This window comes from Anomaloglossus baeobatrachus, chromosome 4 (assembly GCF_048569485.1).
Source record: "Anomaloglossus baeobatrachus isolate aAnoBae1 chromosome 4, aAnoBae1.hap1, whole genome shotgun sequence".
Classification (NCBI taxonomy): Eukaryota; Metazoa; Chordata; class Amphibia; order Anura; family Aromobatidae; genus Anomaloglossus; species Anomaloglossus baeobatrachus.
In genome coordinates this window covers 143,515,481-143,587,569 of record NC_134356.1, presented here as the reverse complement: position 1 = coordinate 143,587,569, position 72,089 = coordinate 143,515,481, and positions in this window count along the sequence as shown.

Sequence of the window (72,089 nt, the reverse complement as noted above, 5' to 3'; positions counted from 1 at the left end):
CAGCAGAAGCTGTTACTCGATCTTAGCTCGGCTTTTCCACCAAACAACTGTGCATGTGCAGGGAGTGAATCTCCCAGTTGTAACTTGACAAACATGGGACGGTCTCGTCCTCTTCAACAGTCTACCCGTACCAGTAGCACAATATCTGGTGCTGGTAACAGCAATTTTATGGAATCTTTTCATAATTTTTTTGGACCGTCCTTTGCAAGGCCACCAGAGACAACAAGTCTGACACATAGTCAATGGCTGGAGAGGATGATACAGGAGTATCTCCAAATGAACATCGATGCCATGACTTTGCAAATGGAGCCTTGCTCATTTTGGGCTTCAAATCTTGAAAAATGGCCAGAGCTCTCCACTTACGCCTTGGAGATTTTGTCGTGTCCAGCTGCCAGCGTTGTCTCTGAACGTGTCTTCAGTGCTGCTGGGTGTGTGCTGACAGATAAGCGCACGCGTCTGTCCAGTGACAATGTGGACAGACTAACGTTCATAAAAATGAACAAGTCATGGATCCACAAGGAATTTACTACCCCTGTGTCATCCTGGGAAGAGTAAATGCTTGTGGATTTGGAATGTGCTTGATGCAAATCAAAACATCCTGTTAGCAACTAGGGCACAAATGCTGCCACTGATGGGGTGTCTGTGTGGCCCAATTTTTGGAAAAAAAGGGAGACTCCGCTTGGAGTAACCCTTGCTTGCTGTGTTTTTTAAAAGGAGCCAAGATGAACAAGTCATGGTTCAGCAAAGACTTTATCTACCTACCCCGAGGTCATCCTGGGAACGGTTAAGTATGGCGTATTTTTGAATGTGCTTGATGCAAATCTACCTGTGAAGTGTACAACTGGGGCACAAGTGCTGCCACTGAAGGGGTGGGTGTGTGTGTGGCCCAATTTTTGGAAAAAAAGGAGACTCCGCTTGGAGTAATCCTTGCTTGCTGTGTTTTTTAAAAGGAGCCAAGATGACCAAGTCATGGTTCAGCAAAGACTTAGCTAACTACCCCGGTGTCATCCTGGGGATGGTTAAGTATGGCGTATTTTTGAATGTGCTTGATGCAAATCTACCTGTGAAGTGTATAACTGGAGCACAAGTGCTGCCACTGAAGGGGTGGGTGTGTCTGTGGCAGAATTTTTGGAAAAAAGGGAGACTCCGCTTGGAGTAACGTTTGCTTGCTATATTTTTTAAATGGAGCCAAGATGAATAGAGCTGGGATCAGGAAAGACTTAGCTACCTACCCCGGTGTCCTGCTGGGGACGGTTAAGTAGGGCGTATTTTTGAATGTGCTTGATGCAAATCTACCTGTGAAGTGTACAACTGGGGCACAAGTGCTGCCACTGTTGGGGTGTCTGTGTGGCCCAATTTTTGTAAAAAAAAGGGAGACTCCGCTTGGAGTAACCCTTGCTTGCTGTGTTTTTTAAAAGGAGCCAAGATGAACAGAGCTGGGATCAGGAAAGACTTAGCTACCTACCCCGGTGTCCTCCTGGGGACGGTTAAGTATGGCGTATTTTAGAATGTGCTTGATGCAAATCTACCTGTGAAGTGTACATCTAGGGCACAAGTGCTGCCACTGATGGGGTGGGTGTGTGTGGGGCCCAATTTTTGGAAAAATAGGAGACTCTGCTTGGAGTAACCCTTGCTTGCTGTGTTTTTTAAAAGGAGCCAAGATGAACAAGTCATTGTTCAGCAAAGACTTAGCTAACTACCCCGGTGTCATCCTGGGGATGGTTAAGTATGGCGTATTTTTGAATGTGCTTGATGCAAATCTACCTGTGAAGTGTACAACTGGGGCACAAGTGCTGCCACTGAAGGGGTGGGTGTGTGTGTGGCCCAATTTTTGGAAAACAGGGAGACTCCACTTGGTGTAACCCTTGCTTACATTTTTTTTAAAAATGATCCAAGATGCACAGCGCTGGGATCAGGAAAGACTTTGCTACCTACCCCAGTGTCATCCTGGGGACGGTTAAGTATGGCGTATTTTTGAATGTGCTTGATGCAAATCTAGCTGTAAAGTGTACAACTGGGGCACAATTGCTGCCACTGAAGGGGCGGGTGTGTGTGTGTGTGGCCCAATTTTTGGAAAAAAGGGAGAACTCCGCTTGGAGTCACCTTGTGGTGTTTTACATGATTTTAGAAGGGCGTGCCATGCCTATATCTGTGTCTCCTCCTCTTTTTCCTTGTCCAGCTCTTTTGTTTTCCCATGAGTATATGTCCTTGTCACTTTCCCATGTGTTTGTGTTGTGTTGTGAGTTGTTTGTCACCTTTCGGACACCTTTGAATGTGTTTTCTAGGTGTTTTTATGTGTTTGTGATTGCCTGCCATTGTTTCCTATGCGGTTCGAGTTCGGTTCGTCGAACGTTCGCCGAACTGAACTCGAACGAGACCTCCGTTCGACGAACCGAACTCGAGCCGAACCGCGGCTGGTTCGCTCATCTCTAGTCAACACCTAGCTGCGACCCACTACCAATCCCGGACGAGCCCCCGCACCCTCACCGCAGCGGTGGTGCCCATCACCTCACCACAAGATGGCTGAGAGAAAACCGGGTTAAATGCTGCGCTAGAAAACCACGATTCCAATGGATATAATAAAATCCTTTCCTTTATTGGCACGAGTCAACGCGTTTCGAAGGCATAACCGCCTTCTTCATCAGGACAAGACAGTAGAAGAAAAGAATGGCATGACATGTGCTGCTGCACAGCGTAAGATATATAGCATTGAAAAAATGAGTAACCACGTCATCAGGAATGAACCAGTGACTCATTGCCACGTGGAGCTTTCAGAGAAAAAAAAATAAAAATGGGAGGAAATAAAAAAAGAAGAACAAGGGGAATAAGAGAAAAAAAAGGGAGAAGAGAGAAAGGAAAAAAATTTTTTTGGCTGTGATTAGAGATAGGGTGTAACCAGTTTCACTTGCTGGAGCGTTAAATATATAAACAGGTTTGATGTAATCAGAACAAAGAAAAAAAGAAAAAAAGGGCAGTGGCACTAGAAGATTAATGTGAGAAATCGTGAAAAATAAAGATAAAAATGTATATATGTATATATATAAAAAAAATTTGTGAATAAATATAAATATAAATGAATATGCAAATAAAAATGATATAAAAATATATATATATATATAAATATATGTTATGTATATACCTATATGAATAAAGATTGTGTATGTATAAAAAAGTGTGTATATATAAAAATTGTGTATATATAAAAAATCTATATATATGTGAAGAATTTTGCATATAAAAACCCATACGGATAAATGTGCATGGAGTGTATAGAATGATGATAAAGGACTAAAACATTGAAAAATTCATATGAACTAGTGTATATAGATGTGTGTATAAGAAAAATGTAATGTCCGTATTTTAATCCAACAATTATAAAGAATAATAATACAACAATTATACCTCACCACGACCCGTGGGTGGCGTCACGAACTGTTACCGGTCACCGCGGCTCTGGCCGTGAAACCGGTCCAGCCCAAACCAAACAACCAAACCCCCACCCTTTCCAGAGCGACGTGGCCCCCGGTCCGGAGGCACTCGCGCCACCGACAACCCGAGCCCGGATCCGAGCGGCTTGGCGGAGAGCAGCCGATCCCCTAGGGCGGTACAGATCCATAGCTTCAACCTACATGAGGCGGTCACATGTTCACTCCAGTGCCATTTTCTACTGTTTTTTACAGCGTAGAACGCTCTGGTGATTTTCCTGTGCTTGTACACTTCATATCAGTCTTTTCTGTCATTATAATGGCAGAAAGACTTATAATGTCCTACTCTCCTGCATTTTGTAATTTTGCACCCTTTGGTGCCTTTCATGTGGCACTAAGGGGTGCTTAGCCTTGTATTTAGCCAAACAAATGAATAACAAATGACGTGGGGTTCGCCCTATTTTTGTAGCCAGCTAGGGTAAAGCAGACGGCTGCAGCCTGCAGACCACAGCTGGCAGCTTCACCTTGGCTGGTAATCCAAAACTGAGGGCACCTCACACTGGTATTTTAAATTAAATAAATAATTTAAAAAAAAAAACACGTGGGGATCCCCCCAAAATTGGATCATCAGCCAAGGTAAAGCAGACAGCTGGGGTCTGATATTCCCAGACTAGGGAGGTCCATGGTTATTGGACTCTCCCCAGCCTAAAAATAGCAGGCCACAGCCGCCCCAGAAGTGGTGCATCCATTAGATGCGCCAATCCTGGTGCTTCCCCCCAGCTCATCCCGTTGCCCTGGTGCGGTAGCAAACGGGGTAATATATGGGGTTAATACCAGATGTGTAATGTCACCTGGTATCAAGCTCTGGGGTTAGTGATGTCAGGCGTCTATCAGATACCCGACATCACTAACCCAGTCAGTAATAAAAAAATAGACAAACACATTTTTATTTGAAAAAACACTGCCCAACACATTGCCTCTTTCACCAATTTATTAGAAAGAAAAACAAATCCAGGTCTGCTGTAATCCAAGGGGTTCCCATGACGATCCACACTGTCCCAGTCAATGAAGTGCAGGATGTTCCCCATTGGCTGGGAGAGCAATGCAGTGACCTGAGCTAACATCAATGGGTCAGCCCAGGTCACTGCAGGGGATGACAAGTGCTGCTGTCAGCGAGGTACATTACCTGCGCTGATCTCCTGCACTGCTGACAGCACCTGTCACTGAGTTCAATGACCTTCACAGCCGAGTATCGCGAGCGGCCCGTGACGTCACCGCTAGTGACAGTCTCGGGTCGGAAGCGAGAGAAGGTGATGTGACAAACGGCGGCCATGGAGGACAGTGACAGCGCTAAGGTCGGGAGAGCGGGACTTCATCACCGCAGGTAAGCCGAGCGGGGCCATGTGTGCGGAGTGCGAGGTTGGCGGAGCCTAGCGGGGTAATTTGTGCAGAGTGCCAGGTGGGCGGAGCCTAGCGGGGCCATGTGTTTTCGGAGTGCCAGGTGGGCAGAGACTAGCGGGGCCATGTGTGCAGAGTGCCAGGTGGGCGGACCTAGCGGGACCATGTGTGCAAAGTGCCAGGTGGGCGGAGCCTAGCAGGGTAATGTGTGCAGAGTGTCAGGTGGGCGGAGCCTAGCGGGACTATGTGTGCAGAGTGACAGGTGGGCGGAGCCTAGTGGGACCATGTGTGCAGAGTGCCAGGTGGGCGGAGCCTAGCGGGGTAATGTGTGCAGAGTGCCAGGTGGGCGGAGCCTAGCAGGACGATGTGTGTAGAGTGACAGGGGGCGGAGCCTAGCGGGACCATGTGTGCGGAGTGCCAGGTGGGTGGAGCCTAGCGGGTAATGTGTGCAGAGTGCCAGGGGGGCAGAGCCTAGCGGGGCCATGTGTGCAGAGTGCCAGGTGGGCGGAGCTTAGCGGGGTAATGTTTGCAGAGTGCCAGGTCGGTGGAGCCTAGCGGGACCATGTGTGCAGAGTCCTAAGTGGGCAGAGCCTAGCGGGACCATGTGTGCAGAGTGCCAGGTGGGCGGAGCCTAGTGGGGTAATGTGTGCAGAGTGTCAGGTGGGCGGAGCCTAGCGGGGTAATGTGTGCAGAGTGCCAGGTGGGCAGAGCCTAGCGAAACCAAGTGTGCAGAGTTCCAGGTGGGCGGAGCCTAGCAGGACCATGTGTGCAGAGTGCCAGGTAGGTGGAGCCTAGCAGGGTAATGTGTGCAGAGGGCCAGGTGGGCGAAGCCTAGCGGGGTAATGTGTGCAGAGTTCCAGGTGGGCGGAGCCTAGCAGGGCCATGTGTGCAGAGTTCCAGGTGGGCGGAGCCTAGCGGGACCATGTGTGCAGAGTGCCAGGTGGGCGGAGCCTAGCGGGCTAATGTGTGCAGAGTGCCAGGTGGGCGGAGCCTAGTGGGGCCATGTGTGCAGAGTGTCAGGTGGGCGAAGCCTAGCAGGGTAATGTGTGCAGAGTGCCAGGTGGGCGGAGCCTAGCGAGGTTATGTGTGAAGAGTGCGAGGTGGGCGGAGCCTAGCGGGGTAATGTGTGCAGAGTGCCAGGTGGGCAGAGCCTAGCTGGGCCATGTGTGCAGAGGGCCAGGTGGGCGGAGCCTAGTGGGACCATGTGTGCAGAGTGCCAGGTGGGCGGAGCCTAGCGGGGTAATGTATGCAGAGTGCTAGGTGGGCAGAGCCTAGCTGGGCCATGTGTGCAGAGTGCCAGGTGGGCGGAGCCTAGCGGGGTAATGTGTGCAGAGTGCCAGGTAGGCGGAGCCTAGCGGGACCATGTGTGCAGAGTGCAAGGTGGGCGGAACCTAGCGGGACCATGTGTGCAGAGTGCCAGGTGGGCAGAGCCTAGCGGGGTAATGTGTGCAGAGTGCCAGGTGAGCGGAGCCAAGCGGGCTAATGTGTGCAGAGTGCCAGGTGGGCGGAGCCTAGCGGGACCATGTGTACAGAGTGACAGGTGGGCGGAGCCTAGTGGGGTCATGTGTGCTGGCGGCAGAGTGCGAAGTGGGTGGAGCCTAGCGGGGCCATGTGGCGCTGAGGAAGTCAGTGTCGTGGACTGCATGGCTGGGGACAGGTGATTGTGAGTGTGAGTGTGTGTGTGTGTGTGAGTGTGTGTGTGTGTGTGTGTGTGTGTGTGTACATGCCACGTACAGGAGGGGGCGGAGCGAGCTGAGCAGGGAAGTGTCTGCTCCCTGCACAGGTAACTAGGATAAATATCAGGTTACTAACCAAAGCGCTTTGCTTGGATACCCGATGTTTATCTTCGTTACCAGCTTCTGGCAGGCTGCCAGCGATGGCTCCCAGCACACTGTAGCTGTAAAAGCCCAGCTTTTGCTGCTAGAACCATTCTCGAACGTAACTCGAACTGTTGAGCTTTTAGCAAAAAGCTCGAGTTCTAGTTCGATCTAGAACACCCCCCAAAATCACTCGAACCGCAAACTGGAGAACCTCGAACCGCGTACGGTGCTCAACTCTAGAATTAATAAAGATGAGTACAAAACAATACTTTCCCAACTGTGAAGCATGGAGGTGGAAACACCATACTTTGGGGGTGCTTTTCTGCATAGGCGACAAGCATCATATTGAAAAAGGATGTATGGAAACATGTATTCCTAGATTTTTGCCAACAACCTCTTTCCCTCAGTAAGAGCATTGAAAATGAATCGTGGCTGTGTCTTCCAGCTAGAGTTGAGCGCGGTTCGTGGTTCTCCAGTTCGTGGTTCGAGTGATTTTCGGGGCTGTTCTAGATCGAACTAGAACTCGACCTTTATGCTAAAGCTCGATAGTTCTAGTTACGTTCGAGAATGGTTCTAGCAGCAAAAAGCCAAGCTAATTACTAGCTGGCTTTCCGCTGTAATAGTGTAAGTCACTCTGTGACTCACACTATTATGAAATTTCAGCGTATAGTGTGCGGGAACAGCGCATTCAGGTCACTGCTGCTGTGATATTGGCGATCGCCATTTTTTTTTTCCTTGTCTTCCTTCCCTAAGCGCGCACGTGTAGTGGGGCGGGCCAGCATGTCAGCCAATCCCAGACACACACACAGCTAAGTGGACTTTTAGCGAGAGAAGCAACGGCATGTGTGATAGGATGTCCATGTCACTTGTCCCTGCATTATAAAAACAGGTATCTGCCCGTCAGGACACCATTATCTGCCTTCTGCGTCTGGGTGTCAGTCACCACAGGTGCAGCTCCTGTCTGCGATACTGCTGTGTACGCTCTACACACAGCGCTATACAGAATAGGGATATAAGTTTCTTTTAGCCCTTTTAAGGGCTAATAACAGCAGGCTCAGAGCCATAGGTGACAGTCAGGTCCGTGGAAACAGATTTTAACAGCTACAGATAAGAGCGTCTGTGTAGATAAGGTCAGGGACTTCCTCGCTGCATTTAACCATTAGGAGGGATATAAAGTGAGGCCTCCTTTCCTCTACACAGACCCACAACCCTTCCACTTCACCCTCCAGCCCTTTGCACACTCAAGCTCATTGTTACTAAGCCATTATACTAGCAAACACTGAGGAAACTTAGTGGCATCCTAAAAGTGTCTGTTGTACTCCATTAGTGTCCCACTGGTGCCAAGCTATTTGCAGCAACACTGCATTGCACACTCAAGCTCATTGGTACTAAGCCATTATACTAGCAAACACTGAGGAAACTTAGTGGCATCCTAAAAGTGGCTGTTGTACTCCATTAGTGTCCCACTGGTGCCAAGCTATTTGCAGCACCACTGCATTGCACACTCAAACTCATTGTTACTAAGCCATTATACTAGTAAACAATGAGGAAACTTAGTGGCATCCTAAAAGTGGCTGTTAGATTTCATTATTGTCCCACTGGTGCTAAGCTATTTGCAGCACCACTGCATTGCACACTCAAACTCATTTTTACTAAGCTGTTATACAAGCAAACACTGAGGAAACTTTGTGGCATCCTAAAAGTTGGTGTTGGACTTCATTATTGTCCCACTGGTGCAAAGCTATTCGCACCACCACTGCATTGCACACTCAAACTCATTGTTACTAAGCCATTATACTAGCAAACACTGAGGAAACTTAGTAGTATCCTAAAAGTGGCTGTTGGACTTCCATTAGTGTCCCACTAGTGCAAATCTATTTGCAGCACCTCTGCATTGCACACTGAAGCTCATTGTTACTAAGCCATTATACTAGCAAACACTGAGGAAACTTAGTGGCATCCTAAAAGTTGCTGTTGGACTTCCATTAGTGTCCCACTGGTGCAAAGCTATTTGCAGCACCACTGCATTGCACACTCAAATTCATTTTTACTAAGCCTTTATACTAGCAAACACTGAGGAAACTTAGTGGCATCCTAATAGTGGCTGTTGGACTTCCATTGGTGTCCCACTAGTGCGAATCTATTTGCAGCACCTCTGCATTGCACACTCAAGCTCATTTTTACTAAGCTATTATACTAGCAAACACTGAGGAAATTTAGTGGCATCCTAAAAGTTGCTGTTGGACTTCCGTTAGTGTCCCACTGGTGCAAAGCTATTTGCAGCACCACTGCATTGCACACTTAAACTCATTGTTACTAAGCCATTATACTAGCAAACACTGAGATAACTTAGTGGCATCCTAACTAGCTCCATTAACATCTGCTGAAGATAGACCATGTTCCAGCAAAAGTAAGATGTCTACTACTTACCGTGGGCAATCCGATGTGCTCCCTTTTTTACGGACACGAACTGGAAGAAAGGTAGATGATCGCCAAAAAAAGAAAATGCTTGAATGGATCTCAAGTAGTACAACAATGCCCTCTCCGCCACCTCAACTACCGCATCCAAAAAACACCAGTCCTCTGAGTTGTCATCCCAATCACACTTGCTTTCTCCCAGCTCTGAAGTCTCCATCCGCCCTGCACAGTATGGTGGAACTGAGATGGCTGAGTCTGCAGAGCTGTTCAGTCACACTATAGCCTGGGAATCAGAGGTCTGCTCCCAAGCTACAGTGAGTACAGACCAGGAAATGGTCTGCAGTGATGCCCAGAACCTTTATGACTCTGATTCAGGCCGTGAGGACCAAGTTTCTGAGCAAAATGTTGACCCTTATTCAAAAACTGTAACACCTGTTGTTATAGACAATGAGGAACATACTGATGATGATGAGACGCAGATACCAGATTGGGATGACAACTTAAATATTGGTTCACGTCAGGAAGAGGCTCGGTCTGAGGGTGAGGGGAGTGCAAACACAACGCTTGATAAGGAAGTTCTAGATTCCACCTACTGTCAACCCACAGTCAGGCACTCGAGGAGGTCAACAGAGGCGGTGGAGGAGGATGCTACTGACGACGAAGTTACCTTGCGCCTTCCTGGACAGAGTTGGAGTACTGGTAGCACGTGTACAACTGCATCCTCAGCCACCACTCTGCCTCTGAGCACTAATCGGGGTGGATCAGCAGGTCGCATGCCCTTTAAGCCTTGCCTAGCCTGGTCAGTTTTTGACATAGCAAAAGATTGCCCAAATCATGTGATATGTAAAATTTGTCGTGATTCTGTTAGTAGAGGGCAAAACCTCAGCAGTTTGACAACTTCTTCTATGAATCGTCACATGAATAAATATCCTATGTCCCAGTGGGAAGCTCACTGTGCTGCAATGCAGCCTAGCATAGTGAACCATCCACCGCCTGCCCCTTCCAGTGCATCCACGCGCTCTTCATCTTCTAGGACTGTGGGGACAGCTGTATGAAGGCAACATCATGTCTACGCCTGCACTTTCCTCACAAACCTGCATTTTTCCAGGGACACCCTTCTCAACACCGTCTACACACAGCAGCCAGATCTCTGTCCCTCAGATGTGGACAAATAAAAGGCCATTTCCTGCGACCCATGACAAAGCTAAAAGTTTGACTTTATCCCTCTGTAAGCTCTTGGCTACCGAAATTCTGCCTTTCCGCCTGGTGGACACACAGAATTTTAGAGACCTTATGTCTGTCGCTGTGCCCCAGTACCAGATGCGCAGTCACCACTACTTCTCTAAGAAAGGTGTGCCTGCGCTACACCAGCATGTCGCACACAACATCACTGCTTCCTTGAGAAACTCTGTGTGTCAACGGGTGCATTTCACCACCGATACTTGGACCAGTAAGCATGGACAGGGATGTTGGTGGTGCGGCCCTTCGCCTGGGCAAGGGGACACACGTGCCTTGTATGGCTCACGTAGTGAACCGTGTTGTCCAGCAATTTTTAACACACTATCCCAGCCTAGATGGCCTTCTGAACAGGGCACGAAAACTGTCTGCTCACTTCCGCCGTTCAACCACCGCTGCTGAGCGACTTGCATTGCTCCAGAAGTCTTTCGGCCTGCCGGTTCATCGCCTGAAATGCAATGTGCCGACACGCTTGAATTCGACTCTCCACATGTTACTGAGACTCTGGCAGCCCCATTGAGCCCTGGTGCAATACGTCATGACGTATAGCCTGGGCCAACGAGATGCAGAGGTGGGGCAGATCACCCTGATGGAGTGGTCTCAGATCAAGGACCTATGCACCCTTCTGCACAGTTTCGACATGGCGACGAATATGTTTAGCGCTGCCAATGCCATTATCAGCATGGCAATTCCAGTCATTTACATGCTGGAGCACACGCTAAACACTATTCGGAGTCAGAGGGTGGGACAACAGGAAGGGGAGGAAATACAGGAGGATTCATATGCGCAAGGGACAACAACATCACCAAGGTCCAGACGTTCATCATCACCAACGCGGCAGGCATGGGACCGTGGGGGACAGGGATCAACAAGGGCGCATGGTAGCAGGCGAAATGTTGAGGAAGGTGCAGGAGAACATGAAGAAATGGAGGACGAACTGTCCATGGACATGGAAGACTCAGCGGATGCGGGAGACTTTGTTCAAATTTCAGTTGAAAGAGGTTGGGGGGAGATGTCAGAGGAAGAAAGAACGGTTAGCACCTCTATGCCACAAACACAGCGTGGACTTTGTCCGCATGGCTACGCAAGACACATGAGCGCCTTCTTGCTGCACTACCTCCAACATGACCCTCGTATTGTCAAAATTAGAAGTTATGATGACCACTGGCTTGCCACACTATTAGATCCTCGGTACAAGTCCAAATTGTGTGACATAATTCCAGCCATAGAAAGGGACGCACGTATGTAGGAGTATCAGCAGAAGCTGTTACTCGATCTTAGCTCGGCTTTCCACCAAACAACCGTGGTGCAGGGAGTAAATCTCCCATTTGTAACTTGACAAACATGGGATGTTCTCGTCATCTTCAACAGTCTACCCATACCAGCAGCACTGTATCTGGTGCTGGTAACAGCAATTTTATTGAATCTTTTCATAATTTTTTTAGACCATCCTTTGCAAGGCCACCAGAGACAACAAGTCTGACACATAGTCAACGGCTGGAGAGGATGATACAGGTATCTCCAAATGAACATCAATGCCATGACTTTGCAAATGGAGCCTTGCTCATTTTGGGCTTCAAATCTTGAAAAATGGCCAGAGCTGTCCACTTACGCCTTGGAGATTTTGTCGTGTCCAGCTGCCAGCGTTGTCTCTGAACGTGTCTTCAGTGCTGCTGGGTGTGTGCTGACAGATAAGCGCACGCGTCTGTCCAGTGACAATGTGGACAGACTAACGTTCATCAAAATGAACAAGTCAAGGATCCACAAGGAATTTACTACTGTCATCCTGTGGAGAGTAAATGCTTGTGGATTTGGAATGTTCTTGATGCAAATCTAGCTGTGAAGTGTACAACTGGGGCACAAGTGCTGCCACTGAAGGGGTGGGTATGTGTGTGGCCCAATTTTTGGAAAAAAGGGAGACTCCGCTTGGAGTAACCCTTGCTTGCTGTGTTTTTTAAAAGAAGCCAAGATGAACAAGTCATGGTTTAGCAAAGACTTTGCTACCTACCCCGGGGTCATCCTGGGGACGGTTAAGGATGGCGTACTTTTGAATGTGCTTGATGCAAATCTAACTGTGAAGTGTACAACTGGGGCACAAGTGTTGCCACTGAAGGGGTGGGTGTGTGTGTGGCCCAATTTTTGGAAAACAGGGAGACTCCACTTGGAGTAACCCTTGCTTACATTGTTTTTAAAAATTATCCAAGATGAACAGAGCTGGGATCAGGAAAGACTTAGCTACCTACCCCCGTGTCATCCTGGGGACGGTTAAGTATGGCATATTTTTGAATGTGCTTGATGCAAATCTAGCTGTGAAGTGTACAACTGGGGCACAAGTTCTGCCACTTAAGGGGTGGTTGTGTGTGTGGCCCAATTTTTGGAAAAAAGGCAGACTCCGCTTGGAGTAACCTTGCGGTGTTTTACATGATTTTAGAAGGGCATGCCATGCCTATATCTGTGTCTCATCCTCTTTTCCTTGTAACACTGTACTGTTTTCGCATGAGAATTTGTTCTTGTCACTTTCCCATGTGTTTGTGTTGTGTTGTGAGTTGTTTGTCACCTTTTGGACACCTTTGAGGGTGTTTTCTAGGTGTTTTTATGTGTTTGTGATTGCCTCCCATTGTTTCCTATGTGGTTCGAGTGGTTCACCGAACCGAACTCGAACGAGACCTCCGTTCGGCGAACCGAACTCGAGCCGAACCACAGCCTGTTCGCTCATCTCTACTTCCAGCACGACAATGACCGGAAACAAACAGCTAGAGCAAATAAGGAGTGGCTCCATAATAGTAATTTCAAGGTCCTGCAGTGGTCTAGCCAGTCTCCAGACCTGAACCCAATAACAAAATCTTTGAGGGACCGGAAACTCAGTGTTGCCCAGTGAAAGCCCAGAAACCTGAAATTTCTGGAGAAGATCTATATGGAGGAGTGGGCTAAAATCCCTGCTGTTCAACAACTTGTTCAACAACTACAGGAAATGTCTGACCTCTGTAACTGAAAACAAAAGTTTCTTTACCAAATATTAAGTTCTGCTTTTCTAGTGTATCAAACACTTATTTTGTGCAATAAAATGGAAAATAATTATTTAAAAATCATACAATGTGATTTTATGGAGTTCTTTTATTCTTTCTGTCACAACTGAAGATTAACTATAATAAAAATTACAGACCTCTCTGTTCTTTTTAGATGGGAAAACTTGCAAAATTGGCAGTGTATCAAATACTTATTTTCTCCACTATATGTCTTTTCATCATATAGCTGAGAAAAAGGTGGAATAAAACGCAATCAAAAAGTTATACCATATTTTCCGGCGTATAAGGCGACTGGGCGTATAAGATGACCCCCAACATTTCCAGTTAAAATATAGAGTTTGGGATATACTGTATATAATCAAGTAAAAACTGACCCGAGTAATGAGCCCATTGTTTAGTAATGTTCCCTGCAGTAATGTACCCATTGTTTGGTAATGTGTCAATCCTTATCCCCCCTTGAAGTAATGAGCCCATTGTTTAGTAATGCCTTCCTACCAGTCCACTTCTTGTTCCCTATTTTGCTGTTGTTTACACAAAATAAACATTATTCTCACCTGTCCTCTATTCCAGCAGTGACCTCAGCTGCTTCTTGTGGACCGCAAGGCACATAGACCCCTCTGTAATAGCGTCCGATGCGCGGGACTGCTGTCAACCGTCATGACTTTACTGCAGTTGAATGCTTTGTGGTGCCGTAAAGCATTCAACTGCAGTAAAGCGCTGACAGCAGCGGCCACATGTATGGGATGCGATCATAGAGGAGTGCTTATTGCGGACTGCTGGTCCATAGACCTTTCCATGATCACAACCAATACACAGGGCCGACGATGCTGTCAGCGCTTTACTGCAGTTAAATGCTTTACATCACCGCAAAGCATTCAACTGCAGTAAAGCCATTTCAGCATCGGTGGCGGCCCCGTGTACAGGATATTATCACAGAGGTGGTCTATTGGCCTGCAGTCTGCCAGAAGAAGCTGAAGGCACCGCAGAAACGGAAGACAGGTGAGAATAATGTTTATTGCGTGTAAGAAGGGGTCTGGTAGGATGGCGTTACTAAACAATGGGCTCATGCAGCACTGTGCAGCACCATATAAGATTACACCCAGCGTATAAGATGACCCCCGGCTTTTGAGAAGATATTCAGGGGTTAAAAAGTCATCTTATACACCAGAAAATATGGTATATAGATTAAAATAGCAACTCTGAAAATGCTATGTTGTCTCGCAAAAAAATAAAATACCACACAGCTCCATTAGTAAAATATATAAATATAGCTGCTATAGCTCTCCAAATACAGCAATGCAAAACATTTTTTTCTATAATAGAAATATGGTTCAAAAATGGTTTAAACATAAAAAGAAACATTATAAATGTGGTATCGATGTAATCATATTGACCCAAAGGGGCACTTTGCACACTACGACATCGCAGGTGCGATGTCGGAGGGGTCATGTCGAAAGTGACGCACTTCCGGCGCCGCACTCGACATCGTAGTGTGTAAATCCTAGATGATACGATTAACGAGCGCAAAATCGTTGTAATCGTATCATCGGTGTAGTGTCTGGGAATTCCATAATTACGTGGCTGCGACAGGTACGATGTTGTTCCTCGTTCCTGCGGCAGCACACATCGCTGTGTGTGAAGCCGCAGGAGCGAGGAACATCTCCTACCTGCGTCCTGCAGCTGACGCCAGCTATGCGGAAGGACAGAGGTTGGCGGGATGTTTACGTCCCGCTCATCTCCGCCCCTCCGCTTCTATTGGCCGCCTGCCATGTGACATCGCTATGACGCCGCACGGCCCACCCCCTTAATAAGGAGGCGGGTCGCCGGCCAGATCGACGTCGCAAGGCAGGTGAGTCCATGTGAAGCTGCCGTAGCGATAATGTTCGCTACGGCTGCTATCACAAGATATCGCTGCTGCGACGGGGGCGGGGACTATCGTGCTCGGCATCGCAAGCATCGGCTTGCGATGTCGTTCTGTGCAAAGTGCCCTAAAAGAATAAAGCTGTATTATCCCTTTTATGACACGGTGAATTTCGTAAAAACAAAGTCAAGAATACCTGTTTCTTCTTGTTTCTGCTTCACAAAAGGGGGAAGAGAAGGCAAACAAAAAATATAATGTGACCTATAATAATACTGAAAAAAATATAGCTCATCTGCAAAAAACAAGCCCTCACATGACTCTGTCGGCAGAAAAATAAAAAATAACTGTAGCCTTCAAAATTCAGTGAGGCCAAACCTCAAAAAACCTCTATAAGTTTGGTGTCACTGTAACTGTACTGACCTAAGAAATAATCCTCCATATCATTTACACCACAAGGCGAATGTCATAAAAAAAAGTTATAAAACCAATTCAACTCCTGTAAAATTGTTTATTCTGCCTCTCAAAGATCGCAGTAAAGCCCGCTTTACACGCTACAATATATCTTACAATGTGTCAGCGGGGTCACGTCGTAAGTGACGCACATCCGGCATCGTAAGGTACATTGTAGTGTGTGACAGGTACGTGCGATTGAACGTTAAAACGTTCATCGCATACACGTCGTTGAATCCTGACGAATTGCACGTCGGGTTGTTCAATGTTCCCGAGGCAGCACACATCGCAGTGTGTGACACCCCGGGAACATTGAACGGATCTTACCTGCCTCCCGCGGCTCCCGCCGGCTATGCGGAAGGAAAGAGGTGGGCGGGATGTTTACGTCCCGCTCATCTCCGCCCCTCCGCTTCCATTGGCTGGCTACCGCGATGTGACGCCGAACGTCCCTCCCACTCCAGAAAGTGGACGTTCGCCACCCACATCAAGGTCGTATGGATGGGTAAGTAAAGTTAGGTCCAGAAATATTTGGACAGTGACACAATTTTCGCGAGTTGGGCTCTGCATGCCACCACATTGGATTTGAAATGAAACCTCTGCAACAGAATTCAAGTGCAGATTGTAACGTTTAATTTGAAGGTTTGAACAAAAATATCTGATAGAAATTGTAGGAATTGTACACATTTCTTTACAAACACTCCACATTTTAGGAGGTCAAAAGTAATTGGACAAATAAACCAAACCCAAACAAAATATTTTTATTTTCAATATTTTGTTGCGAATCCTTTGGAGGCAATCACTCACTTAAGTCTGGAACCCATGGACATCACCAAACGCTGGGTTTCCTCCTTCTTAATGCTTTGCCAGGCCTTTACAGCCACAGCCTTCAGGTCTTGCTTGTTTGTGGGTCTTTCCGTCTTAAGTCTGGATTTGAGCAAGTGAAATGCATGCTCAATTGGGTTAAGATCTGGTGATTGACTTGGCCATTGCAGAATGTTCCACTTTTTTGCACTCATGAACTTCTGGGTAGCTTTGGCTGTATGCTTGGGGGTCATTGTCCATCTGTACTATGAAGCGCCGTCCGATCAACTTTGCGGCATTTGGCTGAATCTGGGCTGAAAGTATATCCCGGTACACTTGAGAATTCATCCGGCTACTCTTGTCTGCTGTTATGTCATCAATAAACACAAGTGACCCAGTGCCATTGAAAGCCATGCATGCCCATGCCATCACGTTGCCTCCACCATGTTTTACAGAGGATGTGGTGTGCCTTGGATCATGTGCCGTTCCCTTTCTTCTCCAAACTTTTTTCTTCCCATCATTCTGGTACAGGTTGATCTTTGTCTCATCTATCCATAGAATACTTTTCCAGAACTGAGCTGGCTTCATGAGGTGTTTTTCAGCAAATTTAACTCTGGCCTGTCTATTTTTGAAATTGATGAATGGTTTGCATCTAGATGTGAACCCTTTGTATTTACTTTCATGGAGTCTTCTCTTTACTGTTGACTTAGGACAGATACACCTACTTCACTGAGAGTGTTCTGGACTTCAGTTGATGTTGTGAACGGGTTCTTCTTCACCAAAGAAAGTATGCGGCGATCATCCACCACTGTTGTCATCCGTGGACGCCCAGGCCTTTTTGAGTTCCCAAGCTCACCAGTCAATTCCTTTTTTCTCAGAATGTACCCGACTGTTAATTTTGCTACTCCAAGCAAGTCTGCTATCTCTCTGATGGATTTTTTCTTTTTTTTCAGCCTCAGGATGTTCTGCTTCACCTCAATTGAGAGTTCCTTAGACCGCATGTTGTCTGGTCACAGCAACAGCTTCAAAATGCAAAACCACACACCTATATTCAACCCCAGACCTTTTAACTACTTCATTGATTACAGGTTAACGAGGGAGACGCCTTCAGAGTTAATTGCAGCCCTTAGAGTCCCTTGTCCAATTACTTTTGGTCTCTTGAAAAAGAGGAGGCTATGCATTACAGAGCTATGATTCCTAAACCCTTTCTCCGATTTGGATGTGAAAACTCTCATATTGCAGCTGGGAGTGTGCACTTTCAGCCCATATTATATATATAATTTTATTTCTGAACATGTTTTTGTAAACAGCTAAAATAACAAAACTTGTGTCACTGTCCAAATATTTCTGGCCCTGACTGTACGTGTGACGGGGGGTTATTAGATTGTGTGACACATTCAACAAATTGAACGTGCCGCACATACGATGGGGACGGTTATGATCGCATATAATATCGTATGCAGAATCATAACGTGTAAAGCAGGCTTAAGGCACAACTCACATTTCTGCTGCAGTCAAAGCTGAGCACTTACACCATGGATTACATATAAATCTCTGAAAAATGTGATTCAGATAATATTCCCAATGAATAATTCACTGTAAGAAAGCAGGGGGAGTCACTTTGTAGTTTCCAAAATGTGGTCACATGAGAGGGTTTCTGCTGTTCTGGCACTTAGGGGCAAATGGAGTCAGAAAGCTATTCTAGGAAAATCTGTGCCTAAAAGTTAAATTGCGCTCCTTCACTCCCAAGCCCTCCGATGTGTTCAAACAGTACTGTACATTCATATGTGGGGTATTGCCACATTCAGGAGAAATTGTTATGGGGAATTTTCTTTTACCTTATATTCCAGTGAAAATTGGAAATCCATCCAGAGTTAAAACAACATTTTAGTGGTCACGAAGTAAGTTTTTTTTTTCTTCACTGCCTAATGGTAAAAAAATTGTTACACATCTGTGGTATCAATATGCTAACTAAACCCCTAGATCATTTTTTTGAGGACAGTACTTTGTAACATTGTGTCAATTATGGGGCTTCGGTTTTTCAGGCATGTCAGGGTCTCTGCCAGTGGGATATTGCATCGTCAAACCAGTCCAACTAAATTTGAACTTTAATATGGTGCTCCTTACCTTCTGAGCAATATATATCTATGTATATGTATATATATATATATATATATATATATATACACTTTGTGCAGAATTATTAGGCAAATGAGCATTTTGATCACGTTACTTTTTATAAACGTTGTCCTACTCCAAGCTTTATAGGCTTGAGAGCCAACTACCAATTAGTAAATCAGGTGATGTGCATCTCTGTAATGAGGAGGGGTGCAGTGTAATGGCATCAACACCCTATACAAGGTGTGCTTAATTATTAGGCAACTTCCTTTCCTTTGGCAAAATGGGTCAGAAGAGAGATTTGACGGGCTCTGAAAAGTCTAAAATTGTGAGATGTCTTGCAGAGGGATGCAGCAGTCTTGAAATTGCCAAACTTTTGTTGCGTGATCACCGAAAAAGCAAGCGTTTCATGGCAAATAGCCAACAGGGTCGCAATAGGCGCGTTGGGCAAAAAAGGCACAAAATAACTGCCCATAAATTGAGGAAAATCGAGCGTGAAGCTGCCAAGATGCCATTTTCCACCAGTTTGGCCATATTTTAGAGTTGCAACGTTACTAGAGTATCAAAAAGCACAAGGTGTGCCATACTCAGGGACATGGCCAAGGTAAGGAAGGCTGAAATACGACCACCATTGAATAAGAAACATTAGATAAAACATCAAGACTGGGCCAAGAAATATCTTAAGACTGATTTTTCAAAGGTTTTATGGACTGATGAAATGAGAGTGACTCTTGATGGGCCAGATGGATGGGCCAGAGGCTGGATCAGTAAAGGGCAGAGAGCTCCACTCCGACTCAGTCACCAGCAAGGTGGAGGTGGGGTACTGGTATGGGCTGGTATCATGAAATATGAACTTGTGGGACCTTTTTAGGGTTGAGGATGGAGTGAAGCTCAACTCCCAGACCTACTGCCAGTTTCTGGAAGACAACTTCTTCAAGCAGTGGTACAGGAAGAAGTTGGTATCGTTCAAGAAAAACATGATTTTCTTGCAGGATGATGCTCCATCACATGCATCCAACTACTCCACAGTGTGGCTGGCCAGTAAAGCTCTAAAAGATGAAAAAAATAATTACATGGCCCCTTCTTCACCTGATCTGAACCCCATAGAGAACCTGTGGTCCCCCATAAAATGTGATATCTACAGGGAGGGAAAACAGTACACCTCTTGGAACAGTGTCTTGGAGGCTGTGGTGGCTGCTGCATGCAATGTTGATCGTAAACAGATCAAGCAACTGACAGAATCTATGGATGGTAGGCTGTTGAGTGTCATCAAAAAGAAAGCTGCCTACATTGGTCACTAATTTTTGGAGGTTTTGTTTTTGCATGTCAGAAATGTTTATTTCTAAATTTTGTGCAGTTATTTTGGTTTACCAGGTGAATATAAACAAGTGATATGGGAAAATATTTGGTTTATATTAAGTTGCCTAATAATTCTGCACAGTAATAGTTACCTGCACAAACAGATATCCTCCTAAGATAGCCAAATCTAAAAAAAACCCTCACTCCAACTTCCAAAAATATTAAGCTCTGAAATTTATGAGTCTTTTGGGTTGATTGAGAACATAGTTGTTCATCAATAATAAAAAATCCTCTAAAATACAACTTGCCTAATAATTCTGCATATATTATTGAGTATCAAATTGTATTGTCCATTTTCTTATTAGTATTTCTGAAAATTAAAACTTTGGGCCAAAGCAACATTTTGCTTGGAGGTGTAGCTTCTGGAATAGATTTACTTGTGGGGGTTTCTGCTGTTTTGACATCTCAGGGAATCTTCAAATTTGACGTGGCATCCACAGTCTATTGCAGCCAAATTAGTAATCCAATATTCAAATAACACTTCTTCCTTTCTCAGACCTGCTGTGAGCTAAAACAGTAATTTTCCATTACACATGGGGTATCGGTGTATTCAGGAGACATTGCACAACAAATTATGTTTCCTCAATCACATTTAGGTAAGTTCCTTGAGGGGTCTGGTTTCCAAAATGGGGTATATTGTGGGGGATTTCTACTGTTCTACACATCAGGGGATCTGCAAACACGACATGGTGTTATAGTTACATAATCCGAAATTGATCCTCAAAGCGATAAGAAACCTCTTGTATAAACATAACCAATTATATACAAAGTTTATTTCAGTAAAAAGGTTAAAAATATTGAGCAGATATATTAGGATACACGACATGGATAAAACAATGGAGAATTAAGTGTCACAAAACTATGGCAATAACATATGTTAGGAAAACAGCAATACTACAAGTGCATCTCAATAAATTAGAATATCCTCAAAAATGTATCCAGTAATCAAGGTCCTTGAAAAACGTCCTACCAGATAGTATATATATTCTCTTTGGCATATATATATATATATATATATATATATATATATATATATATATATATATATATATATTGTTGTACACCTTAATCTTTACTAGCTGCAGCTTTAGGGTTCATTCACATGACCGTTTTGTCTGTCCATGTCAGCTCCTGGTTTTTTGTGGACCCACGGACAAGACCATCTTTTCAATGTCTTTTGTGTAGGATCGGATGGCACATGGAAGCACTTCCGTGTGCATCCGATCCTACAAAAAAACACATCGGATGCCGTATGTCCGTTCCATTATTATGGAACATGTCCTATTCTGTTCTGTAATAACGGACCGTGACTCAACACAAGTCAAAGGGCCCGCAAAATCCACATAAACACTTCTGTGTGGCCTCCGTCGGGTGCCCATGCAGTCTGTGTCCCACTCATCCGCCAGCCCTGCGGCTGCTCGCACTGCAGTGTGTCAGTATAGGCTCGCACTGCAATGTCAGCATATGCCGGCACTGCCGTGAGAGCAGCTGAGGGCATAATAAGTATTGCTGTCAGGAGGTTAGTAAAGTTCATTACCTGCTGTAATGAAGTCCTGCCCTCCTGACGTCACCGCTCATCACTGACAGCCGCATTCTCTCGCGGTCGGCCCGAGACTGTGACTAGCAGTCATGTCACAGGCCACTCGCGAGAGGTGATCTGAGAATGCGGTGGGCATAGGACTCAGTGACCAGCGCTGATGTCAGGAGTGCAGCGGTTTCTATCACCACAGGTAATGTACTTTGCTAACCTCCTGAAGTCAGCGCTGGTCATGTCCTGCAGTGACCTGGGCTGACCTCATGATGTTAGCTCAGGTTAGTGCACTGCTCTCCCAGTCAATGGGGAACATTCTGTTCTTCATTGACTGGGACAGTGAGTATGGATCATTGTGGGACCCCCTTATAAGATTACGCCAGACCCGATTTGTTTTTTCTTTTCAATAAATTAGTGAAAGAGAGAATATGTTGCGGAGTTTTTTTTAAAATAAAAATATGTTTGTTGTCTATTTTTTTTTTTAATTACTGGCCAGCCACGCAGTGGAGTAATTGGATGCATGTGATGGAGCATTGTCCTGCAAGAAAAATCATGTTTTTCTTGAACGATACCAACTTCTTCCTGTACCGCTGCTTGAAGAAGTTGTCTTCCAGAAACTGGCAGTAGGTCTGGGAGTTGAGCTTCACTCCATCCTCAACCCTAAAAAGGTCCCACAAGTTCATATTTCATGATACCAGCCTATACCAGTACCCCACCTCCACCTTGCTGGCGACTGAGTCGGAGTGGAGCTCTCTGCCCTTTACTGATCCAGCTTCTGGCTAATCCATCTGGCCCATCAAGAGTCATTCTCATTTCATCAGTCCATAAAACCTTTGAAAAATCAGTCTTAAGATATTTCTTGGCCCAGTCTTGATGTTTTATCTTATGTTTCTTGTTCAAAGGTGGTCGTTTTTCACCCTTCCTTACCTTGGCCATATCCCTGAGTATGGCACACCTTGTGCTTTTTGATACTCCAATAACGTTGCAGCTCTGAAATATGGCCAAACTGGTGGCAAATGGCATCTTGGCAGCTTCACGCTTGATTTTCCTCAATTCATGGGCAGTTATTTTGTGCCTTTTTTGTCCAACATGCTTATTGCGACCCTGTTGGCTATTTGCCATGAAACACTTGTGTGATGCCCCTGAACTAGTCAGGACATCACAGAGAACTGCACACTCTTCATCTTCCTGTGCAGGACTCAACCCCCCATGGTTCTGGGTCCCCACTTGCAGTACTGCCTCCACCAGCATTTAAAAGTCCTGGTCACACCTCACACCACACCCTGTCAAGCACACCAGTGGGCTGCTAAGCTGGAATAGGGCCGTCCACTTAGGGGTCAGGCAGGGAGGTGGGAGGTGACAAGTCAGTCAGCTCCAGGGGAGCAAAGAGTTGAGTGGTAGCCCTCGAGCTGTGAGGAGCTCAGAGGAAGCTGGGAGTTGGAGCTCAAAGAGGAAAACATAGATTGGGTTGCAGACGGAGGTCTGGACCCAGAGGAGTCGGTTGCGGGTGATTGGGACTGGGTGCTGGCTTAGTCGAGGAGGTCGGTCGGCAGCTGCAGTCCAATAGCTGGTCTGGGGCTGAAAGCACATCGGGGTACTGGACCCTAGGTCGGGGAGAAGTTTCAAGCAACCCGGCAATTAAACTGCAGAGAACAGGGCCTTTATGGACTGTTCCCACGAAGCTCAGAGATCGGGGGCACTAGAACAACGAGGAGGATAGGGCTTTCCAAGCAAAGCAGCCCACTGAAATTCCAAGCATGATCTCCTGAGAGCAAGCTCCTCTGCTACCAATAGTAGGGAGCGGGGCCCGGACAATCTTATGTGCCACCTGAACCCAAAATTCTGTGCATGAAGGCAGGTTACAGACCACCAGGCAGTGCTGCAGGGGACGGAACCCGGCACCCAGAGACTTTGTTTACTATGTTGTCAGTGTCTGCTTTCCTTCTTAGTGAGTACCTGATTAACCCCTGCTAACAGCGAGCCTGCACTCCCCCTGAAATCTATCGCACCATCTGGGGTCCCGTGGCATTTCCCTACCCATGGAGCTTAACGTCATCTGGCTGCCCCATCCATCACCCTGGGTACTCCCAGCGGCAGCGGCGGTACTCCCTATTACCGCATACCACGGGTGGCATCACAAACTATCTAAACTCCCCTGTAAGTACCCCCCATCACGTTTCGGCATGAACCAGAGACCCTCGAGCCACAAGTAGTGACACCCGGATCCGATCTGTTCGACTGTTGCTGGGGTGGGACTCGCCCAAAACACTTGATTGTTTGGTGATCATGTTTCAAAAGTTTGGAAATTTCAAGACTGCTGCATCCCTCTGCAAGACATCTCACAATTTTGGACTTTTTACAGCCCGTCAAATCTCTCTTCTGACCCATTTTGCCAAAGAAATTAAAGTTGCCTAGTAATTAAGCACACCTTATATAGGGTGTTGATGTCATTACACATCACCCCTCCTCATTGCAGAGACGCACATCACTTGATTTACTTAATTCGTATTTGGCTCTCAAGCCTATAGAGCTTGGAGTAGGACAACATGTATAAAAATTATCATGTGATCAAAATTCTCATTTGCGTAATAATTTTGCACACAGTGTATTTCATAAAGGAGCATAAATTGATAAGATTGCTGTAAAAACATGTGGAATAAAATCAATTATTTGAGGATTTTTATGTTTATAAAAAAAGAGCAAAAAAAAAAAAGAAAAAAATGATCTATTTAGAGACTCGAACTTACACAGATAGGGGAATTATTTGTGGATGAGTGCTTGGTGTTCAATATACCCATTGTTACAACTTGGATTGTTGAAAGGAGATGGAGTTTTATACTGTACATGCATTGTGATGGACCTATGTCGATGCTAAATAATTTTTTATATATTCCATAACGTGGATTAGAACAATGTGTATGTGATTGATGTTTAGAAATAATAATGATAAAATGTGTGGAAAAACAGTAGAAAAAGTGGAGGGGGTGAATTAAAAACAAGAAAAATTATTGATTAAAAATGGATCATTAAAAAGGACCCATGAATTTTATTATCAAAAGAATGGACAAGCGGATATTGTGAGAAAGTGCTTAGTGTATTACCATAACTTAGAGTATTACTTACATACTGTGCGAATCTCTCAAAAGGGGTGCAAGTGCCAGAGTAAAGATATGGAGTTCAGGACCGTGGGAAAAAATGAACCACGCATGCTCGAGAGGTCATATTAGTTCAGAGTTGCCTCAGATCGATGTTGGTGTGGCTTGTGGGAGCTACTACAGGACACTATTGCTGGAGCACAACTCAAGAGAGTACAACGGTAGCATGGATACCAAAAATATGAGCTGCAAAGAAAATAAATTTATAGTGAAGAATTGTAGTTGAAAGGAAGGGGAAATATAAAATTGAAATGAGAATAAAATGAGAAATAAAGTAGCGGCAACCTGGCATAACAATTACATGAATTGACACAGAACATGATAAAAATATGATTATAAAACCACCTAAAAACAGAGATAAAACCATCTTAAAATCGCAAGGATAAAGAAATAGAGAATTCCTCTCATAAAACAAGTCTGTCACTTAATTAAGGCCAAATGGTTTCAAGGTATTTAGCTTATAGATCCAATATGTTTCTTTTCTACTCAGTGCCTCCACTCTATTAGGGTATGAGGATGAATCTGCTCAATCGGAGTTATTTTTAAGGGATTCTTTTTATTGTGAATTAAGTACCCCAGATAGATACTGCTCCTTAATTCAGTTGCAGTACCCTGTAGCGACCAGGTCCTCAGGGATGCTACATATTGTGTCTATTATGTAGGGCTTGAGTCGTTCTGCTGACATATTGTTTACCGCATTCACATTCAATTAAATATATTATAAAATCCGATTGACAAGTCAAATGCGTTTTTTTGTGAATAACTTCAGGACCAGAGGATGAGCTGAAGCATATTCTCTTTTGCTGAATAGATAGATAGCATAGGCAGTTTTTAGTGAAACATTTATAGGGCCCTGCAGGTTTTATAGATTTATATTTAATTGTTGCACTTTTTAATCTGCTGGGGGCTACAATAATTTTCAAACTTGGAGCTCTCTTGGCCTGTCAGTCTCTGTCTGTCACTTTCCATGTCTGCTTCTGTCTGTCTACCTGTCTGCCTCTTTCTCTGTCTGTCTCTGCATCTCTTTGTCTGTCTCTATCTGTGTCTCTCTATCTGTCTATCTTTCTGTCTCTTTATCTCTGTCTCTCTATCTGTCTGTCTGTCTCTTGACTTGTTGCTCTGTCTGTCTCTTTCCCTGTCCACTTCTGCCTGTCTCTCTGTCTGTCTCTTTCCCTGTCTGTCTCTGTATCTCTTTTTCTGTCTCTGTCTTCTGTCTCTGTCTGTCTCTCTCTGTTTCTGTCTGTCTCTCTGTCTGTCTGTCTCTGTCTGTCTCTCTCTATCTGTCTCTTTCAGTCTGTCTCTCTCTGTTTCTGTCTGTCTCTGTCTGTCTCTGTATATCTCTCTATCTCTCTGTCTGTCTCTCTATCTGTCTGTTTGTCTCATGGCTTGTCACTCTCAGTCTGTCTCTTTCCCTGTCCGTTTCTGCCTGTCTCTCTGTCTCTTTCCCTGTCTGTCTCTGTATCTCTTTGTCTCTCTCTGTCTGTCTCTCTCTATCTGTCTGTCTCTCTCTGTTTCTGTCTGTCTCTCTGTCTGTCTCTCTCTGTCTGTCTCTCTCTGTTTCTGTCTGTCTTTCTCCATCTCTGACTGTCTCTCTCTGTCTATTTGTCTGTCTCTGTCTGTCTGTCTGTCTTATTCCATGTCTGTCTCGCTTTCTGTCTGTCTCTTTCCCTGCCTGTCTCTGTATTTCTTTGTCTGTCTCTTTCTGTCTCTTTCTGTCTGTCTGTCTCTCTCTGTTTCTGTCTGTCTCTATCTGTATGTCTGTCTTTCTCTGTCTCTGTCTGTCTATTTGTCTGTCTTTCACTCTCTGTCTGTCTCTTTCCCTGTCTGTCTGTCTGTCTGTCTGTCTCTGTCTGTCTGTCCCTGTGTGACTGTCTGTCTCTGTCTCTATCAGTGTCTGTCTCTTTCTGTATGTCTATCTCTTGTCTGTCTCCGTATCATTCTCTCTGTCTCTCTCTCTCTCTCTCTCTATCTCTCTGTCTTTCTGTCCGTGTGTCTGTCTGTCTGTCTGTGTGTCTGTCTGTCTCTTTCCCTGTCTGTTTGTGTATTTCTCTATCTATTTGTCTCTCTCTCTGTCTCTCTCTGTCTATTTCCATGTATGCCCCTGTCTGTCTCTTTACCTGTCTGTCTGTCTGTCTCTTTCCCTGTCTGTCTCTGTCTGTTTGTCTTTGTTTCTTTCCCTGTCTGCCTCTGTATGTCTCTTTCCATGTCTGTCTCTTTCCATGTCTGTCTCTTTCACTGTTGTCTCCTTTGCTGTCTGTCTCTTTACCTGTCTCTCTGCCTCTTTCACTGTGTGTCTCTGTCTGTCGCCTTCCATATCTGTCTCTTTCCCTGTCTCTTTGTCTGTCTTTTTCCCTGTCAGTCTCTGACTGTCTCTTTCCCTGTCTGTCTCTTTCGCCATCTATCTCTGTCTGTCTCTTTCCCTGTCTGTTTTTTTCCCTGTCTGCCTCTTTCTGTCTATTTGTCTCTTTTCCTGTGTGTCTCTGTCCTTGTCTGTCACTTTCCCTGTCTCTCTGTCTGTCTCTTTCCCTGTCTCTCTGTCTGTCTCTTTCCCTGTCTGCCTCTTTCTATTTCTGTCTGTGCCTGTCTGTCTGTCTCTCTCTGTCTGTCTGTCACTCAGTCTGTCTCTGTCTGTCTGTCTGTCTACCGACATCATATTACCTCACACATAAGCTTCTTATACTAACAATTTCCTTTGTTCCTATAGCAACCAATTAGAGCTGCTATACAGTCATTTGAAAAAGTTTGGGCACCCCTAGTAATGTTAACCTTTTTTCTTTATAACAACTTGGCTTTTTGCAACAGCTATTTCAGTTTCATATATCTAATAACTGATGGACTGTAATATTTCTGGATTAAAATGAGGTTTATTGTACTAACAGAAAATGTGCAATCTACATTTAAACAAAATTTGACAGGTGCAAAAGTATGGGCACCTCAACATAAAAGTGAGATTAATATTTTGTAGATCCTCCTTTTGCAAAAATAACAGCCTCTAGTCGCTTCCTGTAGCTTTTAATGAGTTCCTGGATCCTAGATGAAGGTATATTTGACCATTCCTGTTTACAAAACAATTCCAGTTCAGTTAAGTTTGATGGTCGCCGAGCATGCCGAGCGCGACCGCACGCTTCAAATCATCCCACAGATTTTCAATGATATTCAGGTCTGGGGACTGGGTTGGCCATTCCAGAACATTGTAATTGTTCCTCTGCATGAATGCCTGAGTATATTTGGAGCGGTGTTTTGGATGCCACTCTTCATAGGAGATTAAAATAGGAGAACAACTTGCAAGTGGCCACCTTAAATACCTTTTCTCATGATTGGATACACCTGCCTATGAAGTTCAAAGCAAGTAAGTCAGTAAAAACTAGTTAGAAGTATTCAAATCAAGAAATTGATAAGGCTGCCCATTCTTTTGCACCTGTCAAATTTTGTTTAAATGCAGATTGCACATTTTCTCTTAGTACAATAAACCTCATTTCAATCCAGTTATTGAGTCCATTAGTTATTAGATATATGAAACTGAAATAGCTGTTGCAAAAAGCCAAATTGTTATAAAGAAAAAAGGTTAACATTACTAGGGGTGCCAAAACTTTTTCATATGACTGTAAATAACCTGTAGCTCCTAGCTCCATTCACGTTAATGTAAGCAGATTTTTTGGAGTTTAACTGTAAAGCGCTGGGTTAAATTTTCCCATCAAAACATAGTCTATGATGTTCCCTGAGTCACATGCGGCGTCTGTGCAAAATGTTCTGATTATAAATGCAACAGTGTGGATTCCTTTAGCGGACATAAACACATACATACATGCACCACCGTGCGGAGCTGCCGCCCCACCACCGTGCGGTGCTGCCGCCCCACCACCGTGCGGAGCTGCCGCCCCACCACCGTGCGGAACTGCCGCCCCACCACCGTGCGGAGCTGCCGCCCCACCACCGTGCGGAGCTGCTGCCCCATCTATACTCCACCTACTGTCTCCTCCCCAAAATCCTATAGAATGTAAGCCCGCAAGGGCAGGGCCCTCTTCCCTCTGTACTAGTCTGTCTATTGTAACTTATATATGTATTCTGTATGTAACCCACTTCTCATGTACAGCACCATGGAATCAATGGTGCTCTATAAATAAATAATAATAATAATAATAATAATGCACTCAGCTTTATAAATTACATAATCACAGCCCCCTCTCCATTCCTGATAATGCATGTAGGACTCACATTTATCAGGCTTTTAATGGTATATTCTGAAGATATGGCAGAAAAATCCAAATGGGAATAATCCTTTAACTTTTATCTTCATGACCCTCAAAGGGCCCTCGACATTGTGTCACGTGCCCACTGTAGCTAATAAGTGGCTGTTGAATGGCTGCAGCCTTCACAATTTATCCAGGTGTAAGATTAATATATTTTTGGCTTGGAATGAAATATGAAGGGAGCAGCCTATCAGCAATTCCAAAGCGTTGTAGCAATCGCATGACATTGTTTTTTCTAAAAGACTGCAATGAAAGCTGAGAATTGAGCGGTGATGCTGGCAGTGAAGTTATTTATTGATTTTGTTTTTAATTTATGAAGCATCTGTAGCACCCCTGCGGTACCAGGTGCCACAAATGTAACCAGTGGAAAACGAAACCCCGGAATATCCGTGCCGGCCAGTACACCAGCACCTTCAGGCACACTCATACCCCAACACCAAACTGGGTGACTGCCTAGTAACAGGTAAAAGGAAAGGGCACTGACTGGATAGTAGCCACCCAATCTGTATGGAGAGACCCAGCAAGGAGAGGGGACAGTGGTCAGTTGGGAAGTTGGTGGGAGGAAGTGAGTTCAATTCAGTAGTAAACAAAAGATCCTGAAAGGCCATAAAAAGCATTTTAAACAGGCTGGTGCATGAGGTGGTCTCATGACCATCAGCACAGACTCATCAATAGCATACAGAATACTGGAAGACAAGAGTCTCTAGTGCAGAGAAAATTTATTTTAAACAACAATCCAGTGGTACATATACGACAAAAACGAATAGTAAAAAGAAAGAACAAAAAATAGCAGCATACGGGAAGTATAGTAATATAGTTATATTCATCAAAAAACAGTCGATTCCAGCTTCTTGGGAAAACATATACAGTGCAGGGATCATAGTAAAAGTGCAGTGGGCAATAAATTATACAAATAATCAAATTCATCTAAAAAAAAAATTCTATCACAAGTCCCCACAGGGTGGTTTACCATATAATATACATCCCGGAAATCAGAATGGTAAAAAAAAGTGTCTAGTGCTGCAATAAGGTGGCAAGTGCAAAAAGGTTCTGTCAGAAGAAAAGTCTCCCCCATCACCCACCAACATGATGGATCCTCCCTGAGGAAGCCATATCTGAGTGTACTACACCCCAGAGGCGAAATGTACGTTGGTGGGTGATGGGGGAGTCTTTTCTTCTGACAGAACCTTTTTGCACTTGCCACCTTATTGCAGCACTAGACACTTTTTTTTACCATTCTGATTTCCGTGATGTATATTATATGGTAAACCACCCTGTGGGGACTTGTGATAGAATTTTTTTTTAGATGCATTTGATTATTTGTATAATTTATTGCCCACTGCACTTTTACTATGGTCCTTGCACTGTATATGTTTTCCCAAGAAGCTGGAATTGACTGTTTTTTGATGAATTTAACTTTATTACTTTACCTCCCGTATGCTGCTATTTTTTGTTCTCTCTTTTTACTATTCGTTTTTGTCGTATATGTACCACTGGATTGTTATTTAAAATAAATTTTCTCTGCACTAGAGACTCTTGTCCTCCAGTTTTCTGTCAGTTCAGTAGTAGTAGTTTGGAGTGAGGAAGTGAAGGACAGAAGTGAGAGGAGTTGTGAGGAGAAAAGAGCAAAAGGTACAGAAAAGACCTGAAGCAACACCGGAGTGCTGTAAAAGGAGTGAGGACTGTAGAGTACGGAACCAGGAAGTGAAACACTCCAGGAATCGCGGGACGCCTGTGGAAGTCTGGAACCAAGGCTCACAGGACTCAGCACAAGGCGGGGTGCAGACCCTAGGAAAGTGGGACACTTTATAGTCGGACGAGATGCGGAGGATGGTAGTGGCAGTGCGGGCCAAAGAGGAACAGGCCTTGAATGAAGAGCAGCACCAGGTGCAGGTAGTAGCAAAAACTTCCCTGGCCCCATCGGCTCCCCCCGGTAGCGGAACCTGTGCCATAACAGGCCGTTGACCAGGCCGCGATACCACCTCCATCCCAAGTTGCCAGCCAACCCCCTCCACCGCCACTATTCACGGTCGACATCCAGGCTGCATCACCTCCAATTCTGGCAGTGGAAGCTGTGACAACCCTGGTCGCTGACCCGACGGCGCTACAAGCTCCTTTCCCGGCCAGAGTGAGCACGGCCGCATCCCCTTCTCCAAAAGGAGAAGGCTCAAGCCGTCCTGTCCTTGGCAGCATCACCAGCTCAATTCCCGGCTGCGGAGCCAGCCGCACCGCCTCCTTATCCAGCGGCGGAGTATCTGGAAGCTTTCCAACCCGGCTCGTAGTGGGGACAGATTCCACTGGCACCCCAGGCAGTCGAGGTGGCCAAACAGAGAGCCGCGGTGTCAGAGGAGATCTACGCGGCATGCCAGGCCAAGATCCGCCAGTTGGCCTGGGAGCAGGAGGATCGAGAAGCTCAGCAAGGGCAAGTGAAGGCCTGCACTCTCCGTGAGAAAGAGAGTCTGCGGGGCCAACTGGAAGGACCACGGGGTCCGTTACCAGGGTGTAGTGGATGAGTTTAACAAAACAGAGGGGGTGGGGCTTTATCACTGAGCCAGAGTTGCAGGTCGGCATATTCGTGACCTGGTGAGATGTGATGGCCCACCTCCTGAAGGGACACCCTGGTCGAGAGTTGTACCCGGGTGAGATTGTCACCTACACCAGGCATCATGGAGAGAGGGGCTGGTATACCCTGGATGTGAAAGTGCATCCAGTAGAGGGCGCTGCAGTAGTACCAGTCCTTGCTTCCTCCTCAGATCCCAGCTCCCAGTATTAAAATGTGTGGTAACTGATACCAGGTTTCCAGGTTATGTCTTTTGTTGCATAACGTTGCATAACCCTGAAAAGTTTGCATGATATTTGAAAGTTTATAGGTTTGATAAATATGGACCCACAGTCACAGGACTGGATGTGACAAAAATTTTATTTGTACATAGTTGCACAATTGTGCCCACACTAGCGTACTACCTCACCACCAAAGAACCTTAATGGACACCGCCAAAAAGGAGAGGATGGTTGCAGGAAAGGTCTGCGACAGAGGCAGCCAAGAACTGCTCACTAAGGAAACCGGTGACATTCCTCCTAGAGGGTTTTGGGACCAGGACCTTTGGGTGGTGGGTGTCAAAGGGGAGGGTACCCAAGTTTTGCAATGTTTAAAGGAAGTGCCTGCCCTGTGTGGGATGAATGTTCACCTGTTGAAATGTTAATGTTTACAAAATTTAAAAAAAACAAAATTACCTTGTTATTTTTGCAACCCGCGGATGTGCTGGAGTTAACCAAGAGGGAATGTAGCACCCCTGCAGGACCAGGTGACACAAATGTAAACAGTGGAAACCCAAATCCCGGAATATCCAGGACGGCCAGTACACCAGCACCCTCAGGCCACATACACAACCCCAAGTTTAGGCTGGGAGAATGCCTAGCAACAGGTAAAAGGGAAGGGCACTGACTGGATAGTAGCCACCCAATCTGTAGGGACAGACCCAGTGAGGGGGAGGGGCCAGTGGTCAGTTGGGAAGTTGCTGAGAGGATGTGAGTTCAGTTCAGTAGTAGTAGTTTGGAGTGAGGAAGTGAAGGACAGAAGTGAGAGGAGTTGTGAGGAGAAAAGAGCAAAAGGTACAGAAAAGACCTGAAGCAACACCGGAGTGCTGTAAGTGAGGGACTGTGGAGTACAGAACAAGGACTCTAGGCGCCGTGGGTTACCTATGGAAGAGAAAGACTTCAGGAACCGCAGGACGCCTGTGGAAGTCTGGAACCAAGGCTCACAGGACTCATCACAAGGTGGGGTGTAGACCCTAGGACACTGGGACACTTTATTGTCAGCTGTTAACTCTGCCGGGCATGAAGATCTCCAGGGTCCATCGCCAACCCAAAAAGTCTGAAGCACAAGCAGCAAAGAGGGGACCGGGGACTGAACCCCTTAAATAGTCCAGGCTGCCTGCAGTAGGACCAAGACTGAAGAGAATGGACTTCCAAGTAGCTCCAGGCCACGGTAGTCCAGCCACAGCAAGTGTGCACGGAGGACAGCCAACCCAGGTCACAGCTGGCATGGAGAACAAGGGGAGCAGGAACACCGGGAACCGGCACCAGCGGGTCCAAGTACCACAAGTAAAGGCAAGGCAAGTTGAAACTGCAATACTGGTGTGGACTGTTTATTATCAGCCCATGAACTCACACAGAATGTTCCCCATTGCAATCCCGATCATTCACTGCTGAGGCCTGTCCCTGTTTGCGGAGGGTTCAAACACCTAGGCTGCACCACTCCATCAGCCCCAGCAGGACTCTACAGCGGCGGCCCCAAATAACCTGGCCGCACACCGCAAGTGGCGTAGTCGAGAACTCTTTACTTTTATTTATATTCCCCTTTTATTTTTTACCCCTTTTTATTGAACCGACCCCCCCGGTTATGGAACCACGATTCCCACGATTCCTTCTGAGTGTCACACATGCCCAGGACCGAGTACCCCACAACCTTGTTTCTCCACAGATCCTGGAGCCATTAATAATGGGCAATCAAGTGAACGGTGTTGTCTAGAGTATGGGGAGGCTAACTCTCATAAAAAGCCTATGTGAACATATCATCAAGTTATTTTTTTCTATAACTTTTTTGTAATTCATAAATTGAAAGAAACCAGATTGTTACCCACAGAGTTCCTGGAATGGAAGGTGAACAAATATGCGCTAAATCATTATAAGAAAGTATAAAGTCATTACTGTCACTGTACATAATTTATTCTTTTGATTTCATTGCAGTTTCAATAATTAAATAACCCCAAATAAGAAATTAACTTTGGCAAAAAGATGAAACACTAATAAAAAGGAATGTTTAATGTAGCTATCAACCTCTATGCGTTCACCAGTATTATGACATCTTTGTCAAATTCTGCTAAGTGGCTTTCAATACATATTCATAATTGTCTCATATTGTCTACACTGAAGGCATATTTAGCCACAATAGCTATTGCCACTCCTTTTAACTGTAGTGTTTATTCACTTGCAGATTGAGGGTTCTGATAATCAGCCATACAGATAAATCCTCGCTTCTTCAATTTACAGTTAGCAAATCTGCTTCAGGGTAAAATATAATAACGTTTATTGCTCCCTCTTAGTGCCCTTCCGGTAATGGGACTAAGATGTAACACATATTCCACAAGAATACACTTCTCATAAAGCTGTGTGTGACAGATGCTCTGCAGCAGCTTGCATTATAAAACAAATAAGTACTGTAGAATGCCAGACACTTAACTAAACACCTGAAGCCGATGATTTTAGGTAAAAAAATGCTGTTATGTGTCATTCGGACTTATAGGTAAGTAGCTAACCATGTACAAATTATGTACAGAAATGTAAGGTCTGTCATGATAATTATAACAATAGAGTTAATTGTGTGAGCTTAGTGCTACGTTAATTCATGGTTCACTTTATTTTAATGGCCTAGAAATATCCAAAATATATTATTTTCTAGCAGCACATCCATAACACATTTGTAAGGAAGACCGAATAGGCAGCGGTATAATTATTTAGTGAAACAATTGATAGTAAACAGAGTGAGGCACACAACCTCTGCGGCTATAGAAATGCACTGTTGATAACACACTTTTAACCCTAGAACGCATATTGGGGGCCTTTTAGGCCCCCATGCTTATATTTTGGCTATTATCTGCAAAATTACTTTAGTTAGAATTTTGAAACTCCAGGTATTCCTAAAGTATGTCGTTGTTGATAATATCCAGTTGTTCATATAATTTTTTTCATAGGCATTATGGTGTAACAATGCTTGTTTGGTGAAAACTACATCTTTACGAATTGGGGGCCTTTTAGGCCCCCACTGTTTTTATCATGTTCTCAGAAGAGTTTTTTTTTGTCTCAAGTTACTTTATTTGTACTCAGTAATGCTGGTGGAGGGGCCAGGGTGTGGATAATAACATGTGAGGATGTCATGTGATTTTTGGAGGGAGTGATAAGGCCATGACTTCGCCTCAGGTCCTCTGAACACAGTAATGAGCTGTGTATAGAGTACCGAGGACAGTATACACTGTGAGCTAATTGCTGACGGACCTGTGAAAAGATTTTTTGGTGTTTTCTGTGAAAAATTATAATTAAAATTTTGTCCACTATTCATATTTTATTCAGCAATTTTGAAATAAACTTGTGAAAGTTATTTAAGTGTGTTTTTCTACATTATGTGCATGGGGGCCTAAAAGGCCCCCAATACGTTAATATGTATATTTTTAACGTCATGCGTTCTAGGGTTAATAAAGAATGTTATTGCCTCATTTCCCAGGCATTCACAGGCATTCCTCTCACAGACGAAAGGCTGCAAGCCCTGCTCAGATCTCTGAGGGCATCACTGCAGGAGAATTTCAGGGATCTTAAGGGGACCACGGGGGAACACTATTCTCCTTAAGGAGACTTTGCAAGCCAGTCTGGCTGCCAAGTAAGGGGACTTATAGCTGCCACGCCCCTCTAAGAAATATTCAAATTGTCTCTCCAGTAAAGGAGACAAACTCTAGCACAGCGCCACCTATTGGAAGTAGCGATCCTAAAAGTCACAAGTGGATTTTCAACAATCCTTTGCAATATGACTCAGGATATATAAGCCAGATCAGAATCCCAATTTGCAGACACGGTGTTTCGGGGTGCTTGCCCCTCGTCAGTGCAAAGTATGGGGGGTGTCTGATCTGGCTCATGAGAAAGCTATGTGGGGACCACGGGGGAACACTATTCTCCTAAAGGAGACTTTGCAAGCCAGTCTGGCTGCCAAGTAAGGGATTCTGATCTGGCTTATATATCCTGAGACAGGCAATCCAAAGATGGCACCAGGTGGATGCTGGATTTAATTGGGGTGACGGAGCAGTCGGGTGTCCCTGGTGTATTCTTGTCACTCGACGCCGAAAAGACCTTTGATAGGGTGCACTGGGGATATCTGGAAAGAGGGCTCACGAAATTTGGGTTTGAAGGAAGAATTAAGTCATCTGTTTTGGCCTTGTATTCTCACCCAAACGATTCAGTTCTTGCCTCGGGTTTTCGCTCATCCAAATTTTCTATAACCAATGGCACCCTCCAAGGGTGCCCGCTGTCCCCTATTGTTTTTGCTCTGGTGGTGGAACCTCTGGCGGAGGCGATTAGAGTGAACCCGAAAATAACCAATATAAGGATAGGGGAGCATGAACATAAATTGGGTCTATACGCGGATGATTCTCAAAATTTAACAAGCACAATGTATGCGGGATTGCGTAATTAGGGTTAACAGGAAAATTAAAGAATCCCTTAAATTCCAAATGTTATTTATTATTAAATTAAAACCACCCAAGCGAACAAAACACCATAGCAAAAAATTAATCAAGGGTAGTGTGGCGCCCTGGACTAGCCAGGTCGTCACAGGTAACACACACACACGGCCCCACCCCCACTAGACAGTAACATTAGCCAAACATAAAATCCTTGTTGCCTCCCTCCAGGGTCTGATGTCCATATCATGTGGGGTGGAGCCAAGTGGTTGGCCCCACCCACCGAGGAGTTCACAGGCCTGGAGGCGGGAAAAGTGACAGTTGAGTTCAGGAGTTGAGTGGAGGAGGTTGAAGTGAGAGGAGTAAAGTGGAGAGTGTCTGGGTTTGTGGCCCAGGCACTGACAACAAGGTTGGCAGACGGTGGTGGCCATCTGCAGGAGTGGTGAATCAACGCGGAACCGTAGGACCGGGGTCGGGCGTTGGCCCGCCGGTACTGACCGGGGAGCGAAGTGAAGCCAGCACACACAGGCAGGGCCATCGGACCCCGACTAGGCTTTGAGTCACCGCCAACAGTCAAAACCGAGTGTGACAGGAACCCCAGGGGTTTCCTAACAGCCAAAGACCCGTTAGAAGGCAAACATCCGCACCGTGAGGGTATACAGCTACCGCCTAAGGCTAAAGACCCAAGGGCCAGCGCCTGCGGGCAAACGGGCTTCTCTGGCATCCATACACCGGGGAGCGGACTACCGTTGGGGATCCATCGTAATCAAATCAGGACACAAAGGTGCAGGGAAAGACAGCCGCCATCACCTGTCCGGGGAGAGACACTGCAGCCGGCTGCGGGACCCGTCCATCCAGCCATTTGGTTTACCGAGGACTTTGTGCATCTCTTGCTGAGTGAGTACACCCGTGCCATCTGGCACCGCCCCGCACTGTCCCTGCAACCCGGCACCTCACCGACCCTGTCTCCCCATCACACCACCGGGCCCCGGGACCACCAACCCCTACCCACGGAGGGGGAAAACAACATCCCAGCTGCTCCCCACCATCGCTCCCGGGATCCCCGTCACCAGCAGCGGTGGTGCCCATCTTCACCACAGCCCGTGGGTGGCGTCACGGACTAAATCCCCCAAACCAACCACCCTTTTCACTCACGGGCGAGGAGCACCGCTCGAGTCCAGGGATCCGGCCCACCGCTCGAGCCACCAAGCAGCAGCAGCCGCAGCAGCGCCGGACCCGAGCGTTAGTGAGCGCAGCGGCACCCCGCCGCCCGCGACAACTTGGCGTCACGAACAGGATTGAACCCATCTATTTACCAGTAGAAGTGGGCCTTGTAAGCTCCGCCGGCGGCGTCCGGCCGAAAATTTTGAAGCGCCGCCATCTTTGGCGGTGAAAATCTCTCGCTCGAACGTCTTCTCCGAGCAGGGAAGGCGCGAAAGCGAAGCCCGGCCCCCAACAAGCGGAAGTGCTGAAGAGAACCAAGGGGGGGGTGGGTGTGTGTCTGCCTAATGTAGCCGAGGCTATAAAAAGTGGGGATGCCAGGACTCTGCAAAACATACCCGGATCCTGGAAGAAGCATGCAACATGTCCGCACCACCTGAGAGGCCTGAGTCTCCGGAGCCTGCCCCCGGGACGGCGGCATGGCTGAAAACCCAAGTAATGCTGCTGTGCTGTCGTAACCGGGCCCAAGTGCGGGACCTGCTGAATCGCTGGACCGCTGAGATGGAGGAGCTGGCTGCAGTCGTGCGGGCGCATGAAATAGAGGCCATGCTAGAGGAGCTGGTGAGTGACCCACACCCTTGTGTCCCTGAAGGACCGGCCGCTGCGGCTGAAGGACTCGGTCTACACCTGGCCCCAGCAGGGCCCGCTCCATCGCTTGTGCTGGCCTCCCGTACAGCCCCGCTCAGGCCGCCATCCCCGATGGAGGTGGCGGAGTCCATGCTGCCCCGCCAGGGCCCGGAGGCCCGAGAGGACGCCAGCCAATCAATAGCTGGAGCAGTTGACTTAGAGGAACCGATGGCGGGCCTCCGTACACAGACCGATGACGGATTGCTTGCCACTGACGAACCACAAGTCTGGGCTCAGTTAGAATCCGTTGCTGTCCTGCCGGGTCCTGTCATCAGCCCCCTGGAGTCAGATGACAGCGGCTCAGGGGCTGAAACAGAGCCTGTCTCAGAGGAGGAGGGAATCTTTGGCTTGTATGACATGGAGGCCACCTACATCCCTTGGAGCGGAAATAATGGATGCCGGGCAGCCCTTCCTCGTCGCGCCTTACGTGCACTGGAGGGGCTTGAACCCGTGTTTCTTCACCTGGAGCCGGGTGAGGAGTACGGAAGTGAGCAATAGTGGCAGCGGTTCTCCGTTGCATAAAGTTATCACCGTTGGGACCCTCAGCAGTTTGAATGAATGACAAAAATCAACCAGAAAGATCATCTGATTAGCTATTGTGATTATTCCGGCCGTTGCCGGCAAGTTGTCCCTGGAGGGACTCTGTGTGTTTTTACCACCCACATGAGAAACTGCTCATGAACATGGCCGAGAACTGGCAGGCCACCCACGAACTGGTGGGCTTGTAAATAGTTTTGTGGGATGGAAACCGTTGCCGCCTCCGGAGAGGCAGATTGGAGGAAGGGCCCATAGCAGAGCAGGCTGGGGCCCGGCCACCACCAGGACCGGTGGCCATGCTCCAGGGGTAAGGGGTCCCCCTTGGACTTGGGGTCCCCTGAAGTGACAGTCGGGTGCGTGTTACAGTACCCGTTCCCGCTCGGGCAGCCTGAACCTGGACTGGGGTCAAGGGGTGCTGCCCACTTCTTAGGGGCAGCATCAGGGCTAGGTTGCTTGGGTGGGAGAGCGTAAGACATCCGTCCGTCCGTCATTATTAAAAATGTTTTTATGTGTAACGTTCAAGTGACCTGACAAAAATGCTTATGTTTGATATGTTGACATGTTATTTATATTTTACAGTTGAAAAATAAAACCGGTGATGGACGGGCAGCCCGCAGACGGTCTGCATTTCACCAAGGGGGAATGTGGCGCTCTGGACTAGCCAGGTCGTCACAGGTAACACACACACGCCCCCACCCCCACTAGACAGTAACATTAGCCAAACATAAAATCCTTGTTGCCTCCCTCCAGGGTCTGATGTCCACACCAGGTGGGGCAGAGCCAAGCGGTTGGCCCCACCCACCGAGGAGTTCACAGGCCTGGAGGCGGGAAAAGTGACAGTTGAGTTTAGGAGTTGAGTGGAGGAGGTTGAAGTGAGAGGAATAAAGTTGAGAGTGTCTGGGATTGTGGCCCAGGCACTGACAACAAGGTTGGCAGACGGTGGTGGCCATCTGCAGGAGTGGTGAATCAACGCGGAACCGTAGGACCGGGGTCGGGCGTTGGCCCGCCGGTACTGACCGGGGAGCGAAGTGAAGCCAGCACACACAGGCAGGGCCATCGGACCCCGACTAGGCTTTGAGTCACCGCCAACAGTCAAAACCGAGTGTGACAGGAACCCCAGGGGTTTCCTAACAGCCAAAGACCCGTTAGAAGGCAAACATCCGCACCGTGAGGGTATACAGCTACCGCCTAAGGCTAAAGACCCAAGGGCCAGCGCCTGCGGGCAAACGGGCTTCTCTGGCATCCATACACCGGGGAGCGGACTACCGTTGGGGATCCATCGTAATCAAATCAGGACACAAAGGTGCAGGGAAAGACAGCCGCCATCACCTGTCCGGGGAGAGACACTGCAGCCGGCTGCGGGACCCGTCCATCCAGCCATTTGGTTTACCGAGGACTTTGTGCATCTCTTGCTGAGTGAGTACACCCGTGCCATCTGGCACCGCCCCGCACTGTCCCTGCAACCCGGCACCTCACCGACCCTGTCTCCCCATCACACCACCGGGCCCCGGGACCACCAACCCCTACCCACGGAGGGGGAAAACAACATCCCAGCTGCTCCCCACCATCGCTCCCGGGATCCCCGTCACCAGCAGCGGTGGTGCCCATCTTCACCACAGCCCGTGGGTGGCGTCACGGACTAAATCCCCCAAACCAACCACCCTTTTCACTCACGGGCGAGGAGCACCGCTCGAGTCCAGGGATCCGGCCCACCGCTCGAGCCACCAAGCAGCAGCAGCCGCAGCAGCGCCGGACCCGAGCGTTAGTGAGCGCAGCGGCACCCCGCCGCCCGCGACAACTTGGCGTCACGAACAGGATTGAACCCATCTATTTACCAGTAGAAGTGGGCCTTGTAAGCTCCGCCGGCGGCGTCCGGCCGAAAATTTTGAAGCGCCGCCATCTTTGGCGGTGAAAATCTCTCGCTCGAACGTCTTCTCCGAGCAGGGAAGGCGCGAAAGCGAAGCCCGGCCCCCAACAAGCGGAAGTGCTGAAGAGAACCAAGGGGGGGGTGGGTGTGTGTCTGCCTAATGTAGCCGAGGCTATAAAAAGTGGGGATGCCAGGACTCTGCAAAACATACCCGGATCCTGGAAGAAGCATGCAACATGTCCGCACCACCTGAGAGGCCTGAGTCTCCGGAGCCTGCCCCCGGGACGGCGGCATGGCTGAAAACCCAAGTAATGCTGCTGTGCTGTCGTAACCGGGCCCAAGTGCGGGACCTGCTGAATCGCTGGACCGCTGAGATGGAGGAGCTGGCTGCAGTCGTGCGGGCGCATGAAATAGAGGCCATGCTAGAGGAGCTGGTGAGTGACCCACACCCTTGTGTCCCTGAAGGACCGGCCGCTGCGGCTGAAGGACTCGGTCTACACCTGGCCCCAGCAGGGCCCGCTCCATCGCTTGTGCTGGCCTCCCGTACAGCCCCGCTCAGGCCGCCATCCCCGATGGAGGTGGCGGAGTCCATGCTGCCCCGCCAGGGCCCGGAGGCCCGAGAGGACGCCAGCCAATCAATAGCTGGAGCAGTTGACTTAGAGGAACCGATGGCGGGCCTCCGTACACAGACCGATGACGGATTGCTTGCCACTGACGAACCACAAGTCTGGGCTCAGTTAGAATCCGTTGCTGTCCTGCCGGGTCCTGTCATCAGCCCCCTGGAGTCAGATGACAGCGGCTCAGGGGCTGAAACAGAGCCTGTCTCAGAGGAGGAGGGAATCTTTGGCTTGTATGACATGGAGGCCACCTACATCCCTTGGAGCGGAAATAATGGATGCCGGGCAGCCCTTCCTCGTCGCGCCTTACGTGCACTGGAGGGGCTTGAACCCGTGTTTCTTCACCTGGAGCCGGGTGAGGAGTACGGAAGTGAGCAATAGTGGCAGCGGTTCTCCGTTGCATAAAGTTATCACCGTTGGGACCCTCAGCAGTTTGAATGAATGACAAAAATCAACCAGAAAGATCATCTGATTAGCTATTGTGATTATTCCGGCCGTTGCCGGCAAGTTGTCCCTGGAGGGACTCTGTGTGTTTTTACCACCCACATGAGAAACTGCTCATGAACATGGCCGAGAACTGGCAGGCCACCCACGAACTGGTGGGCTTGTAAATAGTTTTGTGGGATGGAAACCGTTGCCGCCTCCGGAGAGGCAGATTGGAGGAAGGGCCCATAGCAGAGCAGGCTGGGGCCCGGCCACCACCAGGACCGGTGGCCATGCTCCAGGGGTAAGGGGTCCCCCTTGGACTTGGGGTCCCCTGAAGTGACAGTCGGGTGCGTGTTACAGTACCCGTTCCCGCTCGGGCAGCCTGAACCTGGACTGGGGTCAAGGGGTGCTGCCCACTTCTTAGGGGCAGCATCAGGGCTAGGTTGCTTGGGTGGGAGAGCGTAAGACATCCGTCCGTCCGTCATTATTAAAAATGTTTTTATGTGTAACGTTCAAGTGACCTGACAAAAATGCTTATGTTTGATATGTTGACATGTTATTTATATTTTACAGTTGAAAAATAAAACCGGTGATGGACGGGCAGCCCGCAGACGGTCTGCATTTCACCAAGGGGGAATGTGGCGCTCTGGACTAGCCAGGTCGTCACAGGTAACACACACACGCCCCCACCCCCACTAGACAGTAACATTAGCCAAACATAAAATCCTTGTTGCCTCCCTCCAGGGTCTGATGTCCACACCAGGTGGGGCAGAGCCAAGCGGTTGGCCCCACCCACCGAGGAGTTCACAGGCCTGGAGGCGGGAAAAGTGACAGTTGAGTTTAGGAGTTGAGTGGAGGAGGTTGAAGTGAGAGGAATAAAGTTGAGAGTGTCTGGGATTGTGGCCCAGGCACTGACAACAAGGTTGGCAGACGGTGGTGGCCGTCTGCAGGAGGGGTGAATCAACGCGGAACTGTAGGACCGCCGGTACCGAACGGGGAGTGAAGTGAAGCCAGCACACACAGGCAGGGCCATCGGACACCGACTAGGCTTGGAGTCGCCTTCAACAGTCAAATCTGAGTGTGACAGGAACCCCAGGGGTTTCCTAACAGCCAAAGACCCGTTAGGAGGCAACCGTCCGCACCGTGAGTGTATACAGCTACCGCCTAAAGCTAGAGACCCAAGGGCCAGCGCCTGCGGGCAAACGGGCTCCTCCGGCATCCATACACCGGGGAGCGGACTACCGTTGGGGATCCATCGTAGTCAAATCAGGACACAAAGGTGCAGGGAAAGACAGCCGCCATCACCTGTCCGGGGAGAGACACTGCAGCCGGCTGCGGGACCCGTCCATCCAGCCGTTTGGTTTACCGAGGACTTTGTGCATCTCTTGCTGAGTGAGTACACCCGTGCCATATGGCACCGCGCCGCGCTGTCCCTGCAACCCTGCACCTCACCGACCCTGTCTCCCCGTCACACCACCGGGCCCTGGGACCACCAACCCCTACCCACAGAGGGGGAAAACAACATCCCAGCTGCTCCCACCATCGCTCCCGGGATCCCGTCACCAGCAGCGGTGGTGCCCATCTTCACCACAACCCGTGGGTGGCGTCACGGACTAAATCCCCCAAACTAACCACCCTTTTCGCTCACGGGCGAGGAGTGCCGCTCGAGTCCCTGGATCCGGCCCACCGCTCGAGCCACCGAGCAGCAGCAGCCGCAGCAGCGCCGGACCTGAGCGTCAGCGAGCGCAGCGGCGCCCTGCCGCCCGCGACAGTAGTTATACACAGGGACTACAAACAGGGCCATGGATCCAGTAGGCAGCGGGTAGCAGTAGAAGCCGAAAGCAGTTATATATGCAAACACAGACCCTTGATTGGGACTGTGGATAATAATAGCCCTATTAATACCCTAAGACTCACTCCTACCTTGCAACGGAGGGTATGACACCCTAACTTAGCCTGGCGCCACCGTTCATCATCAACTAACCCTACTGTGCCCAGGTGTATCCCTATATACAATTAGAACGACCATTGAGGATACCTGGACCTTTTCTTCCTTTTCCCCTGAGCCTCCTGATGATCCGTTGTGGGTGGGGAAATGCATTGAGGCTGTGCATATTTGCACTGACAATAAGGGAAGTGTACCTTTGTATCAGTATTTATTTATTATTAATATGCATAATTTGCTAAAATCCTGCTTGTGTTTTGGGGACTTCAGCATGCGTTGTTCCCCTATTTTATACCTTTGGACTGTTCAGTCACATTAGTCCACAAGGGCTTTGTGTATAGGGTAGTGAACTGGTTTGTTTATTATAACATTGACCTTTGTCCTTTTTAGGGCACTAGATTGGAGAGAATTTCTCCTCCCTTGTGTCCACTGTGGATTTCAGGTTTCAGTGCACTATATTATACCGTATATAGGGCTACACCAGGGCACAGTAGGGTAAGTTGATGAGGAACAGGGGCGACAGGCTAAGTTAGGGTGTTATATCCTCCGTTACAAGATAGGAGCGAGTCCTAGGGTATCAATAGGGCTATTATTATCCACAGTCCCAATCAAGGGTCTGTGTTTGCATATATAACTGCTTTCTGCTTCTACTGCTACCTGCTGCCCACTAGATCCGTGGCCCTGTTTGTAGTCCATGTGTATAACTACCCTTGATTCATTTTTTGCTATTGTGTTTTGTTCACTTGGGTGGCTTTAATTTAATAAATAAAATTTGGATTTTAAGGGATTTTTTAATTTTCCTGTTAACCCTCTATACGCGGATGATGTAATAATATCATGTACAAACCTTGAATCTTCTTTTCCAGCAGTGATGTCCACCCTTTCAACCATTTTCTGAGGTGTCTTATTACAAATTAAATGCCACTAAGTCCTTAGTACTACCATTTAATGTACCTGCAATGTCCAGAAGGATTTTGGAGGAAGCCTTTCATTTCCAGTGTGCGAAAACAGTATCCCTTATCTAGGTATCCGTTTGACACCAACCCATTGCCTTGTCAGATCCAATCTCGATCACCTGCTCAAAAACTTAGGTCAGGATCCAGGTAGGTATGAGAAATTGTCGCTATCTTGGATGGCGAGAATTCAATCCTTTAAGATGACGTTCCTTCCTAAACTGCTGTATATGTTTAGGTGTCTCCCTCTTAAAATTCCATATAGATATTTGATAAAACTGCAGTCGATGACCAATAAGTTTATTCGGGGTAATAAAAGAGCTAGAGTTGCTAGGAAGATTATGCATCTGCCATATGCAATGGGAGGTCTGGGTACCCCTAATGTGATGGCTTATTATAAACCTTCTCTTATAGAATCACTCAAAGAATGGTGGAACACGGAGAGCTCCCATAGGTGGGTTCAACTTGAGAACTCTATGACAGACCAGGGTTCGACGAGGAAACTGATGCAGAATATCTAAAAAGTTCTAGGTCCACCCTGTGTCTCCTTACTATGCAGCATCGATAGCCATATGGCGTAGTGAGATGATCCCTAAGATCCAGGTCCCACTGTCAGAAATTTCGCTTAGAGCATTAGAATCCCACATTCCATATACAAATTTGAGTAGATGAAAGGCAGCGGGTTTTGGAGTTTTGGCAGACTTTTACGATGGTGCAGAGATTAGGCCCTTCAACAATATACTTCGGGAGCACCTCTCCCTAAAGGGGTGTTTTTATCAACACCTGCAGATTCACCAGTTTCTAAGAACGAAATTCCCCCCAGGATCAAACCCAACCTTACCTACTGTTAAGGCGCTATTGTTTAAAAAACTATTGAGGCAACTGGGAATCTCTTTAACCTACAAATGGTTGAACAACCCCTTTGACAAGCAAAAGTTCCCATACATGACTAAATCAGAATCAGATTTAGACATTAACACCTCCCCTTCAGCGTGGCATACTGCGACACAGTGGGTGCAAAGAACTTCAAAATGCATTAACCATTTGGAACAGCTGAAAAAGGTGCATCTCCGTTGGTACCTTACGCTGGCAAAATTGGTGCATTACATCCCCAACTACTCATCGCTCTGTTGGAAGGGCTGCCTCCAGAGGGGATCACTGGGACACTGTTGGTGGCACTGTCCAAGGATCCAACCTTTTTGGATAGCAGTTTTCAGACTCATTAGTGAAATGACAGGTGTGCATGCCAACCCCAACCCGGGGCTGGCAGTTCTGAACTTGAGCATGGACGCGTACCCGCAGAATTTTAGGGGACTTATTGTGCAAATTCTAATAGCTGCCAGACAGTGTCTGAGCCATTCATGGAAGGCCACTGAAGCTCCCTCGGGAGTGGAGTTATATAGTAGGATCGACCAACAATGCCAATATGAATACTGCCTTGCCCACTCCCTAAAACAAAAAAACTAGAATCCTTAAAATATGGGAACCTTGGCTGTCATCCAGCCATGCAACACCTATTACACAACTATTCCCCAGGCAAAGAGCACCTAGTTGAGATAGAGCTGATGGAATCATAGCCCTGGCTCAGCTTGCCAGGAGGCTAAAGCGTTGAGACCCTGACTGAGACAGCAGGTTATGAGAGAGGTCTAGGAGGAGTTGACGGCCCAGACTGGTGAGCTGGGGTTGGTAATGCAGGCAGGCATCTAACCCTCTACCCTTACTAATCCCCCCTCCCACTCCACCAACCCTACCTCCCCCCCTTTGTTCTTGTTCCCCCTTACTTGAATGAAGTCTCCATCTTTCCTCCCCCCCTCCTCCCTCCCCATGTTATTGTGTGGTTAAAGTTTAAGGCAGAGCAATTGTAACCGGATTATCTTGGAGTATTCTAATGTATGGAGCCTTCATGTGTGGGCGGTTGACAAATGTAATCTTCATTTACCATGTATGATTTTGTATCTGCTGTATTTTCAATAAAAACTAATTGGATTAAAATTAAGTGTTTTCACAAGTGTTCTGGTGCAAAACACCTTAATTATTCATAACATTTTGTACAACTTCAAAGTTATTTAATCTTCAGTTTAGAGTTTTGGAGATAACAACCTGTTCACATATTTCAAAGTCTCTTAGTTGCTTCAGTGCATCAATAAAATTTCCCCTTCTAAAGGCAAATTTGATTGCTATTTGGCTTTTGTCACATTAAGGGTACAGTTCCACTTACGCATAGCTTCTGATGCAGGAGCATGGGAAGTGATATGCTAATGACCTCCTGCTGCGAGCCTCAGCTGAGGGTCATGTGACTGTGATGTGATCTTGTGATCACATCACAGGTGCGGAGAAGAGGGAGGGAGCACTTTCTCCCCATCTCCTCTGCTGCCTGTCTCTGCATACATTGCACTGCCGTCGGGTGACATGCGAGTGCAGCATGATGTTTCAAATGCTCCCATAGATCTGTATGGAGGTGTGTGAGCTGAGAATTGCTGCAAACACAGCATGCTGTGATTCATTTCTCAGGCCGATATGGCATGAGAAATTAATCACAATTTGACACTACCCCATAGTTTTGCACTGGTGTGAGTGCAGTCTGATGTTTTATTGGATTGCACTCGTCCGTGTAAAACACAAGTGGAACAGTACCCTTGTGGAGGCTCTCAGGCAGCATTGCAGCAGAAACCCATTAAGGAAACCTGACTTTAAAAACTACATACCTAATGCAAATCATATGGGGATTGAACAGTAAATGTTGTGAAGTGTAATTTACATTTTTAAAATGCACAGACCTTCATAAATCATGTCCCTTGCCTTGGTGTGGGCTTACCCTGTGCATGGTGGGTGATCTGATTCATTTTTGAGAGTCACTTGTGGCAGTTAACCATTTAAATCCTGCTGTCAATCTCTGAGAGCGGGTTTAACACATGCCGGCAGTGGGGTGCGCTATTTCCTGTTCTCATCAGCATCACTGTGATGTGAACATGGGGTGCCGATAGGATGTCATGACAGCCGGTGGTCATTCGATGACCCCCGTATCTGTCATGTTGAACTTCCTGAAAATGCAGGCTGTGAACTGGTGTTCATAGGAAATCATTGTTTCTGCTGTACAGAACAGTGCTAATGGAATTTTTCCATGAGCCTTTATTGTTTGAACCGTTTGTGTCAGAAATGCAGGGAATTCGGTGGTCACCAATATTGCCCTAATTGGATTTTGTTTTGGTTTCTATTTATGATACTATTAAACTAATGAATTAATAGATTAATCAGCACTCCATAAATTTGTTCTCTGCTCTATGGAATATCTCCCAAATTTGGGGTGACAGATTAGGTATATAATGTCGAGAATGAAATCCAATACATATTACAATACCTTCATCTTATTGGTTGTGATTCTTTTATAAAAAAAATGTCACAGCATCTTTCATCTGCTGTTATTTTTGTATGACTGGCTGAAGCTTATAGCATATGGCTAAGTCATTTGCGCAACAACCTTTCTCTTTTTTAGCGTGTACATCAGGTTTTCTACTGAGCATATTTATTGCTGCTTATATCGTGACTGCGCGTGCTCTGTGAATTATTTGCCTCACGCATGCCTACATCAGATACAGTATATCTGGCACTATTGCCTTCATTACCATTGCAGATATTGCGACCGCGCGTGCACGGTAGATCTCCCATATGTGCACGCCCAAAGCTCATATACCTGATGTTTTTGTTGTAACACGACTACGCGTGCACGACAAAGTTTGCTTTGACTGACTGCGCCTGCACGGTGATGTCAGTTTAGCGCTTGCGCACACTGAGCCCAGGTCATCTAGTGTTTGTATCTTTTACTGGGCATGCGCAAATGCACATATGGGACATTGTAGCCTAGGCCTTCATTCAAAAATAGCTAGGTATCGCAGCAAAATTGCTGGGATACCTAGCTATTTTTGATTTTCTATACTGTATGCCCTATCCAGTGGCTTTCTTTGTACTAGTCCTTCATTGGTTTTTGATTCTGACCATTTCCTGGCGCCATAACATAAATAGCCCATTGAATCACATGAACACTGCTTACAGCCATGGATCATCACCTTACGGGATTGGCTGTCGTCTCCCCAAGCCTCCTGATGAACCTCTAATGGGAAAGGAGAAGTGCGTAGAGGTCAGGCAGGGATGAAGACCTGCTTTTTCAGGGAAGTTGACAAATTCTAATCTGGCCTTTCTATTTTTAAAAGAAAAAACATATTCAGCTCACTCCAATTACTGCATTCCAGGACTTAGCAGGGTGCACACGGTCCACTGGACAGGCAGGTCCAGAATGTGAAGTCAGAAAGAGAGGGAGGAAGGACCCAGCACCAATTCCAAAATAATAAAATCCAAAAACTTTATTGGGTCATTTAAAAACTATATTACAAAAAGTTCCATGATGAATGCCAAAACATGTTTGCGTGACGATTTTCAGACTAGCTAAATAAAAAGACAGTCCTTAATCATAAGCGATTAAAGACTGTGTTTTTATTTATCTAGTCCGAAACGCATCAAGCACCCATGCTTTGGCATTCATCATGGAACTTTTATTAATATAGTTTTTAAATGACCCAATAAAGTTTTTGGATTTTATTATTTTGGAATTGGTGCTGGGTCCTTCCTCCCTCTCCTTCTGACTTTCTATTTTTAAGGCTGATTAATGGTTTGCACCTTGTGGGGATCCCTCTGTATTTGAACTCAGTAAAGCTGGTGTCACACACAGCGACAACGACAACGACGTCGCTGCTACGTCACCATTTTCTGTGACATTGCAGCGACGTCCCGTCGCTGTCGCTGTGTGTGACATCCAGCAACGACCTGGCCCCTGCTGTGAGGTCGCCGGTCGTTGCTGAATGTCCAGCTTCATTTTTTGGTCGTCACTCTCCCGCTGTGACACACACATCGCTGTGTGTGACAGCGAGAGAGCGACGAAATGAAGCGATCAGGAGCCGGCACTGGCAGCTGCGGTAAGCTGTAACCAGCGTAAACATCGGGTAACCAAGGGAAGACCTTTCCCTGGTTACCCGATGTTTACGCTGGTTACCAGCCTCCGCCGCCCTTGCTGCCAGTGCCGGCTCCTGCACTGTGACATGTGGCTGCAGTATGCATCGGGTAATTAACCCGATGTATACTGTAGCAAGGAGAGCAAGGAGCCAGCGCTAAGCAGTGCGCGCGGCTCCCTGCTCTCTGAACTGTGACATGTAGCTGCAGCACACATCGGGTTAATTAACCCGATGTGTGCTGCAGGAGAGCAAGGAGCCAGCGCTAAGCGCGGCTCCCTGCTCTCTGAACTGTGACATGTAGCTGCAGCACACATCGGGTTAATTAACCCGATGTGTGCTGCAGGAGAGCAAGGAGCCAGCGCTAAGCGCGGCTCCCTGCTCTCTGAACATGTAGCACAGCGACCTTATGATCGCTGCTTCTGCTGTGTTTGACAGCTAAGCAGCGATCATAACAGCGACTTACAAGGTCGCTGTTACGTCACCGAAAATGGTGACGTAACAGCGACGTCGTTGTCGCTGTCGTTTAGTGTGAACCCAGCTTTAGTCTTCTCTTTATGGTAGACTTAAGGTCCAGTCACACTAAGCAACTTACCTGCGATCACAACAATGATAGGGATCGCTGGTAAGTTGCTAGGAGGTTGCTGGTGAGATGTCACACTGCGATGCTCCAGCGATCCCACCAGCAACCTGACCTGGCAGGGATCGCTGGAGCGTCGCTACATGAGTTGCTGGTGAGCTCACCAGCAACCAGTGACCAGCCACCAGCGCCGCGTGGAAGATGCTGCGCTTAGTAACTAAGGTAAATATCGGGTAACCAACCCGATATTTACCTTGGTTACCAGCGCACGCAGCTACACGTGCAGAGAGCAGGGAGCAGCGCACACTGAGCGCTGGCTCCCTGCTCTCTTAGTTACAGCACACATCAGGTTAATTACCCGATGTGTGCTGCAGCTAAATGTGCACAGAGCAGGGAGCAGCGCACACCGCTTAGCGCTGGCTCCCTGCTCTCCTAGTTACAGCACACATCGGGTTAATTACCCGATGTGTACTGCAGCTAAATGTGCACAGAGCAGGGAGCAGCGCACAATGCTTAGCGCTGGCTCCCTGCTCTCCTAGCTACAGCACACATCGGGTTAATTAACCCGATGTGTCCTGCAGCTACATGTGCACAGAGCAGGAGCCGACACTGACAGTGAGAGCAGCGGAGGCTGGTAACAAAGGTAAATATCGGGTAACCAAGGACAGGGCTTCTTGGTTACCCGATGTTTACCGTGGTTACCAGCCTCCGCAGAAGCCGGCTACTGCTGCCTGCACATTTAGTTGTTGCTGTCTTGCTCTCACACACAGCGATCTGTGCTTCACAGCGGGACAGCAACAACTAAAAAATGGCCCAGGACATTCAGCAAGAACCAACGACCTCGCAGCAGGGGCCAGGTTGTTGCTGGATGTCACACACAGCGACATCACTAGCAACATCGCTGCTACGTCACAAAAGTTGTTCGTTAGCAGCGATGTTGCTAGCGATGTTGCTTAGTGTGACGGGGCCTTTAGACACTGAAACATCTACTTTCTTGAGAATGTTTTTCACTTGGGTGGATGTTGTGAAAGGGATTTCCTTCACAAGGAAATGATTCTGTGATCATCCACCACTTTTGTCTTTCATGACATCCAGGCCTCTTTGAGTTCCAATGTTCTCCAGTGTGTTCATTTTTTTCAGAATATACCGAACTGTTGATTTGGCCACCCCTAACATTTTGGCTATCTCTCTGATGGGTTTCTTTTTTTTTTTTGCAGCCCAATGATGTTCTTTTTCCCCTCCATTGAGAACTCTTTTGACTACCTGTTGTGGGTTTATAACAACAGCTTCCAAATGTAAATGCCACATCTTGAATCAGCTCCAGACTTTTTAACTGCTTAATTAATGATGGAATAATGAGAGAATAGACCACATATCTTATTAAAGAGCTTTTGAGATAACTGTCCAATTACTTTTGGTCCCTTAAAAAAAGAAGCAGCTACATGTTAAAAAGCTGTAATTCCTAAACAATTACTCCAATTCGGTCATGAATAACCTCAAATCAAAGCTTAAAAATACATATTGATTACATAAAGGTACATTGAAAATATTTTGGTACACAGGTAAAATGCCCAAATTTGTGTCACTGTCCAAATATTATAATAATATATATTTCTGGAACTAACTGTACCTGTGGGGGGACGAAAATGAGATGGGGTGGAACAGTGCAGCAACCAAGCGTTGAAGCGCCCCGACATGCATTTCAAAGAGATCACTACAGCTTTTTCCCGGGGAGGCAATTACTGCATGTTGTGCATGGGCAGTAGGGAAATAAAAAGCGGGGTAAGCAGGTGATTCCAATTACCATGCAGGAAAGTGGCACATGTGTGGGGTATATAATAGAGCTGATAACACCGCATGACGGTGTTGTGGGACAACCACCGAGGTCACGGCACTGAGAGGGCCGGCCGCAGCCACTAGCTGTGAATGCATGGAAGCAGGGACGAGTCACCATGGCTCCCGCGCATGTGTACACAGCAAAAATGTGACCAGTTATCACCCTGGGCTGCGGCTGTTAGCGGCTGGCACAAACTTACAACAGCAACTGGTAAATAGGAAAGCAAAGTCTTCATGTAACCATTTTTGGGGATGTCAGAGCTAAAGAGAAAGGAGTCAGACTAGTGCAAATATGGCCATGTGGATCACAAATGGTAGGTGCTGCCAAATACAAGGCAACATTTACAATATACCAATATATATATATATATATATATAAATATATACAGTAAATATACTAGCTGTAGTACCCGGGCGTTGTCCGGGATAGTAATTGTCTCTCTGTCTCTCTCCAAGTCTCTGTCTGTCTCTGTCTGTCTCTCTCCCTGTCTGTCTCTGTGTGTCTGTCTGTGTCTATCTCTCCATCTGTATCAGTCTGTCTGTCTCTCTCTATCTCTGTGTCTGTGTGTCTATATCTCTGTGTGTGTCTGTCTGTCTCTTTCCTCATCTATCTCTTTCCCTGTCTGACTCTTTCCCCGTCTGACTCTTACCCCGTCTGACTTTCCCCTCTAACTCTTTCCCCATCTAACTCTTTCCCCGTCTGACTCTTTCCCCGTCTGTCTCTTTCCAGGTCTGTCTCTTTCCCCGGTCTGTCTCTTTCCCCATCTGTGTTGGTCTCTTTCCCCATCTGTCTCTTTCCCCATCTGTCTCTTTACCCATCTGTCTCTTTCCCCATCTGTCTCTTTCCCCATCTGTTTCTTTCCCAGTCTATTTCTTTCCCCATCTGTCTCTCTCCCCGTCTGTCTTTTTCCCCACCTGTCTCTTTCCCCGTCTATCTCTTTCCTTTTCTGTCTTCATCTATCTCTTTCCCCGGTCGGTCTCTTTCCCCGGTCTGATTCTTTCCACGTCTGACTCTTTCCAGGTCTGTCTCTTTCCTCGGTTTGTCTCTTTCCCCATCTGTCGCTGTCTCTTTCCCCATCTGTCTCTATCTCTTTCTCCATCTGTCTCTGTCTCTTTCCCCGTCTCTCTTTGCCCATCTGTCTCTTTCCCCGCCTGTCTCTTTCCCTGTCTGTCTCTTTCCCCGTCTTTCCCTGTCTTTCTTTTCCTGTCTCTGTCTTTCTCTTTTGCTCTCTGTCTCTATTGCTCCCTGTCTCTTTCCCAGGTCTGTTTCTTTCCCCATCTGTCTTTTTCCAGGTGTGTCTCTTTCAAGGTGTGTCTCTTTGCCCATCTGACTCTTTCCCCGTCTTTCCCTGTTAATCTCTCTGTCTGTCTCTTTTGCTGTCTGTCTCTTTCCAGGTCTGTCTCTTTCTCCATTTGTCTTTTTTAAGGTCTGTCTCTTTCCCCATCTGTCTCTTTCCCCATCTGTCTTTGTTTGTCTCTGTCTCTTTCCCTGTCTGCCTCTGTCTGTCTCTTTCCCCGTGTGTCTTTCTGTCTGTCTCTTTCTGTCTGTCTGTCTTTTTTTTCCTATCTGTCTCTGTCTGTCTCTGTTTGTCTGTCTCTTTCCCTGTGTGTCTCTTTGTCTGTCTGTGCCTGTCTTTCTGTCTGTTTGTCTGTCTTTCAGTCTGTGTTTGTTTGTGTCTGTCTCTCCATCGACATCATATTACCTCACGCATAAGCTTCTTATATTATGAATGTCCTTTGTTCCTAAAGCAACCAATCATAGCTCCTATTAATAGCCTGTAGCTCGCAGCTCCATTCACCTTAATGGAGGCAGGATTTTTGGAGAGTAACTAAAGAGCGGGGTTAAATTTTCTGTATGATTTTTGTTATATATATAGATGTTGTTGTGTGTAGTTACCAAGTGTTTGTGTAGGGCGCTGTACATGTTCTGGGTGTTGTCTGGGTGTGGCGGGGGGTGAGAGCGGTGTTGTATGTGTGTTGCGTGTGTTGCGTTGTTTGTGGAGCGCTGTGTGTCTGTAGCGTTGTGTGTGTGTGTTGCGCGGTTTGTGTGGGTGTGGTGTGTTTTGGGGGAGGTATGTTTTGTGCAATGTGTGTGTGTTGCGTGGTATGTGCGTATATTTATGTATACCGCGGTGTTTGTGTGTTGGGTGTTGTGTGTGTGCGGCGTTGTCTGTGTGTGTGGGTGTCTGTGTAGGGCGGTGTTTGTGGTTCCCAGTGTGTGTGTGGTGTGTTGTGTGTGTGTGTGTTGGGGGGAGGTGTGCACCTCCCATCGTGCTCCATCCCCCATGCTGCGCACCCCCCATCGTGCTCCATCCCCCATGCTGCGCACCCGCCATCGTGCTCCATCCCCCATGCTGCGCATTCCCCATCGTGCTCCATCCCCGATGCTGCACACCCCCCATCATGCTCCATCCCCCATGCTGCGAACTCCCCATCGTGCTCCATCCCCCATGCTGCGCACTCCCCATCGTGCTCCATCCCCCATGCTGCGCACCCCCCATCGTGCTCCATCCCCCATTCTGCGCACCCCCCATCGTGCTCCATCCCCCATGCTGCGCACCCCCACCGTGCTCCATCCCCCATGCTGCACACTCCCCATCATGCTCCATCCCCCATGCTGCGCACTCCCCATCGTGCTACATCCCCCATGCTGCGCACCCCCCATCGTACTCCATCCCTCATGCTGTGCACCCACCATCATGCTCCATCCCCCATGCTGCGCACCCCCATTGTGCTCCATCCCCCATGCTGCGAACTCCCCATCGTGCTCCATCCCCAATGCTGCGCACTCCCCATCGTGCTCCATCCCCCATGCTGCGCACCCCCCATCGTGCTCCATCCCCCATACTGCGCACCCCCCATCGTGCTCCATCCCCCATGCTGCGCACCCCCACCGTGCTCCATCCCCCATGCTGCACACTCCCCATCATGCTCCATCCCCCATGCTGCGCACTCCCCATCGTGCTACATCCCCCATGCTGCGCACCCCCCATCGTACTCCATCCCTCATGCTGTGCACCCACCATCATGCTCCATCCCCCATGCTGCGCACCCCCATTGTGCTCCATCCCCCATGCTGCGCACTTCCCATCGTGCTACATCCCCCATGCTGCGCACCCCATCGTGCTCCATCCCCCATGCTATAATAGTTCTCCTATTATACTCAGAGAGGAGTATAATAGGAGGACTATAATAGGAGGAGTAGTCCTGGGGGGAGAGGAGTATAATGCCGGCTCCCTGCACATGTATACCAGGAGCCGGTGTACGCTGGTAACTATGATACACATCGGGTAACTAAGGGACCTTAGTTACCCGATGTGTATAATGGTTACCAGCGTTCACCGGCTCCGTCATGATCCCAGCATCGCAAGGTTATGTCTGGCGCTGCTGGGATTGTGATGGAGCCGGTGTACACTGGTAACTATGATACACATAGGGTAACTAAGGGACCTTAGTTACCCGATGTGTATAATGGTTGCCAGCGTACACCGGCTCCGTCACGATCCCAGCAGCGCAAGGTTATGTCTGGCAATGCGTGCGGAGGGCCGGGGCGAGCGGCCAATCCATGCGAAGGGCGGGGTCAGGCCGAGGCGAGCGACCAATCCGTGCGGGGGGGGGCGGGGCCATGGCGAGCCTAGCGGCCAATCAGCTTTGTGTCATCGTAAGGACAGAATTTTGGAGCAAGACAGACAGACAGACAGACAGAATAAGGCAATTATATATATATATATATATATATATATATATATATATATATAACATGACATATATTATTGATCATAATCAGAGGTCGGGTATAAATATATGGCATAGTGAGAATGCTCAATAGCGCAGCAGGTCCAAGGGGCTCTTTTTTGGGACGCTGGATCTACTTGCTCTAAACATATTTATAACTAAGCTGGACATCAGATGAGGTAGACAGATTCATAAATAAATAAGTGAACAACATGCAAAGAGATAATGAGGATTAAATATGCCAAACAGATCATAGGGTTGATAAAGAAAGGGGGTGGATGTGCTCAAAAACTGGACAAAGCTAAATGGAATTTAAAAATTAAAAACAACAATCCCAACATAGCAAACAAAAAGGAAATAAGAATCAAGACCAGTAAAAACGACTATCTGAATCACATGTAGAACTTAATATGTAAACAAACATATAGATAAGTAAATTGATAAAAGAGGATCAGTTACAAGAAGGGGGCATAACTAAATGTCTTGTTTAGGCCTCTTGGGACCAAGGTGTTCAGGGTAATAATGCACCTCTATTCATGTTAGGCAAGGATCTTTTTGAGGTTGCCTCCTCTTATCCCTCCATGGATGGCATCAATTCCCCGGATATGCAATGATTTAGGATCATAATTATGGTGCAGCTGAAAATGGTGCAATAAAGTTTTTACTTAAGGTGATGTCTTCCACTGTTCTGGCTGCGCCAATGTTTCTGACCATAACACAGAGCTTGCGAGAAGTGAGCCCCAGGTAAATTAGGGGTCATGAACAGATCATGAAATAAACTACATACGATGTGCCATATGAGATATACTGTTTGTTTGGATAAATATTGTTACCATTAGAAGAGTGAAAGGTGGCCCATCGTAAAACATTAGTGCAGGCCAGCCAGTGGCCGCAGGGGAAGCAACCATGACAAGGTCCCTTCGAACCAAAGGGCTTGGGGGCCTTAGCCACATAACTTCCCTATCCAGGTATAGAGGCATCCCAAGAACTATGAACTACTAATCCAAGTCCGAGTTTGCGAGGAAAAAACCTGGTAAACCCCAAAAATAGTGCACAACAGTGATTGGAAACTAACAGGCTGCAACCCCTTGACTATTTATTCACAACTAGAAATAGCGGTGGAGCATGCCTACTCTACCTAGACACCTCGTTACGCCTAAGAAACTAGCTAGTCTCAAAGATGAAGAAAGGAATCCTAACTTGCCTCAGAGCAGCCCCAAAGAGATGGTTTAAGCCCTAACATATATTCATGATGATATAAGAAGCAAGCAATGCACAGTTGGTTAAGAATAGTGATGAGCCACCCCCCTAGTGTTCGAGTTCCGTTCGGTTCATCCAACGGCGGGTGTGTTTGTCGAACGTTCGGCGAACTTTCAATGAACACCTTGGAACCCCATTGAAAACAATGGCAGGCAAACAAAAATACATACAAACACATTATACATATACATATACAGTTAATAAACATTGCCATTATACTTACTGGTCCCCGCGACGCATCCTGCACTCTGTCTCCCGCCACTTTTCCTTCCGATAATCGCTGCGTCCTCCCGGTAACCAGCACTGATGATAGTACCTTCCGTGATGTCAATATAGCATCTGACTAGTCAGGTGTGTATTATCTCATTGGCTACAGACTGGTCACATGGCTAGACGTCATGCTAGGTCCTGTCAGTGCATCTCTCCGGTACGCGGTGCTCGTTTGTGCATCTCCGTGTACCGGCGAGATGCTCTGGCACATGCTTGGCTCCCCGTTCCTGCATGTGGTCGCTCTCTATAGAATCAGCCCACACGCAAAGACTGGCTGCCACAGCCGGAGAATTGCGGCATCGGGAATCACGTGATCGGAGCACCGTTGCTATAGTAACTCGCCTGTCAGATTACTTTAGCAATGGTGGCAGTGGTGACGTCATCGCTTACAGCCCGTAGCCTCTGCTCACTCTCACTGAGTGATTAGACTGCACAGCGAGCAGCAGTGTCTTCCTCCCATGAAGTGCTGTCTGATGTAGCAGAGCTGCATGGGTTGAAGGAGAAAGAAGACAGAAGACCAGGATCGTGGAGGGATGAGAGGGAGTAATAAACATGGAGTCTCTAAGTGTGTCTGTGTATTTATTTCTATTAAAGTATTTTTTCTCTGTGTGGTGTCTTTTTTAACCCTTTATTGGAGATTCTTAATGGCCGGGTCAAACTTGCCTTACATTAAGAATCTCTGGCTTAATACTAGCTAGTAAAACAAAGCTAGTATTAACCCATTATTACCCAGCAAGCCACCCGGCTTCAGGGTTGCTGGAAGAGTTGGATACAGCGCCAGATGATAGCGCTTCTATGAAAGCGCCATTTTCTGGGGCGGCTGCGGACTGCAATTCGCAGCAGAGGGGCCCAGAAAGCTCGGGTCAAACTGTGCTGAGGATTCCAATCCCCAGCTGCCTAGTTGTACCTGGCTGGACATAAAAATGGGGCGAAGCCCATGTCGTTTTTTTTTTTTTTTAATTATTTCATGAAATTCATGAAATAATAAAAAAAGGCTTCCCTATATTTTTAGTTCCCAGCCGGGTACAAATAGGCAGCTGGGAGTTGGGGGCAGCCGTACCTGCCTGCTGTACCTGGCTAGCATACAAAAATATGGCGAAGCCCACGTCATTTTTTTAGTGGGCAAAAAACTCCTGCATACAGACCTGGATGGAGTATGCTGAGCTTTGTAATTCTGCTCCCCCTGTCTCTCCCTCCAGCATACAGTCCTGGATGCAGCATGCTGAGCCTTGTAGTTCTGCTGCTGCTGTCTGATCTCCTGCATACACTAGTGGATGAAGCATGCTAAGCCTTGCTGTTCTGCTCCCCCTGCCCCTCCTTCCAGAATACAGTCCTGGATGACGGATGCTGAGCCTTGTAGTTCTGCAGCTGCTGTATGCTCTCCACCATACAGACAGACAGCAGACAGCAGCTGCAGAACTACAAGGTTCAGCATACTCCTTCCAGGACTAGGTAGAAAGAGGTTTTTTGCCCAGCTCACCTGTGTAATGGAAACCAGTAATCCTGGGCTGTGCACGGAGAAGAGGTTTGGAGAGCCAGTCCATGTGCATTGAAATTGGTTGAAGGATTTCACCAGCACAAAACTCCAGGCATTTTGTTCTTTAAAATAAAACTTCCTTTATTTTCTTATCATTAAAAAGTCCATGCTATAGTGGTCAAGCCCATGTCAGAGAGGACGCGTTTCGAACATCCAGTTCTTATTCAGTCTCTAAACCATCTAGTCACAGAACTGTTTAAAAAGGGGCTGAACCCAAACATGTGATCAAATGCAAGGAGAGAGCAAGACAATTACAAAAACATTAACCCCTTGAGTTATATCACTCCATATAATGCTTATAACACTTATATATATACAAAGTTTTTTTAGTTTTTTAGCCAGATTAATATGCAAACATCAATTCATTTCTTTTATTTAAACCTTTCGGAAATCTTGTGCCCATTAAAAACATCCATTTTATTTCTCTCTGAAAGAGGATATCTTTCAAATTTCCACCTCTTCTAGGTAGTTGAATTTTTTCAATGGCATTGACTTTCATGCCTGTTAAATTACCTGCATGTGCGTCGCGAAAATGTTGAGACGCTCCTGATAATTTTCTGGTGGTGGCATTATTAACATCATAAATGTGTTTAGATATCCTCTTTCTGAGAGAACGACAAGTGCTGCCTATATATTGTAACTGGCAAATAGTACACGATATTAAATAAACCACATGGTCTGAACTGCAGTTTATGAGTGACATTATTTTATACGTTTTTTTATCTGTAAATGAAGAAAATTCCTTCACATTTGACATATAACCGCATAGTCCACACGATCTGTGGCCACATTTGAAAGAGCCTGTGCTGGGTAACCAATTGCCAGTGTTTTTTTCTTTTTTAGTGGAACCGCACCTATTCATATGATCACTAGGTGATAACATGGATCCCAATGTAATGTTCCTTTTTGAAACAAATTTAACTCCATTTTTTAAGATTTTGTGTAATGTGTCATCTGTAGATAAAATGGGTAAATATTTTTTAATAATTTTAATTACATCATAATAATTTTTACTGTATGTTGTTGAAAAAACAACTGACAATTCTTTCTGGGGATTATCTCTGGTTTTATTCATGTCCAAATATTGTGACCTACTCACTTTGATTGCCTTGGTTTTGGCTTTCTGGAGATTTGTCATTTTATACCCTCTTGCCAAAAACCTTTTTTCAATAGTGCTGCATTCTACCTCAAAACCATTTTGGGTGTTGCAACATCTCCTAGCACGGACATATTCACCTGTAGGGATGTTATTTATAACATGCTTTGGATGGCAACTTCCCGCATGTAATAATGAGTTGCCTGATATGGGTTTTCTATAAAGACTACAATTAATTTCTCCATTGTCACCCTTCCCATGGAATTGTATATCCAAAAAATTAATTTTTGATACATCATGAAAAAAAGTGAAAAAGAGATTATGGGCATTATTATTAATATATGATATGAAATCCTCAATTTTTTTGTTTGGATTTTGCCATACAATAAGTACATCATCTATAAATCTCAGATATAATGCTATATCCGAGAAAAAAGAAAACAGAAGAACAATATATTTTTAATCAGTGCAATCCTTTTTTCTCGGATATAGCATTATATCTGAGATTTATAGATGATGTACTTATTGTATGGCAAAATCCAAACAAAAAAATTGAGGATTTCATATCATATATTAATAATAATGCCCATAATCTCTTTTTCACTTTTTTTCATGATGTATCAAAAATTAATTTTTTGGATATACAATTCCATGGGAAGGGTGACAATGGAGAAATTAATTGTAGTCTTTATAGAAAACCCATATCAGGCAACTCATTATTACATGCGGGAAGTTGCCATCCAAAGCATGTTATAAATAACATCCCTACAGGTGAATATGTCCGTGCTAGGAGATGTTGCAACACCCAAAATGGTTTTGAGGTAGAATGCAGCACTATTGAAAAAAGGTTTTTGGCAAGAGGGTATAAAATGACAAATCTCCAGAAAGCCAAAACCAAGGCAATCAAAGTGAGTAGGTCACAATATTTGGACATGAATAAAACCAGAGATAATCCCCAGAAAGAATTGTCAGTTGTTTTTTCAACAACATACAGTAAAAATTATTATGATGTAATTAAAATTATTAAAAAATATTTACCCATTTTATCTACAGATGACACATTACACAAAATCTTAAAAAATGGAGTTAAATTTGTTTCAAAAAGGAACATTACATTGGGATCCATGTTATCACCTAGTGATCATATGAATAGGTGCGGTTCCACTAAAAAAGAAAAAAACACTGGCAATTGGTTACCCAGCACAGGCTCTTTCAAATGTGGCCACAGATCGTGTGGACTATGCGGTTATATGTCAAATGTGAAGGAATTTTCTTCATTTACAGATAAAAAAACGTATAAAATAATGTCACTCATAAACTGCAGTTCAGACCATGTGGTTTATTTAATATCGTGTACTATTTGCCAGTTACAATATATAGGCAGCACTTGTCGTTCTCTCAGAAAGAGGATATCTGAACACATTTATGATGTTAATAATGCCACCACCAGAAAATTATCAGGAGCGTCTCAACATTTTCGCGACGCACATGCAGGTAATTTAACAGGCATGAAAGTCAATGCCATTGAAAAAATTCAACTACCTAGAAGGGGTGGAAATTTGAAAGATATCCTCTTTCAGAGAGAAATAAAATGGATGTTTTTAATGGGCACAAGATTTCCGAAAGGTTTAAATAAAAGAAATGAATTGATGTTTGCATATTAATCTGGCTAAAAAAACTAAAAAAACTTTGTATATATATAAGTGTTATAAGCATTATATGGAGTGATATAACTCAAGGGGTTAATGTTTTTGTAATTGTCTTGCTCTCTCCTTGCATTTGATCACATGTTTGGGTTCAGCCCCTTTTTAAACAGTTCTGTGACTAGATGGTTTAGAGACTGAATAAGAACTGGATGTTCGAAACGCGTCCTCTCTGACATGGGCTTGACCACTATAGCATGGACTTTTTAATGATAAGAAAATAAAGGAAGTTTTATTTTAAAGAACAAAATGCCTGGAGTTTTGTGTTGGTGAAATCCTTCAACCAATTCCTTCCAGGACTGTATGCAGGAGTTTTTTGCCCCCCAAAAAAATTAAGTGGGCTTCGCCATATTTTTGTATGCTAGCCAGGTACAGCAGGCAGCTATGGGCTGCCCCCAACCCCCAGCTGCCTATTTGTACCCGGCTGGGAACCAAAAATATAGGGAAGCCCTTTTTTTTTATTATTTCACGAATTTCATGAAATAATTAAAAAAAAAATGATGTAAGCTTCGCCCAATTTTTATGTCCAGCCAGGTACAACTAGGCAGCTGGGGATTGGAATCCGCAGCTCAGGATGCCCAAGTTTTCTGGGCACCCCTGCTGCGAATTGCAGTCAGCAGCCGCCCCAGAAAATGGCGCTTTCATAGAAGCGCCATCTTCTGGCGCTGTATCCAACTCTTCCAGATGCCCTGGTGATGGGTGGCTCACTGGGTAATAATGGGGTTAGGGCTAGCTGTATATTATCAACTGGCCCTAAGCCCGAAATTCATGGTATCACGCCAATATTAGACATGGCCACCATGAATTTCCAGTACAGATAAAAGAAAACACAACACACAGGAAAACATTTTTATTAGAAATAAAACAACACAATTAGTGACTCCATCTTTATTGAAATAAAGAACCCCCATCCGCAGTAATCCTGGGTCAAGGGTCCCACGCCGTCCAATCCGGATCCAATATAATCTGATCGGTTTGCTGGAAGGCAAAGCGATCAGATGATGTGTCAGGCTCAAGGGCCTGAATCACATGACACAGCAGCTGATTGTATAAACGGCTTTTATACAATCAGCTCATTCATCAGTGCAAAAAAAAACAAAAAAAAACTACACACTTCTGTGCAGACTCCTGTCCGACAGCATCAGCTGATAGTTTAGCCGGCCGGGCGGTAAAAGGCCGCCTCACTGCTCGACTTCTAGTGTCAGCTGATTCCGTCAGGTAACCGCATTAGCTGATTATCGCCAGGTCTGAAAGAGAGAAAGAAGAGAGAGAGAAGAGAGAGATGAGAGAGAGAGAAAGAGAAGAGAGAGGGAAGTGAGAGAGAGAAGAGAGAGAAGAGAGAGAGGAGAGAGAAAGAGAAGAGAGAAAGAGAAGAGAAAGAGAGAAGAGAGAGAAAGAAGAGAGAGAAGAGAGAGAGAGAAGAGAGAGAAGAGAGGATAGATGAGAGAGAAGAGAAAGAGGAGAGAGAGAAGAAAGGGAGGAGAGAGAGAAGAAAGAGAGGAGAGAGAGGAGAGAGGAGGTAGAGAGAGAATAGAGAGAGAAGAGAGAGAGAAGAGAGAGAGGAGAGAGAGAAGAGAGAGAGAAGAGAGAGAGAAGAGAGAGAGGAGAGAGAGGAGAGAGAAGAGAGAGAGAAGAGATATATGATATATATATATATATATATATGATATATATATAGATATATGAGAGAGAGAAGAGAGAGAAAGAGAAGAAAGAGAGCAGAGAGGAGAGAGAGAGGAGAGAGAGAGGAGAGAGAAGAGAGAAGAGAGAGAGTAGAGGAGAGAGAGGAGTGAGAGAGAGGAGAGAGAAAAGAGAGAGAAAAAGAGAGAAAGAGAGAGAGGGGGGAAAAGAGAGAGAAGAGAGAGGGAAGAGAGAGAGACACGCAGGCACTACCGCCCCCATCATCATCCCAGAACACACCCTGACACTACCACACCCATTATACCCGGACACACCCCGGCACTACCGCACTCATAATTATCACCGAACACACCCTGGCACTACCGCACTCCTCATCATCACCGCACACACCCCGGCACTACCGCACTCATCATCATCCCTGCACACACCCCGGCACTACTGCACTCATCATCCTCATCACCGCACTCATCATCATCCTCGCACACACCCCGGCAGTACCGCACTCATCGTCACCCCCGCACACACCCTGGCAGTACCGCACTCATCGTCACCCCCACGCACACCCCGGCACTACCGCACTCATCATTATCCCCGCACACACCCCGACAGTACCGCACTCATCGTCACCCCCGCACACACCCCGGCAGTACCGCACTCGTCACCCCCGCATACACCCCGGCACTACCGCATTCATCATCATCATCACCGCACACACACCACGGCACTACCGCACTCATCATCATCATCACCGCACACACCCCGGCACTACCGCACTCAATCATCACTGCACACACCCCGGTACTACCGCACTCATCATCATCACTGCACACACCACGTAACTACCGCACTCATCATCATCACCGCACACACCCTGGCACTACCGCACTAATCATCATCATCACCGCACACACCCCGCCACTACCGCACTCATCATCATCCCCACACACACCACGGCAGTACCGCACTCATCGTCACCCCCGCACACACCCCGGCAGTACCGCACTCATCATCATCCCCGCACGCACCCCTGCACTACCACACTCATCATCATCATCACCGCACACACAAGCACTACCGCCCTCATCATCATCCTTGAACACACACAGGCACTACCTGAGTGAAGTCTCCGGTGACCGCGCTGCTCACTTCAGTTGCTGCGTGGAGCTGACACAGAGCGGTCGTGTTATACTGCGCCCCCTGTCAGCTTCATGTAGCAGAGCTGAAAGCGTCGTGTGGATTACTTCGGACCTGGATGGGTGTTTGGGGATTAGTAAAGTGGTAAAAGAGGGGTTTTTTTGTTTTTTTATTCCAAATAAAGGATTTTTTGTTGTGTGTGTTTATTTACTTTCACTTACAGGTTAATCATGGAAGGTATCTAGGGGAGACGCCTGTCATGATTAACCTAACCTTATTACCCCGATTGCCACCGCACCAGGGTAATTCGGGATGAGCCGGGTAGAGTCCCGTGACTGTTGCATCTAATGAATGCGGCAATTCCAGGCGTCTGCTGGCTGATATTGTTAGGTTGGTGGGCTCCCCATAACATGGCGCTCCCCATCCTGACAATACCAGCCTCCAGCCATGTGGCTTTATCTTGGCTGGTATCAAAATTGGGGGGAACCGCAGGTTTTGTATTTTTTAAATTATTTATTATACTGCACGATATAGACCCGCCCACTGGCGGCTGTGATTAGTTTCAGTGAGACAGCTGTCACAGCGTGGGGGTGTGTGACTGCAACCAATCATTGTCGCGGTGGGCGGGGAAAGCAGGGAATACCAGATTGAATAATGAGTGGCAGCCATTTTCAAAAGAGGAAAAGCCGGCGGAGCTTTGTGACAGCCATGCAGGTAATCGGTGAGTAGGAAAGAGAGAGGGATTGTGCTGGGGACGCACAGAGCCTTACTGTGAAAAGCCACGCTTTTGGTGATTAAACCGTTATCGAACGTAAACTCGAACTGACAAACGTGAAGCAAATCGTTCGAGTTCGTCGAACGACTCGAACATTGCCCAAAACAACTCAAATTTGAAATTTGCGAATGGTTCGATTCGAACATCGCTCATCTCTAGTTAAGAATAGACTTATGTAAAGAGAGTCCCAGCTAACTAAGACACAAAAGGATAAGATAGATCACTAGGTGCAGCAAGCAAAAACCCTTATTTATACCAACTCCTGATGATCAAAATTCCCTTAGGACCATACGATCCCCCACCCACTACATCAGGGAACTCTTGTGCAAAGCACCAGACATGGTTAGCATCCAAAAGAGGTTGCCGCAAGAAAAACTATATTTGAGGAAAATAAAACACAGAACAGTGTTTGGACAGAGAGACAAAACTTACTGTATTTTTTCACTGAAAATTAACAGTTTCCATAGCATTTCAAAACTAATTGAAACAGAATCAAAATAAACATTGCACACAAGAGAAAAATACTTAAAAACCATTCAGTCACAGGAAAGAAAACAAAGTACTTATCCCAGGCTCATAAGGGGAGATCAGGATGACTAAAAAAAGGCAAAAATTGCATCCAAAAGAACAGACAAACTGCAGCAGACAGCACTGGATATTTCCAAGAGAAAAAGACAAGCTGGAGCACACTGGAGAAGCATCTAGTGGATCACAGGCACACGGCCGACATGACAGGAGGACCTGGTGTTGAAGACATGATCACTTGAGCAAAACTGACACAGGAAACAATATAAAAGGCGTCAGCTTGAGGCAGAATCTTTTCCTTTATACACCAAGGGCTGGACATAATTGTCTCACTGGGATTAGAGCTAAGGCCTTCACCTGTCTCAGTGACATGCAAGGAACCTGATTCACTTCCAGCACTGGCCCCTACAGGAAACCCAGAAACATTCTCAGGAAGAATCTTAACCCCTTCACAGCCAGCAATAACCAAACCAACAGAAACACTATCCAGTGGAGGTAACATTAACATACAGGTACTGTACCTTATTTATTAGTGCACTGTCAACTGGTCAAGCCCTTCTGTGTAGAAGGTTGAAAGATAATTAATAATGTTTATTTTTCTGGTCAAACTTATCCAGGGATTCAGAGCTTAAAGAACACACTTGGCATGTCAGCATACAGTTGAAACCAGACATTTACATACACTATATAAAAAGACACATTTGCATGTTTTTCTCGCTATCTGACTTGGAATCAGAATACATCTTTCCCATTTTAGGTCAATTAGGATTAGAGATGAGCGAACCGGTCGCGGTTCGGCTCGAGGTGGTTCGCCGAATGGAGGTCTCGTTCGAGTTCAGTTCGTCGAACGTTCGACGAACCGAACTCGAACGTATAGGCTATAATGGAAGGCAATCACAAACACATAAAAATGCATTATAAATGTACACAAACAGTTAATAAACATTGCCATAACACTTACCGGTCCTCGCGATCCCTTCTGCACTCTGTCTCCTGCCGCTATTCCATCCGATGATCGCTGAATCCTCCCGGTGACCTGCACTGCCAGCAGAGAAGCAGGACCTATCGTGACGTCAAAATAGCCATGTGACCAGTCACGTGGCTATTATCTCATTGGCTACAGACTGGTCACATGACTATGACACGTCATGTAGGACCTGCAAGTGCATCTCTCCGGTACACGGTGCACATATGTGTATCGCCGTGTACCGGCGACATGCTCTAGCACACGGTCGACTCCCCGTTCCGTTAGGGAGCGGCTGACACAGCCGGTCATTAACGGAGATCACCGTTGCCATAGCAACGCAGTTAGCGGTGACGTCACCGCTAACCGCGGCTCCGAGAGCACCGTTGCTATGGTAACGCGTCTGTCAGCGTTACCGCTAGCAGCCAGCAGTGATCACTCACGGAGTGAAGGCTGCACGCTGCTTCGCGATTGTAGTGAGCATTGTAGTGAGGATGGAGGTTCCCCAGCCCCAAGTGATGAGCTGGTGAATCTCATCCTTCCTCACTACAATCGTCACTACTACTACACTAGAAAGAAAGAAGACAGAAGAGCAGGATCGTGGAGGGCTGACAGGGGGTAATAAAGATCGAGTCTCTAATGTGTCTGTGTATTTATTTCTATTAAAGTATTTTTTCTCTGTGTGGTGTCTTTTTTTTAACCCTTTATTGGAGATTCTCAATGGCCGGGTCAAACGTGCCTGACATTAAGAATCTCTGGCTTAATACTGGCTGGTAAAACAAAGCCAGTATTAACTCATGATTACCCAACAAGCCACCCGGCTCCAGGGCTGTTGGAAGAGTTGGATACAGCGCCAGATGATGGCGCTTCTATGAGAGCGCCATTTTCTGGGACGGCTGCGGACTGAAATCCGCAGCAGAGGCCCCCACAAACCTCGGGCTAACCTGTGCTGCGGATTCCAATCCCCAGCTGCCTAGTTGTACCCGGCTGGACACAAAAATAGGGCGAAGCCCACGTCATTTGTTTTTTAATTATTTCATGAAATAAGTGAAATAATTAAAAAAAACGGGCTTCCCTATATTTTTGGTTCCCAGCCGGGTACAAATAGGCAACTGGGGGTTGGAGGCAGCCCGTGGCTGCCAGCTGTACCTGGCTAGCATACAAAAATATGGCGAAGCCCACGTCATTTTTTTGGTGGGCAAAAAACTTCTGCATACAGTCTTGGATGATGTATGCTGAGCCTTGTAGTTCTGCAGCTGCTGTCTGCTCTTCTCCATACAGACAGACAGCAGCTGCAGAACTACAAGGCTCAGCATACTCCATCCAGGACTGTATGCAGAAGTGTTTTGCCCCCTGAAAAAATTATGTGGGCTTCGCCATATTTTTGTATGCTAGCCAGGTACAGCAGGCAGGTACGGCTGCCCCCAACCCCCAGTTGCCTATTTGTACCCGGCTGGGAACCAAAAATAAAGGGAAGCCCTTTTTTTATTATTTCATGAATTTCATGAAATAATTAGAAAACAAATGACGTAGGCTTTGCCCCATTTTTGTGTCCAGCCAGGTACAACTAGGCAGCTGAGGATTGGAATCCGCACCACCGGTTGACCTGAGCTTTCTGGGCCCCACGGCTGCGGATTGCAGTCTGCAGCCACCTCAGAAAATGGCATTTTCATAGAAGCGCCATCTTCTGGCGCTGTATCCAACTCTTCCAGCACCTGCCTGCTATACCTGGCTAGCATACAAAAATATGGCGAAGCTCACGTCCTTTTTTTGTAGTTTTTTGGCAAAAAAAATAAAAAATGCTTCCCTGGATTTTCCATTGCCAGTGAAGGTAACACCAAGCAGTGGGGGTTAGCAGCCAGTAGCTGCTTGGATTACCCTTAGCTAGCAATACAAAAAATGCAGCGGGAGCCCATATATATTTTTTTTAATTATTTATTTAAATAACTAAAAATAAAATGGGCTTCCCTGTATTTTGATTGCTGGACATCACAGTGCTGTAAAAATAAATCTTTAAAAAAATGACGTAGCGCTCCGCGGTATTTTTGATTCTCAGCGCAGATAAAGCAGACAGCTATGGGTTGCCACCCCCATCTGCCTGCCGTTACCTTGGTTGTCAATCAAAATACAGGGAAGCCCATTAATTTTTTCTATTTAAAAAATAGTTAAAAAAAAAAAAATTACGTTGGGTCCCCCCATTTTTGATAGCCAGCTAGAGTAAAGCAGACGGCTGTAGCCTGAAAACCACAGCTGGCAGCTTTACCGTGGTTGTGGATCCAATGTGGAGGTCCCCTCAGGCTCTTTTTTATAATTATTTTATAAATATTAATAATTACACAATAAAAGTAGGGTCCCCCCCAAATTGGATCACCAGCCAAGGTAAAGCAGACAGCTGTGGTCTGGTATTCTCAGGGTGGGAAGGTCCATAGTTATTGGGCCTTCACAGCCTAAAAATAGCAGGCCGCAGGCACCCCAGACGTGGCGCATCCACTAGATGCGCCAATCCTGGCGCTTCACCCCAGCTCATCCCGTGCCCTGGTGCAGTGGCAAACGGGGTAATAAATCGGGTTGATACTAGCTGTAAAGTCACCTGAGATCAAGCCCAGCAGTTTGTGATGTCATGGCGTCTATTAGATACCCAACATCATAAACTGTCAGTACTAACAAAAACAAAAAATCGACAAAAGAAATTTATTTGAAAAAACAGTCCCCAAAACATTTCCTCTTTCACCAATTTATTGTAAGAAAAAAAATAAAGGGGTCCCACGACGACTCTGGACCGTCTAGAATATGGGCGGGAGACACTCAGGGAACGTATCCCCCATTTTCTAGGAGTGCGGACCCTTCATGTGAGGAGTGTGGGTGCAATGAATCTGCACTCACTCTCCCCGGGTCCACAGCAGCAGAGTCCATGTCGTAATGGTTGCTACCAAAGCTGCAATGCCCTGCTCATGAGGTAAGGGCATGCCTAATCAGGAGAACTACTGTAGAGGAAGCGCTGCTCACTGGTATATAGGTGCTCAGAGGTAATAATAGATAAAATTAGTGAGTAACCTCAGCACTCTATATCTCCCAGACTAAGTCAGTAAGTCACAATGGATAGTAATGCAAAATCACTCTTTATTGGTCCGTATTAAGAAATTCTTTTTTTTCATAAGCATATATGTTTTTGTCCAAAACAAGTTACAAATGACATTTCGGCCTGAGCCTTCGTCAGATTGGACTTATCTGCATGTAATCATGAAAAATGACAATAATCAGTATCACATAAGAGTGAGAGAACAATAACATAAACTCGAACAATGTAGAGGTACAATTGGGATGCAGCAAAAAAATTGCAACACAGCAAGAAATGAAACACATGATACAAATGTCATAATACAGTACAAGGACAATATAGTAATGACAAATATGGGGTCAGAGTAGGCTTAGACAGCTCTGGTACGAAAGAGATGTCAATCATAAAGTAACATGTGCAGTAGGTGTAGAGCTACAGTATGCATGGCAGAGCTAATGGGTAGACCGACCATAGAAAAAAAACGGAGAAAAAGTGGAGAAAAAGTGGAGAAAAAGTGGAGCATAAGAGGAGAAAAAGTGGAGAAAAAAGTGGAGAAAAAAGTGGAGAAAAAAGTGGAGAAAAAGTGGAGAAAAAGTGGAGCATAAGAAGAGAAAAAGTGGAGAAAAAGTGGAGAAAAAGTGGAGCATAAGAGGAGAAAAAGTGGAGAAAAAGTGGAGAAAAAGTGGAGCATAAGAGGAGAAAAAGTGGAGAAAAAGTGGAGAAAAAGTGGAGCATAAGAGGAGAAAAAGTGGAGAAAAAAGTGGAGAAAAAGTGGAGAAAAAGTGGAGAAAAAGTGGAGAAAAAGTGGAGCATCAGAGGAGAAAAAGTGGAGAAAAAGTGGAGAAAAAGTGGAGAAAAAGTGGAGCATAAGAGGAGAAAAAGTGGAGATTAAGAGGAGAAAAAGTGGAGAAAAAGTGGAGCATAAGAGGAGAAAAAGTGGAGCATAAGAGGAGAAAAAGTGGAGAAAAAGTGGAGAAAAAAGTGGAGAAAAAAGTGGAGAAAAAGTGGAGCATAAGAGGAGAAAAAGTGGAGAAAAAGTGGAGAAAAAGTGGAGAAAAAGTGGAGCATAAGAGGAGAAAAAGTGGAGAAAAAGTGGAGAAAAAGTGGAGCATAAGAGGAGAAAAAGTGGAGAAAAAGTGGAGAAAAAGTGGAGAAAAAGTGGAGCATAAGAGGAGAAAAAGTGTAGAAAAAGTGGAGCATAAGAGGAGAAAAAGTGGAGAAAAAGTGGAGCATAAGAGGAGAAAATGTGGAGAAAAAGTGGAGCATAAGAGGAGAAAAAGTGGAGATTAAGAGGAGAAAAAGTGGAGAAAAAGTGGAGAAAAAGTGGAGCATAAGAGGAGAAAAAGTGGAGAAAAAGTGGAGAAAAAGTGGAGCATAAGAGGAGAAAAAGTGGAGAAAAAAGTGGAGAGAAAAGTGGAGAAAAAAGTGGAGAAAAAGTGGAGAAAAAGTGGAGCATAAGAAGAGAAAAAGTGGAGAAAAAGTGGAGAAAAAGTGGAGCATAAGAGGAGAAAAAGTGGAGAAAAAGTGGAGAAAAAGTGGAGCATAAGAGGAGAAAAAGTGGAGAAAAAGTGGAGAAAAAGTGGAGCATAAGAGGAGAAAAAGTGGAGAAAAAAGTGGAGAGAAAAGTGGAGAAAAAAGTGGAGAAAAAGTGGAGAAAAAGTGGAGCATAAGAAGAGAAAAAGTGGAGAAAAAGTGGAGAAAAAGTGGAGCATAAGAGGAGAAAAAGTGGAGAAAAAGTGGAGCATAAGAGGAGAAAAAGTGGAGAAAAAGTGGAGAAAAAGTGGAGAAAAAGTGGAGCATCAGAGGAGAAAAAGTGGAGAAAAAGTGGAGAAAAAGTGGAGAAAAAGTGGAGCATAAGAGGAGAAAAAGTGGAGATTAAGAGGAGAAAAAGTGGAGAAAAAGTGGAGCATAAGAGGAGAAAAAGTGGAGCATAAGAGGAGAAAAAGTGGAGAAAAAGTGGAGAAAAAAGTGGAGAAAAAAGTGGAGAAAAAGTGGAGCATAAGAGGAGAAAAAGTGGAGAAAAAGTGGAGAAAAAGTGGAGAAAAAGTGGAGCATAAGAGGAGAAAAAGTGGAGAAAAAGTGGAGAAAAAGTGAAGCATAAGAGGAGAAAAAGTGGAGAAAAAGTGGAGAAAAAGTGGAGAAAAAGTGGAGCATAAGAGGAGAAAAAGTGTAGAAAAAGTGGAGCATAAGAGGAGAAAAAGTGGAGAAAAAGTGGAGCATAAGAGGAGAAAATGTGGAGAAAAAGTGGAGCATAAGAGGAGAAAAAGTGGAGATTAAGAGGAGAAAAAGTGGAGAAAAAGTGGAGCATAAGAGGAGAAAAAGTGGAGCATAAGAGGAGAAAAAGTGGAGAAAAAGTGGAGAAAAAGTGGAGAAAAAGTGGAGCATAAGAGGAGAAAAAGTGGAGATTAAGAGGAGAAAAAGTGGAGAAAAAGTGGAGCATAAGAGGAGAAAAAGTGGAGCATAAGAGGAGAAAAAGTGGAGAAAAAGTGGAGAAAAAAGTGGAGAAAAAAGTGGAGAAAAAGTGGAGAAAAAGTGGAGAAAAAGTGGAGCATAAGAGGAGAAAAAGTGGAGAAAAAGTGGAGAAAAAGTGGAGCATAAGAGGAGAAAAAGTGGAGAAAAAGTGGAGAAAAAAGTGGAGAAAAAGTGGAGAAAAAGTGGAGCATAAGAGGAGAAAAAGTGGAGATTAAGAGGAGAAAAAGTGGAGAAAA